The sequence below is a fragment of the Myxocyprinus asiaticus genome, chromosome 10 (genome assembly GCF_019703515.2).
Source record: "Myxocyprinus asiaticus isolate MX2 ecotype Aquarium Trade chromosome 10, UBuf_Myxa_2, whole genome shotgun sequence".
NCBI lineage: Eukaryota > Metazoa > Chordata > Actinopteri > Cypriniformes > Catostomidae > Myxocyprinus > Myxocyprinus asiaticus.
The window spans coordinates 18,805,713-18,877,801 of record NC_059353.1 but is presented as its reverse complement, the minus strand read 5'-3'; the positions used below and the strand labels follow the sequence as shown (position 1 = coordinate 18,877,801).

The window sequence follows — 72,089 nt, the reverse complement described above, 5'->3', positions numbered from 1 at the left end:
CTACTGATGAAGATATTAGAAACTTTGTGGAACCATTAGATCTTCCTAAACTAACAATTGAGCAAAAAAACTCTCTTGATTCTGAGATAACCTTGGAGGAGCTTGATGAGGTAATTAAGTCCCTACCTACTGGCAAGGCTCCGGGGACAGATGGTTTTGCCGCAGAATTTTTTATATCCTATGCTACATAACTGGCTCCACTTTTGTTAGAAGTTTATACTGAATCATTGAAGAATGGAAAGCTTCCTCCAACCATGACACAAGCGTGGATCAGTCTGATTCTTAAAAAGGACAAAGATCCAAGTGAGGGTAAAAGTTACCATCCAATCTCCCTGATCCAACTAGATGTAAAAATATTGTCAAAAATTTTGGCTAACCGATTAAGTAAGGTTATGACATCTCTTATACATATAGATCAGGTGGGATTTATTCGGGACCGTAGCTCTTCTGATAGCATCAGGTGTCTCATCAATATCATGTGGTCAGTAGCGAATGATCAATCTCCGGTTGCTGCCATCTCACTTGACGCCGAAAAGGCGTTTGATATGGTTGAATGGGATTATCTTTTTAAGATTTTGGAAACGTATGGATTCGGGAGTACATTTATTGGTTGGATTAAGTTACTTTATAGACACCCTGTAGTAGCAGTACAAACAAATGGATTAATTTCAGATTTTTTTACTCTGGATAGGGGCACTCGGCAGGGCTGCCCTCTTTCCCCTTTATTGTTCTGTCTTGCCCTTGAACCATTAGCAGCCGCGATAAGGGGGGAGGATGATTTTCCAAGGGTGGTGGCGGGAGGTGTTGCGCATAAGCTTCTGCTTTACGCAGATTATATTTTATTATTTGTTTCTGAACCTACTAGATCTATGCCTTGCCTCCACAGAATTATTAATTCCTTTTCCAAGTTCCCAGGATACAAAGTTAATTGGTCTAAATCCGAAGCTTTGGCTCTGACAGCGTACTGTCCAGTAACGGCTTTCCAGCCAGGCGCCTTCCAATGGCCCAAACAGGGCATTAAGTATTTGGGGATTTTATTCCCAGCAAATTTGTCTGATTTAGTTAGTGTTCATTTTGACCCTTTAATAAAAAGATTTTAGAGCGATGTGGGCAGGTGGGCTTCATTACATTTATCGATGATTGGGAAGGTTAATGTTGTTAAAATGAATTGTATTCCAAAATTTAACTACCTGCTACAATCTCTCCCTGTAGATGTCCCCCTCTCTTATTTCAAGCAATTTGATAGCATAGCGAAGTCCTTCAATTGGAATGGTAAATGTCCCAGATTGCATTTTAATAAGTTACATAGGCCGATGGACAATTGAGGGCTAGGCCTACCCAAGATTTTGTTTTATTACTATGCGTTCAGTCTCAGACATTTGGCTCATTGGTCACTTCCACCTGAAAGAGCCCCTTCCTGGTTTGTTATTAAACAGGCAGTTCTTGCCCCTATTTCGCCATTACAAAGCATCTCTATCAAACTAATCGGAAAAGTTAAGTTACACCCCGTTATTTCGCATTTACACTCGGTATGGACTAAAGTGTCCAGGTTGTTCAAATTGGACACTTATTTAAATGTTGCCTCGAGCATATGGCAGAACCCAAGATTACGTATTGGCAAGTCCCCTTTCTGCTGGCCAGAGTGGATTGTGAGGGGGGTTGCTACACTCGGTGACCTATATGAAAGTGGAATGTTGAGATCGTTTGAAAACTTGGTCCAACATTTTGGGATCCCCAGACCTCAGTTTTATAGGTATTTACAATTGCATCACCTGCTTTGTACTATTTTTGGGAGTAGCACACACCCCTAAGGAGGCAGATGCTTTGGGAGAGGTGATTGCGGCTTTTGGAAAAGGTCATGAGGCATCAGTGTACTACTCCCTGTTAATTCAGAGTATGGGGGATGGAGCTTTAACTTCTATTAAGAGATTATGGGAGAAAGATTTGAATTTGGTATTGGAGGATGGAGTGTGGACTAAGATTCTGAAAAATGTCAAGTCTGCATCTAGAGATGCAAGGGTTCGCCTTATGCAATTTAAGATTTTACAAAGATTTTATTGGACCCCCTCTAGATTATATAGTCTTGGTCTTAAAGACACACCCACCTGCTGGCAATGCCAATCAGAAGTTGGAGACACAACCCATGTTTGAGGATGCGTTAAGATCCAGGATTTTTGGTTAAAGATTCAGATTTATTTGCGTGACATTCTGGGCACTCAAATTTTACATTGCCCCAGACTTTGCATTTTGGGCGATGGGGAAGTTATAAATTTGGGGGACAAATATATAAAAAATTGTGTTCTGACTGGCGTGATGATTGGCAGACAAATTATTTTAAGGGGATGGAAGTCAGACGGAGCGCCACCATTTCCGGAGTGGTGTGCGGAGATGGGGAGGGTGGCGGCTTATGAGAAGATGATAGATGGAAGGCCTGGGCTGGAGGACTTATTTTTCAGGAAGTGGGGTAGGTATTTGGCAGTTTTGGAGGACTCTAGGGGAAGGGATGAGGAGGGAGATGTGTAGTTTAATTATGCATGTTTATTATATATTTTATTTTTTATTTATTTGTATTTATTTATTTTTTATTTTATTGTTTGTGTGTGTGTATTATTTTATGTGACCACAGGGGTGTTCTTTGGGGTAGGGTGGGGTTGGTGTTTGGGGAGGGATGTTAATGAGGGTTAAAAGTTAAATGATGATTCGGTGTGAAAATGTTGTGTTTTTCTCTGTTGTGTTTTTTTCTTTGAATCAATAAAAAATGTTAATAAAAAAAAAAAAAAGAAAAAAGAAAAAAGAGAAAAAAAGAATACCAACTGAAATGCTACCTTTGTGTGATCAAGCGATCATGTCTGATTAGTTTCAAACAGAAATGTTGCTATTTTCAAAAGTGACGGCATGTAAAATGATGGAACATTTTTAGTTTCCTATCTCAAAAATCAATTAACTTTAATTACATACAAATCAAAGTAATTATCTCCAGATTTGGATAAACTTATGCTTAAAACAATATACATAGCTCTCTCACTGGTCCAACCAACACTGGCAAATATGCTGACATCATTATAAATTTAACCATCATTATAAGTATGCAAATGAACATCTTGATGGGCTCTGTCTTTCACAGATGGCAATGCACTTGTTGTTTTCCATGGGTGCATATGTGTTTGTATAACTTGTTTCTTTTGGGAGAATTCAGTGAGCATTTAGGAAAAAAAAAAAATTGTAAAGTGAATCTCAAAAACATTAGGTAAACCCTGATCTGTCTTTGTTAACCCGTGAGGTGCATTTTTAGTGACAGGGCTGGGCAGATTGGGAGATTTATGACTAAAGTGCCATGACTTCTGAACCCTGTTTGCCCCGGAGTGCTGTAATGAACATGTGACCCTGCCTTCGGAACACAGTTATAACAGTTAGCATGCAAATAAGAGCAAGATGTCACATAATTAACTTCTCAACTATGTCATGTTAAAAACAATTGACGGAAAGATAAGATACATGTCGCAATAACACCTAGTAAAGTGGGTGAGAGCTTGACACTAATTTTATAGATGTGTAAAATGGTTGTTTCATAATTTCACTTGATAATAAGAGCATGTGTTATATAGTCTTTGTTTGTCTATAACAGTGGTTCTCAAATGGTCTTGTGTCATGACCCAGGATTTACACTGGACTTGAAGTGGTGACCCAGATTTTTTATTGTATGAAAAAAACAAAAATGTCCTCAAATTTAAAATGTGAAATGTATTAAAGGTATAGTTCACCCAAAAATGAAAATTCTCTCATCATTTACTCACCCTCATGCCATCCCCAGATGTGTATGACTTTCATTCTTCTGCTGAACACAAACAAAGATTTTTAGAAAAATATTTAAGTTCTGCAGGTCCATGCAATGCAAGTGAATGGGTAAAAAAACTCCAGTGGTTAAATATATATATATATATATATATATATATATATATATATATATATAGATAGATAGATATATATCTTCAGAAGCAATATGATAGATGTGGGTGAGAAACAGATCGATATTTAAGTCTTTTTACTATAAATTCTCCTCCCTGCAAAGTAGGTGGCGAAATGCACAAATAATGCAATTTGCCAAAAACAAAAGAAGAAGAATGTGAAAGTGAAAGTAGAGATTAATAGTAAAAAAGAATTTAAATATTGATCTGTTTCTCACCCACACCAATCAAATCGCTTCTGAAGACATGGATTTAACCACTGGAGTCTTATGGATTACTTTTATGCTGTTTTCATGTGCTTTTGGTGTTATAACACTTTGGTACCCATTCACTTGTGTTGTGAGGACCTATTGAGCTAATATATTCTTCTAAAAATCTTTGTTTGTGTTTGATTGGATACACAGCCTTTGACGGCAACAACAAAAGATATGGAAAGCCTTTCTCCTCCCTTTTAAAAGTTAAAAAGCTTATTTATTTTGCCAACTATGCATGATTATATATGGTTAGTTGCATTTTATTATTTGCATTTGGTATTGTTCTTTCCCTGCTGTCCACAACCCTACCAGACCTGGTGAAGAGATTATTGATTATTGCATTGATCAAAAAACTTGCAAAAACAAGTCATTTTAAATTATGAATATCTGTTTACCACAAGCAACCATCAGATTAGTTGCAACAGTCACAGTAAATACCAGAGATATGCTCCAACATAATGCCTAAAGAAGTCTTGAACTCTAGCTCAAACCTTTTCCACCCATAAACACTGACTTTCCACCCATTGAGCAGATAATGGTGGAAAGCAGCCCGGTGGGAGGCCCTGAAACCCTGAGCTGAATGCAGTTCTGCTCCAGATGTGTCATCCTGCCACTTTCCACAGCAACAAAGCACAATCGCCGTGCTCTGCTTGTGTGCTTTCAGAATGGTTGTGTCAAGTCACTAATCTTTCTTTGTGTGTGGCTCCTTCAGGTCTAAGCTGTGGCTATTCACTCTGACTAGGCCACACTTCACACCTCCTGTCCTCCAACAACCCCCGCCCCCCCACCACCACAAGACAAGAGGCCATCTGCCCCTGTAATTGATGTCAGGAAGACTCCTTCTAAGGAGATAAGACCAAAGGAGGAGTGTAGGGGGTGTTAAATATTTATCTAATGTCTCTTTCGAAGAGGAGAGGGGTTTAAAGGATTAGACCACCTGAAAATGAAAATTCTTTCATCATTCGCTCATCATCATATTGTTCCAAACCCATAGCTCTCTTTTTTATCATGGAACACAAATGGAGATGTAAGGAAGAATGTTAGCCACAGTTAGCTTAGCATTCACTTTCACTTTTCATCTTTTTTCCAATGAAAATGAAAGGTGAGTGAGGCTGTCATTTGGCATAACATCTCCTTTTGTGTTCCATACAAGTCATACAAGTTTGAACAATATGAAGGGAACTATCCTTTTAACACAATATAAACAATCGGTGGCTCTGCGGCCACCTTTGTTTTCCATAGGTTGGTTTTAAAATGTCATAGAAAATGAGGTCATGCTTTTAAGTGGCTTCCTTGATCATGAATAAACCAGTCTCTCATTACAGGTGACACCGAGGTGAACTCGTGTCACTCCGTCCACAGAACAAGAGCACAGCAAAAAAAGATATTTTTTTCTGACAGTCGAAAGCAGCCCAGTGCTACTTCTTGCTTGACCATGACCTTACACCCACTATGTACATATAGAAATAAACAACTTGCCACTTCTTGTTTTAAACGTTCCTCTCACGCAATCAGTACGCAAATAGGGAAATTTTCAGATATAGTGTGACTGTGACTCATCAATGTCCTCAGCTATTGATTTGATTTCACACAGGCTGCATAGCATGCATCAGCAGGCTGTAGCATTGGCGGGGGAGAGTATAACCAGACAGGAGAAGTTTCTCTGAGGTTTGAACATCATGAGCAGCCGTTAGCAGCACTCAGGCCAGGTTCACTCAGAGTTCAGCCACTGGATCACTATTGTTGAAGTAACACGCTGAGTGGCAGAAGTTCGGTAGTGAGTGAATGGGAGAGCTAATTACCCTGCAGACATCAGCAGTAACTTTCATTTTAATGTGTATTTTTTAAACTAAATGGCACTGATAGAAACTGCACTGCATGAAGGAGCTCTGGCATTTTGATTAAAATAATTTTCTTAAAGGAATAGTTCACCCAAAAATGAAAATATTCTCATTAATTGCTCACAATCATGCCATCCCAGATGTGTGTCTTTCTTCTGCAAAACACAAATGCAGATTTTAGAAGAATATCTCAGCTCTGTGGGTCCATACAATACAAGTGAATGGTGACCAGATCTTTGAAGCTCCAAAATCACATTAAGGCAGCATAAAAGTAATCCATATGACTCAGGTTGGTTATATTAATATCTTCAGAAGTGATATGATATGCATCAGGGAGAAACAGATCAGTATTTAAGTCCATAAATTTCCACTTTCACTTTTAAAATGAGAGGAGATTGATATTAAAAAGCACTTAAATATTTATCTGTTTCTCACCCACACTTACCATATCACTTCAGAGGATATGAATTTAACTACTGGAATCATATGGATTACTTTTATGCTGGCTTTTTTTTTTTTTTTTTTGCTCTGTGGTAGGATCAGATATAAAGTTGCAATTGCAAGATATAAGTTACAATTACAAGAAATTAAGCCGCAATTGCAAGAAATAAAGTTACAATTGTGAAATATAAAGTCAGAATTACCTTTTTTTTCTGTGGTGGGATCAAGGCACCTTTTTTTCTGGATAGCTTACACGATTTCCAAAAGAATGTTGTTTTCATCAGTATATATCATTGGATACTGAACACACAATGGAAATAAAAAAACTGTTTCAGCATTTCAGAATCTGGGGTGCATATTTATGTATTAAGAACACAATAATTAACTCAAACTAGATATTTAAATTTCCTAAAGAAAATGTAAGTGGTGCGTGTCCATGCCCATGCCCATGCCCATCGCTATGGTGTTGTGGCTGGTTGCCAGGGTGCTGCTATGTGGTTGCTACAGTTTTCAAAGTGTTGTTTAGTGTGTTATTATGTGGTTACTATGGTGTGCTCAGTAATCCATTCCTTAGATATGGTTCCTTCCTCAATGTCAGTCTAAGCTATTTTCTAATTTCATTGTCCACCAGATGAAAATATTAAGCGTGATTTAGAAAAGTAAATCTTAGAAAAGTGACTTTAAAAAAGTAATAGCACACCTGTTCTCAATAAGCTGCACAAAATGAGTTATCATTCATGTATGTAGCATTAACTTATATCATAGCTTATGGAATTAGCAATAATAATAGTAATGCTGGCTTTATACAAACATAGTGAGGGTGGAATATATATCGCCATGCTCTAGTTGCATGTCATAAAGCTGTTCATTTTAAGCATGCTCGAATTATGGTGCAATGGTGCATTAATAGTGTAATCGTAATAAAATTAAAATAAAAAAAAACATAATTTAAAAGACTTATTGCCTCATAGACAGCCTGTCCTGATAAACATGAAAAAGTGATCCAGATTTGACCTTAGGAACACCTGAAAACAAATCACAATAATCTATCTTTTGAAAAGCTACAAAATAAGATATGGGTGTATTAGGGCAAAGACAAAGCAGCCATGACTTTGTTGAGCAATAATTTATGGAGCCCTGACTGATGCTGAGGACAATAAGAGGTTATTCAGTCTGAGTAATGAACCAAAAGCACACAGGTGTTGTCATCACCTGGATTAATAACACTGAATGATTAAATCAACATCAACTGTGGATGCCAAAATACTGTTGATACTAGAATTTGCTACAATTTTGTCAAATTAATAGCACTCATGTCAATGTACAGTCAAACATTTTTGCAAGTGAAAGCCTCATTCTTATTCAAACTAATTTTAGAGCCAAGCCAATTTTGAATACAACTTCCAGTTTGTTTTTATTTGTATCTTAGAGAAATATGTCCTAAATTTGGACTAGAATAACAAGTTTCACATTTGTATATAGACCTAATTTGTGCATATAGAACTAATCAGTCATGTCACGTTTCGCCAATGGCATCAAGTGAGCTAGGACTGCCATTGGTGTCCCCTCAAAAAACGTAGGTGCATGATGCCCATTTCTGCAAGAGTTAAAACATTTCTAATGCTTGTCTACTTTGCCATGACTTCTTCAAATCGCATGATGAAACTGTGCCTAGGAAATGAAGCAAAAGAGAGTGTCTTATTTTGTCTCCTCTATATAGTTCATTTCCCTCCTGGACTACCAGCTGCATCTGTTGATACATCTTCATGTCACTTCTTCTTGTCACTTACATATATAAAACCAGATGGAAACCACCCCCGGGACGTGGCCCCGCTAATTCAATTAGACAGGCCCCAGCCTCAGCCCCAGATATAAGCAGTCAGTGGACACCCTGAATGATGATCCCCACTGCCACCCTGAAGGCTCAGGCCCCATGATTGATAAGACATTGATTTGATTTGAAGTGAGAGTGAAGAGCACTTTCCTTTGCTTGAAATAAGAGGTCTGAACAAGATTTCCCTTGTCACACTGTCTGCTGGTCATGAAGTGACTTTGGCTATGAACAATAGGGGCTTACAGTTGTATGCAATTCAAGCAGCAATTCAAAACACATTATATGTGAGCCATTGAAGAAGAATGTATAACAAGAGCGTCATACCCAGTCTACACTGACAGCGAGCAATGCAACATGACAAAACTCGAAAACTCCTGTTATAATCAACAAAGCTGTCTACACTGGAATATGTTCAACATGTAGAAAGCTTTGTTCAGTGTGTGAATTTTTATTATTATTAGGATGCAGTCTATTATCTATTTGTATAAAGCTACCAAATTATCTTTTGGTGCCACAAAGCACAATTTTCCAAACGTGAACTATCTTAAAGACATTTCAAACACAACACTCCAGTTTTTGTGATATATAGTTAAGATATGTAAATGTACACTCAACTAACACTTTATTAGGAACACTATGGTCCAAATAAAGTGTCCAACATGATCTTCTGCTGTTGTAGCCGATCCACCTCAAGGTTTGACATGTTGTGCATTCTGAGATGCTATTCTGCTCTCTACAATTGTACAGAGTGGAGTTACTGCAGCTTTTCTGTCAGTTCGAACCAGTCTGGCCATTCTCCATTGTCCTCTCTCATCAACAAGACATTTTCATCCACAGAACTGCTGCTCACTGGATGAGTCAACTCTAGAGATTGTTGTACATGAAAATCCCAGGAGATCAGCAGTTACAGAAATACTCAAACCAGCCCGTCTGGTACCAACAATCATGCCTCAGTTGAAATCACTGATATCTGTAACGATTTGTAGAGATGAGATCGGAGACGATGGATCTACAAGCAAACTTTTAATGAAGGAGATGAAGGTGATACAAAACAATGTTGAGTTATACAAAGAACCAAACAATATCATTAACACATAAACAGCAATAACAGGAACATACTTAGAAACATAAGAACTGACAATGAGTGTAAGAAACTAGAGGGTATATATACAAACTGATGCTTGATGAGGGAATTGGGAACAGGTGAGGAAGATGGGGAACAGATGGCTGCTCCTGGCGACTCCTGGCACCCAAAGACGGATGAGGAGGGCAGGATGATGCAGATGATGAGGAAGGATCCAGGGAGGAATTGGCGAATGATCAGGTGGCCAGGGAGGAGTCTGCAGATGATCAGAAAGCCAGGGAGGTGATCACAGGGCAGGGACTGGGTCAGGGGACCTGGGAGGCGGCCACAGGCAAGGACAGGGTCAGGAGGCCTGGGAGGCGGCCACAGGGCAGGGAAAGGGTCAGGAGGCCTTGGAGGCGGCCACAGGGCAGGGACAGGAGGCCTGGGTGGCGGCCACATGGCAGGGACAGGAGGCCTGGAGGCGGCCACAGGGCAGGGACAGGGTCAGGAGGCTTAGGAGGTGATTTGGTTGCAGGAGGTTGAGACTTAGGGAGCGGAACTGAGGGAGGCTCAAAGAAGGCCGGCGGAGGGGCGGAGCCATGGAAGGCGGAGCCGTGAGAAGCTCGAGGGGTGGAGCCATGGAAGGCGGTGCCATGAGAGGCTCGAGGGGAGGAACTGAAGAACTTGGAGCCCGGAGAGTAGCCGAAGGCTCGAAGGACCAGGGTGGAGCCAGAGGCTCGGAGGACCAGGGTGGAGCCAGAGGCTTGGAGGACCAAGGCAGAGCTGGGGGATCGGAAGACTGAGGCGGAGACGGTGGGACTGAGGACCAATGCAGAGCCGTAGGGATGGAGGTCCCCGGTGGAGCCGAAGTTTCGGAGAGCCAAGGCATAGCCGGAGGATCGGAGAGCCAAAGCGGAGCCAGGTGACCGACAAACCAAGGCGGAGCTGGAGGGACAAGGAACCCCGGTGAAGGCGATAGGCTGGAGGACCACGGTGGAGCCGAGGGAATGTAGGGCCGAGGCAGAGTCCAGGGCTCGGAGGGGCTAGGTTGAGTCAGAGGATCGAAAGATCCCCTTGTCTGTGATGCCATCGTGCTGGACGGAACCAGTGGAGGAGGAGGGGCCATCGTGCTGGACGGAACCAGCGGAGGAGGAAGAGCTTGGGTACTGGATGGAACCAGGGAGTCCATGAAGCTGAGTAGTGTATCACTGATATCTGTAACGATTTGTAGAGACGAAATGGGAGTTGATGGATCTACACGCAGGCTTTTAATGAAGGAGATGAAAGTGATACAAAACAATGTGGAGTTATATAAAAACCAAACAATATCATTAACACATTAACAGCAATAACAGGAACATACTTGGAAACATAAGAACTGACAATGAGTGTGAGAAACTAGAGGGTATATATACAAACTGATGCTTGATGAGGGAATAGGGAACAGGTGAGGAAGATGGAGAGCAGATGGTTGTGGTGAGGGCAGTGCAACATGGAAAATGTAGTATGGGGTAAACTAATAACAGAAGACGATAACTATGTCAAAATAAGAGTCCTTAAGAACAGAAGGGTGACAAACTGTGACAATTCTTTCATTTTTTGAAAAACATTTTTCCCCATTCTGATGGTTGTTGTGAACATTAACTGAAGCCCCTGACCCATATGTGCATGATTTTATACATTACACTGCTGTCACATGATTGGCTGGTTAGACAATCGCATGAATAAGTAGGTGTACAGGTGTTCCTAATAAAGTGCTCAGTGAGTGTATAATAAACCTTCCTCGAATGTGACTTATTCCGTTTGCCGTGAAAATACATGCTCAGACATTTGTGGTTAGTGAAACATAGTTTTAAAACATTGTTGAAATGCAGAAATGTATAATTAAAACCATTTTCTGATAACCTCAAAGTGTCAAATACTGTTGCACACTGAACACCTTCCTGTCCATCTATTCACTGACCAGTTTATTGTGCTCTCTCTTTGTATTGTGGAAAAGTACAGCATGACTGAAACATGCCTATTTCAGCCTGTTTCTCATTTTAAATAGTGACGAGTCCACCCTGGAAAAAAACACATTAATAAAAGGCAGACAAGACACTGAATGTGCAGTCAACACATTTTACAGACATATTTACTTCTCAACAGCCCTCTCAGTTTCACTGTAAGCCTACTGGGAACACGTTTTCATCAGTGAAGACATCTCAGAATTAACAAGCCATAACAGGAAAAAAAGATATTGTGCCATGAAATGCAATACATAATAAACTAAGAAGCTGTTACATGCAAAGACCTTAATGCTGTCTGCTCAGAAAAAAGCAAAGAAAAAAAAAAACAAATAGAAAAAATCCAGGGAGTTGAAATTATATCTGAGGGGAGAGGGAGTCCTCTGTTCACCTTTCGTAAAACCCCAGACCTCATGGGAATCTCTTTTCAGTTTCATCATAGTCTTGGTCTTTGATATAGTATATTAAACATACATTTAAGGCAACAAGTCAGTATTATCCTTTGACGTGGCCAGGGTTGGGGAGTAACGGAATAAATGTTACGGAATTATGTATTTAAAATACAAAATATAAGTAACTGTATTCCACTACAGTTTCAATTTAAATCATTGGTAATTAGAATACAGTACATTCAAAAAGTATTTTGATTACTGAAGAGATTACTTTGCATTTTATTGTCATTTATTTCATTTTAATATTTAGTCCTTTCAAATGGAAAACATTTATACATATAAATGATGCGATCCAAAGTGCATTTGAACAGCGGTGAAACACTTTCTTATAATGTGTTACATTCATACAAGCAGGCAGAGAAGTAAGTTTGAAGTAAGTCTGGAGCAGAAGAAAAAGAAATAAACCTTGTGTAAATTGTCAGCTTTACGCTAAGCTAAAATGCTATTTCTAGCCATTTTACATGCACATGTTACCAGGCACGATCATATTTTTTTATCAAGAAAATTCACGTTGGATCATAATTTCTTTTTTTCTAGTAAGACCTTTGATATTAGGGCAAAAATCTTATTCTTGATAATAATTTTTGTATTGTTTTCCTGTAAAAATATCTAAAAATCCTTAAAACAAGATCAATTTGATTAATCTTGTTTTAGAAACAACACTGCATAAGATATTTAGGTTTTTCAGAGAATGTATTTTTAACATGTGTATTTTGTCTTACTGTACTGGCAGAGTTTTTATAGTCAAAACAAGTGAAAAAAATCTACCAGTGCTGAAGAAGTAATCCAAAGTATTTAGAATACGTTACTGACCTTGAGTAATCTAACGGAATATGTTACAAATTACATTTTACAGCATGTATTCTATAATCTGTAGTGGAATACATTTCAAAAGTAACTCTTCCAACCCTGGATGTGGCAAATGATTAATCGACAACTATACAAGTGAAATGTCAAGTCATTTAAATAGTGTACATAGATTGTACAGATAAAAGTCAACAATATAAGCTATATAAGTGTGTATACACTCACTGAGCACTTTATTAGGAACACCTGTACACATTTTTATTCATGCGATAATCAGCCAATTGGGTCAGGAGCTTCCGTTAATGTTCACATCAACCATCTGAATGGGGGAAAAATGTGATTTCAGTGATTTCGACTGTGGCATGATTGTTGGTGCCAGACTGGCTGATTTGAGTATTTCTGTAACTGCTGATCTCCTGGGGACAGTCTCTAGAGCTTACTCAGAATGGATGGAATGGAAATGCCTTGTTGATGAGAGAGGTCAACAGAGAATGGCCAGACTGGTTCGAGCTGACAGAAAGGCTACGGTAACTCAGATAACCACTCAATTGTACAATTGTAGTGAGTAGAATATTATCTCAGAATGCACAACACATTGAATCTTTAGGTGAATGGGCTACAACAGCAGACCACATCGGGCACTTTATTAGGACCATAGAATTCCTTATAAAGTGTTCAGTGAGTGTACATGTGTGTCCCAATGAAAAGTGAGCGAGACTGCATAATACACAGTAAATTTATACTATCTGTATCTGTGAATGATTCTTTTTGGAACGTGGCATTCCTATCACACAGCAGTCAAGCATCACAGTTTGAAGTTCAGACAGCTGAGAAGCCTATAATTATGCCAAGAGTTTCACTGTGGGCCCATCATTATAGCTTACAGACTATGAAATTGAGGAACAAAAACAAGTCATGTTAACAGGTGCTTGTTTTTCCTCTCTCTCCCTCCTCCACACAGAGAAATAACCATTTGTTTTCTTCTTGCTGCAGGCCATTGCTGTGGTCTTGTCTTTCAGGCTTCTAAAAACCAGGGGCCATATGTATAAAGCTGCTTAGAGTAAAATTGAAGTCTTAATTGTGTAAATATTCTAAGAATGGCTGTAACACTTCTTAGTGGAAAGGAGGAGGCGAGAAGCAAGATTTGCTGGTTCAGGTAGGAGTTTTAATAATGCACCCTGACGCTTACAGTTCCACACTCGTCAGCTTCACAGGCAAACATTTACTCAAACACTTCCAGTTCATTACAGTAATAATACAATATAATGCAGCGTCGTGGCCTTTCTTGCGCCAGTCTCTCTCCCCGACTGCTGGTGGTGTGGCTTTTTTAAGCCTCTTTCCCGTGCTCACTGAAATTAGAGACAGGTGTTAGACATAATTTAGCTCAGGTGTAAGCGCCCTTACCGCTTTCTCTCTCTCCGGAGAGATGCTTGACCATGCCCCCCGCTGCCTCAATGGCATAATTTTACTCTTATACCTAGACTTAAGATTAAGTGTGATTCATAAAGGTTTATAAGTGTTAAGACTTGTTCTCACCTCCTAAATTGTTTATGAGTGCTGGAGAGTTATCCTAACCTAGTTAGGAGTAGCACAATGACTGTGTTCCACGGAGACAACACACTCTACAAGAAAATAACAATGTGTTGGACTTATGATAGTGGAATTTGGGCAAATGTGTTTTGTAGTTGAGTGAAATAAAATCCATCAATATAATTTTTTAATTGCAGCACATTTTTTCATTTAATGAATACATTGGAACTCATTGCTGTGAATTAAGCATTCGAAAAATGATGGGCTACATGTCTACAATTTCAGAGTGCTGCAAAAACTAATTAATATAATCGAAATATCACTTAAATTATAAAAATCATTAATATAAATGATTAAAAAAATTCAATTATGATTAGTTGAATATCTTTGCACTAGCATTGTAACCTCCGTCAGTGTCACCACTTTACAGTAGTGAAAATCTGTTTCTATGGGGAAAAAAGACATTTGAAAAATGGTACAGAGCTGCATCTGAAAAGAGCACAAACCCAAACACTATATAAAATGTTTAATAAGTTCATAATTTTGTGTGGGGTTGTCAGGGTCCGTATATATAAAACTTAGAAATGCTCTTAAGAATAGTCTTAAGCTTTGACTTAAGTGTCAAAAAAGTCTTAGCAAAGAGTAGGACTTGTGTAAGAGTAGGAGCTTTTTATAAACTAGCTAAAAGCAACTTTCAGCAAAGTCTAAGACTGATTCTTAAGTGTTGTCTGAGGTGACACTTAAGTGTTATGAAATAAGGACTACAATGATGTTGACCCAAAATGGCAAACTCAAACACTGAATCAGCTAATAGTGAGCCTGCAAGGGTAATAAGTCCTAGATGGTATGACACCATTTACTCATTCACGGTTTAATACAACACATTATAAAACAATATTTTGATAATAAGTTATTTTCTGTGAGAAATGAGAACGCCATATTTAATTTCCTGTATTTACTTTTTTTTTATTCCACATCTTGCCGAATGTTGTCCTCAAACAATATGCAAACTAATGGCTACAAAAAATATAAATGCAAAATCTTGCAATATAAAATTGCACGTTCTTTTCACGTTTTCAAAACTAAATTTCAGCACAGTTTTGATGTAGAAGGACGATTTAAATCACAAATTGAAATGATAATAAAACAAACTTTTGTAATCGCATTACAGCTATATATAACATTTCAGTTAAACATGGTTTAGTTTAGTTGTAAATTTGACATTTAACATTTCAACAATATTTTATCGTAGTACTCCATTTGATTAAGTGGCATTGGCGCTCACTCCATGAAGTAATCCTATTTTTATTGTTTTATTTTATTTTGTATTTTATTTTTTGTCCTATTTGAAGTAATAATGACTTGCTTGCTGCTTTAGACAAGTTTTTTTGCAAAAATGCATGACTTTGAGTTTATATGATTTACAAATAAGAATATATCAGTAAAATGTAAGTTATGAGCTTGGGTTAAACGTATTTCAAGCACATTAAACTGCAGAAGGAATCTGTCAAAGCACCTGACACACCATACAAATCTATGAGCTTATTAAATGTTTTATATAGTGTTTAGGTTTGGGCTCTTTTCAGATGCAGCTCTGTACCATTTTTACATTTCTTTTTTTCTCATAGACACATGTTTTCACTACTGTAACATGGTGTCACTGACGGAGGTTAGAGTGCAAAGATATTCAACTAATCATAATTGAATTCATTTGTGATTATTTTCATCACTGAATTTTATTATTTAAGTGTAATTTAGATTGTATTAATTATTTGTTGCAGCCCAATTAAATTTAGGCATGTAGCCCATAAAAATTTTAAAATGCTAAATTCACAACGAGTTTCAATGTATAATTCAATGAAAAAATGTGCTGCAATTAAAAACATTATACTGATGGATTTCATTTCGCTCAACTTCAAAACACATTTGCCCAAATTCCACTATCATAAGTCTGGCACATTGTTTCTTTGTTGCAGAGTGTGTTGTCTCTGCGGAAAACTGTTATTGTTCTACTCCTAACTAGGTTAGGAGGTAACACTTTAGAATACTATTCCTTCATTAATGGGTAACTACACAGGAACAAATGAGTAGCACAACATTGACATTTTAGTTACTACTATTAACTAACAAGAAACTGTGATCAACTAATTAGTTGTAGCACATAGATGAATGCACATAGAGTTCACTATTAGCTAATCAATAACTACTATTTTTCATAACTCCTGGACAACCACTCAAAAACTACACTGTTTCATAATTAATGCTAAACTAATCAATAATTAATGCAGGACAAATGATTAGCATTTAATGATTAATCACTACTGTTAACTAATACACAAGATTTTTTACCTAATCAATAAGTAATAGTAGACAAATGATTGGGGTTAGCTATTAATAACAAGTAAATGTTGTTATGCCTCCTATAGAGAACTATTTACTAAGGGGTCATTTTAAATACTTAAGAGCTCAAGTCGAAACTCGTGCTGGAGTCTATATATACAGCAAGTCAAATCTGTTTACCTTACTTTCACTTATGGATTTATTAACATGTGAACTTGTGAAGTAATTAACTGTCAAATAAACAGGCTGTGGCCTTGTTGATTATTATTTTATTATTACACACTGTAAATTTAATAAAGATAACACAGCCAAGGTCAGCACTTGGTGTAGTGGTGTATCATTTGGAACAGTATTCTAAAGTGAAGATCACGGTAACCCTCTGGAGATGACTAAAGTGGTACTACACCCTTCTAAAGTGTTACTTAATCCTTATAAAGGAGTTATTGACCATTTGGAACAGTATTCTAAAGTGAAGATCATGGTTACCTGATGGTAATGACTAAAGTGGTACTACATCCTTCTAAAGGAGTTATTGACAATTTGTAACAGTATTCTAAAGTGAAGATCAAAGTAACCCATTAGTAATGACTAAAGTGTTACTTCACTTGGTGTAATCACTGGAGGGACAAGGAGAAGTACTGGACCAAAAGGACTCATCAGCAAACATTACCACAAATGACATATCAATTGTAGCCTACAGTGATTTATTTTCAGATTTTTCCCCCCTTCAGGGAGTGGGGGCAGTGTCTTTATGATGTCACCAATTCCAGCACTGGAATGACTAAATGTAAATGATATTATTCTGTTTAATTTCAGGGTGGAATCATCAAAACCTGTGTGGCAGGCTACAGTGCTGAAGAAGTGGGAGTATTCCCTTATCGATAAGTCCGCCTGGCTCAGTTGCACAAAGTTAGCCGCTAGATCCATTTTGTGATGAGTTGCAGAAAAACTGTTTTTACATTTTGTGATATGCGCTCATGAGAGGGATGATGTAAGCTTGTTGGTAAGGTCACGCATCACGTGGAGGAGGAGTCAGGAAGTACGTCATTGTTTACATTTTTTTTTTTATTATTATTATTATTATTTGGAAATGATTTTTTATTTTATTTTATATTGTTTTGAAATTGTTTTGGACTGTTTTGGTTTGTGAACGGCGCTTGGTCTGTGCTCTGTTCAAGTTTCTATTGTAAACAATGACATGCTTCCTGCCTCCTCTTCCACGTGATGCGTGACCTTACCAACGAGCTTACGTCATCCCTCTCATAAGCGCATGTCACAGAGATGTACAGAAGCGAACATTTGTAGTTAAAAAGTATATAAGTATTGTTTTGTTTCTCAAAATAATCAATCGTTTGCGTTCAGAAGAACTTTATCTGTCGACTGGAGTCGTGTGGATATTTTGATGCACCCTAAATATGCATTTTGGACTGTCAAAAATGGAGTACATTTCACTTGCATTGTTTAGAGGAGGAGACCTGAAATGAAATCCTAAAAGTCTTAAATTCTGTTTTGATGAAGAAAGAAACTCAGATACATCTTGGATGGCCTGAGGATGAGTAAATTATCAGCAAATTTTCATTTTTGGGTGAACTATTCCTGTAAGTGTTAATGTAGTATTACTCGTTTGCAAGGTTGTGGAGTAACGAAATACATGTAACGGGATTACGTATTTAAAATACAAAATATAAGTAACTGTATTCCACTACAGTTACAATTTAAATCATTGGTATTTAGAATACAGTTACATTCAAAAAGTATTTTGATTACTGAAGAGATTACTTTGCATTTTATTGTCATTTGTTTCATTTAATATTTAGTTCTTTCAGATGGAAAAATGTATACATATAAATGATGTGATCCAAAGTGCATTTGAACAGCGGTGAAACACTTTCTTATGATGTGTTACATTCATACGAGCAGACAGAGAAGTAAGTCTGAAGTAAGTTTGGAGCAGAAGAAATAGAAATAAACCTTAAATTGTAAATTGTCAGCTTTACGCTAAGCTAAAATGCTATTTCTATCTATTTTACATGCACGTTACCAGGCACAATCATATTTATTTATCAAGAAAATTCACGTTGGATCATAATATCTTTTTTCTAGTAAGACCTTAGATATTAGGGCAAAATCTTTATTCTTGATAATAATTTTTGTATTGTTTTCCTGTAAAAATATCTAGAAATCCCTAAAACAAGATCAATTTGATTAATCTTGTTTTAGAAACAGCACTGCATACGATATTTAGGTTCATCAGAGAATGTATTTTTAACATGTGTATTTTGTCTTACTGTACTGGCAGAGTTTTTATAGTCAAAACAAGTGAAAAAATCTACCAGTGCTGAAGAAGTAATCCAAAGTATTTAGAATACGTTACTGACCTTGAGTAATCTAACGGAATACATTACAAATGACATTTTACAGCATGTATTCTGTAATCTGTAGTGGAATACATTTCAAAAGTAACCCTTCCAACCCTGCTCATTTGTCCTGTATTAATCCTGCATAGTTACCTATTAATGAAGGAACAGTATTCTAAAGTGTTACTGGTTAGGATACATCTCCAGCACTCTTAAACATTTTAGGAGCTGAGACCAAGTTTTAACACTTATGAAACTTTATGAATCACACTTATTCTTAAGTCTAGTAATTAGAGTAAAATTAGGTCATTCTTAGAATTTTGACACACTTAAGACTAAAATTTTACTCTAAGTGGCTTTATGCATACGGCCCCAGAGCTTGATAAAAATATGTCCATATGACCGAGCTGATAATGTTGTGTCTGTGCTTTGTTTCAGTCTAGTGTTTACTGCATAAGAAATATCTTTTTTATATCAGAGCTGTTATGCAGTGGTTAGCTCATGAATGCTCATGACATTGGAGCTATGTAGCTCATGCTGGTGATGCAGGTTCAAGTCTGGCCTGCAATGTCTTATTCCAATCCCTTCTCTCTCTCATTAGTAATGTCCTGTCCTCTCTTCACTGTCTGCCTAACCAAAAAATAATCATTTTTAAAGGGGTCATATCATGAAGAATCAAATTTTCCTTGATATTTTGAGATGAAAGAGCTCAAGGTACTATGAAAATCTGCAGTAGAATTCAAAAAGACCATTAATGAAACTAAGCTGCAAAAACAAGGTTGAGTATAGATGATAAAAGAGCTGATTGATAAAACAGTCTAATTATTTATATATAAACTTTTGCCCATGTTCTACATCTGGACATGTATGCCACTAGAAACGCAAGCAGATCAGCAAAGTTAATCACACAACTAGCTAACTGAATCACATGAAATCATCAGGTGAGGAAGTATTAGCTGGCTAGCAGCTACCTAGCCCTGCTGTCGTGTAAACCAGTAATGAGGCTAGGCAAGGTAGCTGCTAGCTATCCAGCTAATATGATATTGTTGTGTGCCAAACAAGAAAACACTGACAATGCAATACAGATATCGACTGAATACAACAGCAACTCCAACATCAACACCATAGCTGTTTATTTATTATATACTATTTAGTTAAACGGGTTTCTTGATCCACAGCACTGTCACCTCCGCATATTTTTTGACACAGGAAAGAAAGTCTTTCAGTGGACGTAATGACTATAAGGCTACAGCAATTATGTCATGTACAAGTTACGTAGCTGACACACGTCGGGCCAAAACCATGAAGAAGTACATTTCCAGAAACTTAAATATGAATGATCATGAGGAGAGTCAAACGTCCTCTAAAGACAATGAAACTGTGGCGAAAAGAGGGCACACCCCTTATGTAAGATTAACGCTGAAGTATGTTACTTTTTCAGTGTTAAAACACTTTCTTCTATTCCAGCTTAATATGCAGAGGTAACTATCAAACCATTTCTAGATTAATTTTCTCGAAAACTCTAAGCACTGTGTTTCTGTATTTCTGTGGCACTATGAAAATTGCTCTGTTTGTTTTGAGCAACCCACTTAGACCAGCCCCAACAACATTACTCAACTAACGACTAGAGTCAGGGGGCATATTCAGAAAGCTGTAAACAAAGTTTATTATTGCAATTCCGTTTGATGCCACTAATGGGACAGAAATTACATACTACAGCTTTAAATCCTAAATTGAGTTTATCTGGAAACAGGTTATTCTACATTCATTCTTGAGGTCTAACCAACATGTAGAAATGCCTTTCCTTCCCCGTTAATGGTATGAAATGTATATAGTAATAAATATTGATACTGAACGATATGAAAAAAAAAAAACATGTATGATATGACACCTTTAAAACAAGAATAAAGGCAGTACTAAAGATGTGTATTATTTATTTATTTTTTATTAAAAAGAATGAAAGTAAGAATTATAATACCAGTCCTTGTACCTGACCTTTACTGACTCTTTAGAGTCAACTCTAGACTTGCCTATTTCTTCCCTTAGAAATTAGACTATACAATAGCTGATATGATGTAATAAGGGTCTTGCGTAGCATCAGCATAGCAATATCTGAAGTTTTCAGTCTATATCTTGAGTGACTACCCTTAAATCTGACCTGACATTATATTTTTCCACATTGATAGCCTAATAAATAATAAACAACACTGAATTGCATTGTGGGACACTGAATGCTCATTAGCAGTGTGCTTATGAGGTCTTTTGAGATGTCATCTGGTGCACCGTCCCTCTTATCTGAGACAAGTGAAGCAGAATTGAGCAGGCCATGTGTTTGATGTGCCCTTTCCCCTCTTCTTAAAGCCACTTTGGCCATATGGGCGGATTTAGAACAGAGGACACTTGAAAGGGGGCAAAAGGAGTAGCTGCATTCACCCTCCTATCAAAGATAGGCAATGCGCTCTCCTGCTGAACACACAGGTAGATATGTAAATTAAACAGCTGGTTAGTAGGTCAAAATTTAGGTTACAACTGATTTCATTTTCATGCAGTTCATTATAGGCCATTTTCATCTGATGCAAAACGGAGTGGTGGTGGCGTAGTCGGCTAAAGCACATAACTGGTAATCAGAAGGTTGCTGGTTCAATGCCCACAGCCATCACCATTGTGTCCTTGAGCAAGGCACTTAACTCCAGGTTGCTCCAGGGGGATTGTCCCTGTAATAAGTGCACTGTAAGTTGCTTTGGATAAAAGCGTCTGCCAAATGCATAAATGAAATTAAAATTAAATTAAAACAGAAATAGGGAAGCTACACACAAGATGTTTTAACCAATTAATTCCTTTTACAGTTAAAAGGGTAGTTCAACCACAATGAAAATTCTGTCTTTATTAACTCAAACTTTATGCTGTCCTAAACAAGTGACTTGGAACACAGAAGGAGATGTTATAGGCAGAATGATATTGTATGAAGAAAAGATGCAATAATAAGCTACAAACCTTATTTCTAATATATCCCCAAAGACAGCCATAAAGGTTTAGAACATAAGGGTGAGAAAATGATGACAGAGTTTTCATTTTTGGGTGAACTATTCCTTACATTATATAATGGATATTTAACTGAAATAGCAGCTGTCTAACAGGGTCGAGACATTTGTGTGGTTTAGCTGCATGTTCTGAGCAGGCCTTACCTTGGAGAAAGACCTTGGCTGTTTTATAATCTTATGTGACATAGTAACCCTAGTTGCCTATTGGTCAATTTGCCCAGGTTCAGTATTGCACACAAAACCACAATTTAGACGTTAATGAAAGAAGGTAGGAACTTATCATGGAGAAAAAGAAAACACCCTTCCCTTCAGACTTCATCTCATCCAATAAAGACTGCAATGGTTTGTTTGGGCTATGAGCCAATCATGAATATACATTTCAAGCAACAGCCCAGGGGAAGTGTCACCATTTGAAATGTCATTTTACCCAACCTATTTTTTCATCATAACCCCTTCTTTTGCTTCACTATAAGAGAAGTCATTTCAGGACATGTGGGCAAAGAAAATGTGTCGGTGAATAATTTTTTGTGCAAACTGTAGTGCTCTCTGTTTAAGTTAACACCACATATCGGGCACCCACACACGAAGCTCATGGTACAACATGTGACAGCCTGTTTTACATGGTTTCACTATCACTCACGTGTAAACAACATAGTCAAAACTTCCAGTTACAAACTGCACTGAGCGTGTATTTGTCTGAATATATGAGTTCAAAATCTGTAAAAAGACCCACATTTTATGAAATATCATATTAAAAAAATAGCTTTGCATAAAAAGCCCACTCCTCTGATTTCAAAATCCCCGAATAACCATGACCTAATGCTTAAGAGGAAGAGCTTTCAAAAAGTCAATAAGTCTGCCCCACGCCCCATAGGAAGTGTATAAAGGTGCCTTTTGCAGATAAGGCAAACCTTTTTCCTTAAAAATATATATTGTTTGAATAATAAGACGTTCTTTAAACAGTCATTTAAAATGCATGCAGACATTTCCTAAAGGTTTCTGTGCCAGGGAACTCTGAATCTGTCTGAAATGCCAAGCTAGAACATGAGTAGGCAAATCTTATCATGTCATTCTCCTAATGTTTTTACCAGCCCTTGTTGAGGAGAAGTGGGTGAAAAGAATGCAGAACATGACCACAAAAGATGCTGGAATGAATTATGCATCATCAATCCATCATGCAGATCTGCATGTACCGTTAACACATTTCCCAAAGTAGAATCAAGAAAATTAACATAGTAAACATGTATGGTAAAGATGTGTGTTTTCCAGATTTTCACTAAAACAATCAATGTCCACAAAAAGATCAGTATCTTAATCTAAATGACCTGAAATGCTGCACTGATGTTTCATTTACATAAAGCATAAATAAAGTGTAACTGCCTTTTTTGACAACGAAGGGGAGTAAGATAAATGGAAATCCCCTATGACCTTTTATGTGGTTTGAGATACCTTAAAAGTCCTGTATTGTGTGTAAAGTTCCTTATAAACACAAATGGCATTTATTTATTTAAAAAATATCACCAGTGAGGATTATTTTCTAGGTTTTCTGTCTTAAAAAAAAAAAAAAAAAAACAGGATGAAAAAATGCAAATCAGCCTGTTTGTTCTCAACAAAATGTGTTGACACAAACAGCTGAGTTGTAATTGCTAGAAAGCCCCTAACTCTGAATTTATAATTAATTATGTATCATTGCATATTTGCCAAAAAGCACTCTTATGAACAGAGCTGATACTTGAGCCATCATATTATTTTGAATCATTTGCTAGCTTGCTGATGGCTATGAATGAGTTGTCAGTAAAATACAAGCATTGACTCCCTGGAGGCTTTAAACACTTTTTTCTCCATATATGCTGCTTTCTTTCACCTTATTTTCATACTCGTTCTCCATTCTATAGCTCACTCACCACTCTTCACATGTTTTATTTGACTTCTAAACAGCAAGTGTATCCTTTGTATTCTGAGTACAGACAGCATTCTACAGACAAATTGTATCTAATGCTTTCAGGACAAGGTATCTTACATTTCACCGGGAAGACTCAAGCTCGGGTTAGTGAAAAAACATCTTCCTGACTCGACCTCCTCTCATTTCATTGAAAGAAAACGTGACATGAAAGCATTGTCAAGTTAATAATTCATCCTGAAATGACCTGTCAAAACCTGTTTTAACTACTACAGTACATACTCTGACATTCCATAGTTATTGTTAATAAACATAAAGAAAATTCTGTTATCATTCTGTCACCCTCATGTTGTTCCGAACATGTTACACTTTCTCTCTGCCATAAATAATGTTGAAGAATATCTTGGCTGCTCTTTTCCATATAATTAAAGTGAATGGGGACTGGGTCTGTCAAGTTTTGGGGTGTTTAAAATTTTATATGGTTTTTGAATCCCTGGTGTTTCATGAGCAAACGTCAATGGCACCATATTTGATTAGAGAGTGACAAAGGGAAAAATTGTCAGTTAATAACGTCATATTGACTACTTTTATGTCAATTTAATGATACTTTTATGTTACTTTTTTTTTTTTTTTTGGTCATTTTGGATCTTGAAACCTCTTGTACACATTCACTTTTATTATATGGAAAAGATCAACCAGAATATTCTTTAAAAAATTATTTTTGTATCTTGTGGAAGACAGAAAGCCATACAGGTTTGAATTGAGGGTGAGTAAATGATAACAGAATTTTTATTTTTAGATGAACTATTCTTTTATAAAATGTTATGCAGCAATTATAAGCATTGTTTTCCTGTTATTTTATATATACAGTACTGTGCAAAAGTTTTAGGCACTTGTGAAAAATGTTGCATAGGGAGGATGTCTTCAAAGATAATGCCATAAATAGTTTTAATTTATCAATTAATGTCATACAAAGTTCAGTAACATAAAAAAAAAAAACTAAATCAATATTTGGTGTGACCACCTTTGCCTTCAAAACAGCACCAATTCTCCTACTGTAGGTACACCTGGACATAGTTTTTCTTGGTTGTTGGCAGATGTTTTAAGCTTCTTAGGGAATTCACCACAGTTCTTCTATCCATCCTTCTATCTCAATTGCTTCTGTCTCTTCACGTAATCCCAGACTGACTCGATGTTCAGTGGGGGGCTCTGTGGGGGCCATGCCATCTGTTGCGGGGCTCCCTGTTCTTCTATTCTATTCTATTTGCAAAAGCAATGTTTGGGAGTCTAAAATGTATATTTCCATTTGACACACTACAGCTGAAGAAAGAAATAACCATCTCAGACAAATGTTTTGTGAAACATCTAACGCGCCTAAGACTTTTGCACAGTACTCTATATAGGCCTACTGTATAAAACTCAAGAAAGAATAATCTATAGGTGCCATAATTTACTGCTGAGTGATTTACATCATCAGAAAAAAAAAACTTTAAACCTATAAGTGTCTGAACTGAAAGTGTGTAGAATCAAGTGTTTATTGTCATTGGATATAGTTACATGATCCTTAAAAAAAGTACATGAAAATTCTCCCATGTCATCAACTGTCAGTGAACACTTTTACATCTACTTAGATTTTTCCCGAGTCACCTTCATTCTGTATATATTACTCGCCAGAGGCCCATACTGTTGATGTACCACAAAAACACAATGGCCTTGGAGGCATTCCATCTCAACGTTCAAAAGGGCTCACACTCAAGCAGTATCTCTGTGAACACAATTAAACAGTATATGGATTGACTCAACAAGACTGACATAACAACATACAGTAATACTGCATAAGACAAATAAAGTAAGTTGACTGGATAGCTAAATCACAAATGTTTGTCAGAAATTAAAAGAATAAATCACCTAAAGGGGTGTCTCAAGTTTCAAAGCAAAACGGTTCTGCTAAGGCTCGCATTTAGTACAGAGAGGCACAGAGAGTTTGTATCTGTCATTAAATGTTAGTCTAGGCATATGATGGAGGTGACTGCATGAACTTTTTCTTTCATCACTCAGAGTTCCTTCAACAATCAGGGTTCAACATGAAACAAATTGCAAAGAGGACCAGAGGACTTCTGTCATCTATTAAATCACACCACAAAGCCTAAAGTGACCAAAAGTAATGGCCTTCACACTGTTCTTCACCCTAGTAACACAATAAGATCATAAACAAACTGCTGGGAAGTCAGGAAGGACATCTGCTTTTTATGTTGTGGGAAACTTCAGATAGTCTTATGAAGTGAATATTGATTATTATAAAATGGATAGTTCCGTTCATAGAAGCTGATTGATCGATAAAGATTTTCCAAAATACACAATATAGTTAAAACAGAAGTGTGTAAATTCTATGCCAATAGTGTCACTGAACGAAATTGCAAAAACAAACAACAATTGGTCAAACAAACAGATAATCCCGCCCCCAGCTCACGCATTGTGTCAATGTTGTTGTGTCGGGCTGGATGGCCCACTTAAATAAACAGAGGAATTTTTATAGCGCCACAGAGACACAATGTTTAGCTTTTTCGAGAAAACTTTACCCATGAATGGCTTACTTATGGTTGCATTTTAAGCTGGGATAGGAGAAAGTATTTTAATACAGAAAAAGTTACACATTTTAGCTTTAACAGCTATGATGTGAAACACCTGTAACTACTGTTATCACTGCACAGCAGCTATAGAATAACATTCTGTCAGGGTCGGCCCATCCTACAGGCGATATAGGCGGCTGCCTGTGGGCCCGATGTGCCTGGGGAGCCCCGCAAATAACTGCATAGTCTTGGGCCACGTTCACACTGTCAATGTTTGGGATTGACAACCGTATTTATTAACAGGTGTGAGTCTCGAAATGCCCTGTTCATGCAATAGCTTACAGTAGTGGCTTGAAAAATGTCAATATGAACAAATAACCAAAGTCACAACCGTATTCTATTCTCGCGATAGCCTTTAGTAACACCTGTCACCATGTTTTTTTATTTACTTCAGTCTATCACTATACATAGTGACAGATTGAAGTAAATATCAAACATGGCAACGTCCATACCACCAGAAAGTTTTATCACAATTGATGCCGCCTTTCAGTGCACTGGAACGATTTTGCGATTGAGACAGCCCAAGAAAGGACAACCCTCTGATCAGTGCTCTGACTACTGAACTAGTGAGCTGACTGAGACATGCCCACTGCCGATATAAAGAATATATGAGCAATTAATCTGAAAAATAACCAAACTATCCTATCTGCAAAGAACCAATTTAAAATATGCAGTTGTCGTTATACATTTTACCCCACATTGCTGTAGCTACCTGATTTTCACTCATGTTTGAACTTTTTCATTTTTGCACTTTCTGGCAACTTTTTGTTTTCATTGATTTTGTTGCACTAATACACATTTACACACACTGTAGTTATGTTGGTTGACATAAAATTTCAAACAATGTCAGCAGTGTCCAGTGTTGTGACATACTTTCTTCATGTAAAAATATTTAAAAATGCATTTTCTTATTTTGTATCCTGTAAATATTATACTTGCAATTTTCATGACCTAATATTAATTGAGACACTAGTTTTTTTGTACTTCTAGATAAACATTTGTCAAGGTGAATAAAATGATGAAAAACTTGAAATGGGGAAGAAATGTTGACTTGTCACAGCATCCACACTACATTCTTTCCACTTCATGTACATTTTAATCTAACAGTCTTTATGCTGGGGGGAAAAAAAAGAAAAAAATCTTGTACGCATTATTTGTCACCTATCGAGCTAGAGCGCTTATTGTGTAGTCCTTTTTTATTTAAAATCTACTCATCAGGTTTGTACTGATGTTTTTTGTTTGTACTTGATTCTGGATGTTTTAAAGATATGACCATTTTCACACCTGCGGGGCCCATTTTCATGATTTTGCCTAAAGCCCCACTAATCCAAGTGCCGGCACTGCATTCTGTTACTGTTTACATACCAGGGATTGTAGCAGAAGGATAGTACTTATGAATTATTATTCATTAAATTATATTAATGACATAATATATGAATTAGTTATTATTATAGTATAGGATAGTATTATTAATTGTCTTATTAAAATAATATTTCAGTGAACATTTGTGTTCTTAATATTTTTATCATAAAGTAATATTAATAAAAACGATGAGGCACTGGTTGCAGTGATATATTTTGAACATGTAAATGTAATGTAGATTAATATTCACGGCTAATGAGGCTGCAGGCACTTCAATGTGTATTTCCTAAGGGGTGGTTCAAGCCGAACTAAAAACTAAAAGCAGGTGTTTCGAGATGCGTTTGACACGTAGTCTAAAAAACGCGCTGCTCATGCACATGACACTGAAAATACAGCTGGACGCGGAGCTACGGAAAAATACGTCCGTCAAGCACGTGTTTACATTGAAAAACTGTGCAGATGGACGGAAAAACAAGTTCGGTGTAAACAATGCCCTTTAGCCGTGACTATCTTCCACATTCTGATTGTTTCTATCTATCTATCTATCTATCTATCTATCTATATATATATATCTATCTATCTATCCTTTTAGAATAGATTAAAGCGAATCCCTGCTGAGCCGGAGCGACACCTACGTCATGACTCCGCCCTGCTGAATAAAAAGGGGCGTGTTCAGTGTCTTTGGAGGACTATTTAAAATGCGGCTGTTATAACCGCTGCTGGAGTTTCTTTGACTGAAGTGTGTGGATATTTTGCACGTTTTAGCGCACATCTGTTTGAACGACATGGAGTATGTTGTAAGTTAACTTAACAACAACAATATAAAAGCGCTATGCATTGCTGACGCTTGATTGAATTGTTAATGATATGTTGTCTTTGTTATGGATATTTTATATATTTGGGTGTAGCAGGTGCTGCATATCGTGTCAAAGTTTTTAAAAACAACATTTTTAAAGTAACTTTTTATTCAGATTTTTTTCTGTTGTTGTTTTCTTGTCTTCAAATGTTTTATTTATTTATTTTTGCTAATTTAAACATGGAAAATGATTAACGTGTTTTTTTTAATGTGCAGTTTGTTAATAATATTTATATTTTTATTTTTTGCAGAACATAGTTTTTGACGACAATAGCTCGGGATCTGGGGACGGGGATTTTGATGGACTTGATGGACTCTGTGACATCGCGGACAGCGATGACTTCAAGAGAATCTTCTTCCCCACTATATATGGGATTATTTTTGTTTTGGGAATCGTTGGCAATGGCCTCGTGGTGCTTGTGATGGGCTACCAAAAGAAGTCTAAGAACATGACTGACAAATACAGGTTGCACCTCTCCATCGCGGATCTCCTGTTTGTCCTCACTCTGCCCTTCTGGGCTGTGGACGCAGCCAGCGGATGGCATTTTGGGGGATTTCTCTGTGTCACAGTCAACATGATCTACACTCTGAATCTGTACAGCAGTGTGCTGATCTTGGCCTTCATCAGCTTGGATAGGTATCTGGCCATTGTTCGTGCCACAAACAGCCAGGCGTTCAGGAAACTGCTCGCAGGACGGGTAATCTACCTTGGAGTTTGGCTACCAGCGACCCTGCTCACTGTGCCCGATCTGGTGTTCGCCAAAGTCCGCGATACTGGCGAGAATACGATCTGTGAGCTCAACTACCCGCAGCAGTTCAATGTAGTGTGGAAGGCTGTTTTTCGCTTCCAGCACATCATCGTTGGCTTCTTGCTGCCTGGTCTGATCATCCTGACCTGTTACTGTATTATCATCTCTAAACTGTCCAAGAACTCCAAGGGTCAGGCCCTGAAGAAGAAGGCACTGAAGACCACCGTCATCCTCATCCTCTGTTTCTATATCTGCTGGCTGCCCTACTGTGCCGGCATCCTGGTGGACACTCTGATGATGCTGAACGTTATTTCTCACAGCTGTTTCCTGGACCAGGGTCTGCAGAAATGGATATTCATTACCGAGGCGCTGGCTTACTTCCATTGCTGTCTGAACCCCATCCTTTATGCTTTTCTGGGAGTCAAATTCAGTAAATCTGCCCGAAGTGCCCTGAGCATCAGCAGTAAATCGAGTCACAAAATGTTGACCAAGAAAAGAGGCCACATATCATCTGTATCTACTGAATCTGAGTCGTCCAGTGTCCTCTCCAGTTAATGGACACTGTGTACATAAACTTTTCTACATGGATGACTAAGCTTTCATTTTTAAAGGACTTTACTACACTTTGTACATTGTAAACTCTCTGATATTTGTTATTTTGCGAGAGCTGTGTTTTCTGATGTTTGTGAACATTTTGATTCAGTTACTTAAATTAATCTTTTTTTTATATATTTTTATTCCATACTTTTCAAATGTCTATTGCTGGACCTAAAGGCAGAGCCTTAAATACATCTTGCCATGCAAAAGTTCTTCTCAGGACATCTTAGCAAACTGTTGCATAGTCTTTTGTCTGTTTAAGTGCATAGTGTAAATTATTTGTACATAGATCATTGTTTGCCATTGTGTGTGTGCACTTAGCTTTCGTTATTCCGCTTTCTGATATTTATTAAAATAAGGTAGCTCACACTGTAATTTTTTTTTATTGGTTTGTAATTTAAGCATGTCAGAATTGTTGCATTTCATAATTAAACCTTAAAATCACCACTTTTAATGAGGTCTGACGTAGTGTCTTCTTACAACTCTCCAGTGGCCATACCCACATACACACACCCCTTCGCTCCCATCCTCTGTGGGGGAAGGTTAGAGCTGAAGTGGAGTGAAGGTCTGTCAAGTTGCCAAAACAAAAGCTCCACCTGATCTCCCTCTGAACAGAATGGCTGAGGAGAGGGTCTGTAATTTTAAGAACATCTGTGTTCTTTGGTGCTTTAAGCAACCACTGATACAAGACACCCATAAACTTACAAAGGGACAAAATTCCCATCCCTTCGGATTTCATTTGTTGTATCATATAACAAGCAAAATAAGTTAATAAGGTAGTTTTAAGATGTAAAATGTGAAACAATAAATTCTGCAGGATGCATCACAAATAGTGTCCTGTAAGGATATATCAGTAAAAATTACCATTTTATTGGGTGAATCTCAGGCATGTGAAGAAAATTTACCAGTCGTATTTCACCCCAAAATTATACGAGAAAAAATGTAGCCTACACTGAGGACCATTACAATATTTGTTTTGTGATGTTTAACACTATTTTCAGGACAATTACATATATATATATATATATATATATATATATATATATATATATATAAAATTACATTAAAATAACCAAAAATCAAAGACAATACAAAAAATAAAAATACTTAACAATTTAAATACAATGGGGTTAAAGGCACATTTTAAGGAACATTAGTTTTTTTTTCTGGTAACAAAGTGTAGCAAGATTGAAAAAATACATTTCTTTTTTAAAGGGTGAGGGAGCCTTTTACCCCACTTGGGGTATATACAGCATAGAAAGTGATATTGTTTAAATATAGAGACAATAGTTATAGGGCAAAATTGGTCAATGCAAGATGCTTTTTTTTAAGTAACTAACTAAGATCATACTTATTGAAAACAACAACTTCAGATTTAACAATTTTCTGTTAATTTCAATCACATTTGGCATTTCATAACATCTCAAGTATTCTATAAACAAATGAATCTCCATTGTGATTGAATCAGTCAATGTGAGCCCACTTGGATTTTTTTTTTTTTTTTTCAACACCTTAAAACTGAAAATGAAAAATTGCAACTAAAAATAAATGTGGTAATTTCAGGATTTCTTATTAGCTACATAAATTTGGAACTTTTTAAATAAATATTATTACATCAAATTACCTCAAAATCTAACTTTAGACATTGCATGCAGTGACCTCATGGATCAGGAATATTTTACAGTGTACAGTGACAAACTTTTGGGAGAAATTAAAATCAAAAGTGTCTTTTATCCTGGGGGACTTTAGCCCTGTGTTACCCTATAGGCAATATATATATATATATATATATATATATATATATATATATATATATATATATATATATATATATATAAAATATGAAATGAGAATTTAAGAATGAGAATCATTTTCACATTGCAGTAATGAGAATGGGGGTGTGTTTGATTGTAAGTTAGCAAAGCTTTATTTATATAGCACCTTTTTAGAAACTAATTTTGTCTCAAAAATAATGTCTGTATGCAAAATCTAATCTCTTATTTGTATCTTTTGAGTGAAATATGACATTTTCTTGAGGGCCTTTCTTGATCTTATAACTGGTCATATGTAAAAACCTGTGCACTTTTAACCTCTTTTTTAATGCAACACTACAAATACTGTAGATATCAGTCATCAGTTTGTGGTCTGTTGTTTGATGAATAACAAATAGGTTACAGACACTCGTTAGCAACCATAAAGTTCATGGCTGAACATCAATATTCACATGGTTTGTTTTGTAATGATCTAACTCCTGTTTAACACAATGGGTTAGAATTACCATTTCCAAAGAGTCCAATGAGGTGTGAAGTACCCTATATCAGACAAGTTTTATGGTTATTTTTCACTGTCTGCTCTCACAGTAAGAGACCAGTAAAAATAGAGCATCCAATGCTGCATTTTGTTCATTTGGAAATGTTTTGGAATGGTTCTGTCATTAGCATGAGAGCTCTTCTCAAAAGCCATGCAGCACCATTAACACTCCATTGAGCTCAGCTGGACAATCTCTCCTGTCTCCGAAGTGCCATTTGAAAAGAGATCAACCAAAAGGAGCTTTTGGAAATCTGCCAAGGAATACCCCATTTTCAAACCCCAACACTGACGAATCAGCTAAGCACATTACATGGCAAAAACAGATGTTAAGTTTATCTACTCACACAAAATAGTCCTTTCATAACTGACAAGTCAAGCAAAAGTATTACATGAATACAAAAGGAAGAGTTTTGTGTAAGACAACCATTCTATTATCTACATTTAACAGTATCTAAATTGTAAAAATGTTGATAATTTTAATGTTAAAAGAATATAAAAATGCTACAGTAAAAAAAAAGTGAATTGGTTAACGGGTAGTTACCGTAACATATATGGAAAAAATATCATACATTTAACAAGACAATACATGTAATTTTACAGTAAAATATTTTTTAGATGTAACAAGTATGATTTTACTGTATAATTAATGGTGAAAATGTAGATCATGTTTAACAAGAGAACATGTGTACTTTTTGTAAAAACAATAATTAATTGGGTGTTCCCAGAAGTCCTTGCATGACCAATCATATTTCATTATATGTCATGGAAATAGTTCTGTTTCTTCTTATTTTTAATATCAGTTATGTACATTGGGGTGTTCTGTGTTATAGTTATACAGTTTAGTTAATGTTTATTGCATTCTTTTAGTGTCACATATGTTAACCTGATGATGGTTTGTGCAAGTAATACTGTGCACAGTCTCAACATGTGTATTAATTATTGCTCCTGGAAGGGCCACACTTGATAAACTCTATATTGTTTCCCTCTTTACTTTGCCATCAACTTATTATCACCATTTTCATTGTTTTGTCTGGGAAATGGGAAATGTTAAAATCAGCTTAATAGATTAAATAAATAGTTTTAAATGTATATCAGAGACTAAAAAGTGTTCAAGAAACGAAAACCAAAAATGAACACAATTGCAGAATGTAACCAAAACAGGAACAAATTCCCTTTCAAAATTGTTCCTGAGTGAAAATTGTATTTTAAATCCTATAAAAGAAAAATTATACTCACCTTCATACTATCCTAGATGCATGACTTTCTTTCCTCTGCTGAACTTATTTTTAAAAGAATATTTCAGCTCTGTAGGTCCTCCCATTGCAAGTGAATGGGTACCAAAATTTTGAAGCTCCAAAATGCACATAAAGGCAGTATAAAAGTAATCCATTAGACTCCAGTGGTTAAATCCATATATTTAGAAGAATATGATAGGTTCATGTGAGAAACATTTCAATATTGAAGTCTTTTTTATTATAAATTATCCTCCCTGACCAGTAGGTGGCAATATGTGAATCGGCAAAAACAAAAGGAGAATGTGAAAGCGGAGATTTATATTGAAAATGGACTTAAATATTGATCTGTTTCTCACCCACACTTATCATGTCGCTTCTGAAGTTATGGATTTAACCACTGGAGTCTAATGGATTACTTTTATGCTGCCTTTATTTGCATTTTGGAGCTTCAAAATTTTGGTACCTATTCACTTGCATTGAGAAGACCTACAGAGCTGAGATATTCTTTTAAAAATGTGTTCAGCAGAGGAAAGAAATTCATGCATATCTAGGATGTTATGAAGGTGAGTAAATTATAGGATAATTTTCATTTTTGTGTGAACTATCCCTTTAAACGATCTATCTATCTATCTATCTATCTATCTATCTATCTATCTATCTATCCCTAAACAACGAACAGGCAACATCGAATGTAGTATTTGTGGACTTTGATAGACAGATTGTTTTATTACACTTTTATTTTGTTTGGACAAACGGCACTAAAAGCGCGTCAGGAAAAGACGACTACTAGGAACTCTTTATGTGGAGTCGTATTTCTACACGGATTAACGAGGAAATTCTGAATGGTGCAACAACAAAATACCTCCGCCTCTTTTCCACATGTCAGGCGTTCCCACTGGCTGACACTGCACATTAGCACAACTGAAATCGTAAACATCGAGTGCTTTTATTTCACTAGATCTTTTCAGAGCTGAACTATGACTAAAGACAATGTTCAAGGGTGAGAAGTTAATCCTATTATTTTATACGAATGTGTTATATTTGTGAGCAGTGTATTAGCATGTCTCGCTGTTAGCCGAGTCTAATTGAGTTGCAGCTGATTGCATCAGCAGGTTAAAGATCTAATTAACTACATGACAGCTTCACAATCTCTTTATATTCTGACAAGGCTAAATCAAACGTATTTTTGACTATTATGTCACCCATCATCGTGAATATCTTTGTATGATAATGGACATTTATCAAGGTTAGCTTTGGTTTTGAATTAATCAGATATGCTAGACTACATATTGCAGTTAACATTTTAATTGTGAAGGAACTTTTTTAATTACTTAGTTTACGATCTATTTGTTGTAAGGTAGGGAATCAAACTATTGACCTATGCTGTATGCAGAGATCACATTGGCCCAGTTTTTATTATTAATATGTTCCATGCTGGGAATGTTTAGTTTGAAAAATAGGTAATAAACTTAGTGTTAGTATTGTGAAGTGTTACGTAATAATTAGTAAGTAATAAGTGTTCATATTGTACATTAAATGCACATAAGATTTATACAAATTTATGCATGTAGTTCCTGTATTTCTAATATCAAGGTAAAATTCTTATTGATTATTTTTAGTATTTTGTTGCATACAGAACACAGGTAATCTACTATTAAATGCATATTTTTGATGGATCAAGTAGGAGAGACCAACTTACTACAAGTTATTCCATTAGTTGACTGTATTTTCTGTCAGTTAGCTGCACAAGCTGCCTTCACTATATTGCAATGTAAGAGATTTTATTTAATCGCAACACAGCCTATGATTTAACTATATATATATATATATATATATATATATATATATATATATATATATATATATATGACACATGACACAGTTGAGGTCAGAAGTTTACATACACTTAAGTTGAAGGCATTAAAACTCATTTTTTAACCACTCAACATGTTTCATATTAGCAAACTGTAGTTTTGGCAAATCTACTTTGTGCATGACACGAGTAATTTTTCCAACAATTGTTTATTGACAGATTGTTTCACATTTAATTGACTATATCACAATTCCAGTGGGTCAGAAGTTTACATACACTAAGTTAACTGTGCCTTTAAGCAGTTTGGAAAATTCCAGAAAATGATGTCCAGCCTTTAGGCAATTAGCCAATTAGCTTCTAATAGGCTAATTGGAGTCAATTGGAGGAGTACCTGTGGATGTATTTTAAGGCCTACCTTCAAACTCGGTGCCTCTTTGCTTGACATCATGGGAAAATCAAAAGAAATCAGCCAAGACCTCAAAAAATAAATTGTGGACCTCCACAAGTCTGGTTCATCCTTGGGAGCAATTTTCAAATGCCTGAAGGTACCACGTTCATCTGTACAAACAATAGTACGCAAGCATAAACACCATGGGACCACGCAGCAATCATACCGCTCTGTCTCCTAGAGATGAATGTAGTTTGGTGCGAAAAGTGCAAATCAATCCCAGAACAACAGCTAAGGACCTTGTGAAGATGCTGGAGGAAACAGGTTGACAAGTATCTATATCCACAGTAAAACGAGTCCTATATCTACATAACTGAAAGGCTGCTCAACAAGGAAGAAGCCACTGCTCCAGAACTGCCATAAAAAAGTGCATATGGGGACAAAGATCTTACTTTTTGGAGTAATGTCCTCTGGTCTGATTAAACAAAAATGTAACTGTTTGGCCATAATGACCATCATTATGTTTGGAGGAAAAAGGGTGAGGCTTGCAAGCCGAAGAACACCATCCCAACCGTGAAGCATGGGGGTGGCAGCATCATGTTGTGGGGGTGCTTTGCTGCAGGAGGGACTGGTGCACTTCACAAAATAGATGGTATCATGAGGAAGGAAATTTATGTGGATATATTGAAGCAACATCTCAGACATCAGCCAGGAAGTTAAAGCTTGGTCGCAAATGGCTCTTCCAAGCATACCTCCAAAATTGTGGCAATATGGCTTAAGGACAACAAAGTCAAGGTATTGGAGTGGCCATCACAAAGACCTGACCTCAAACCAGTAGAAAATTTGTGGGCAGAACTGAAAAAGTGTGTGCGAGCAAGGAGTCCTACAAACCTGACTTTTTTACACCAGTTCTGTATGGAGGAATGGGCCAAAATTCCAGCAACTTATTGTGAGAAGCTTGTGGAAGGCTACCCAAAACATTTGACCCAAGTTAAAAAATGTAAAGGCAATGCTACCAAATACTAACAAAGTGTATGTAAACTTCTGGTCCACTGGGAATGTGCTGAAATAAATGAATCTCTCTACTATTATTCTGTTATTTCACATTCTTAAAATAGTGATCCTAACTGACCTAAGACAGGGAATGTTCAAAGGTCATGAATTGTGAAAAACTGAGTTTAAATATATTTGGCTAAGGTGTATGCAAACTTCTGACTTCAACTGTATATGGGAATTTTCACTTTAGTGCTGCTGTGCCTAAAGCAGTTTATTGTGAACATTATTGTTTAAGGTTTAATGTATAAGCCTCTGCCATTTAAGTCATTTGATAGCAACTTTCAGCAGCTGTTGACTGGGGTGGTGTGGAGGGCAGCTGAAAGCTCCGTCCTTATTTTATGTCCAAGTTCTGCCCTGGGCCTTGTGTTTCTGTGTAAATACATAACCCGAATCTGGCACAAGCCTTTAGTTATCGGCAGTCTTCTCATTCTCTTGTATCTGCCCCAGCGCTTCCAATTTCCTGTGAGCAGAAATTGCAGTAATGCTTTGGGGGACTCTCATCTGTGAATTTGGTGGAAACCTGCTGCCCATGCCTTCACTGTGGTCCTTTATTTCCTTTGCTGCAGTTACGTGCTGATGTATAATGCAGAAAGGGGAAGAGGGGTGTAGAATTGTTTATAGCCCCACTTTGGCACGGTTGAGGCCTCTCAGTGCATGGCTGGACAGTTGTTGCCTTGGCAGCACTTGTGCTGGAGAAGACATTCACAGACCCATTGTGTTTAAACTTCTCTAGCACTGTGTCCAGGCACTTGATCCTGTGTTGCCTCAGGGCTGCCATATGGTTGCCTGACTGGGTTCTGGTATTTTGTGAGGTTTTTTTTTGTATGTTATTTCTCTGTAGATCAGTGTTGGATAAAGGGCAATCATTTGCAGTGGTTTTGTTCCGCTGTTTGGAGCAATTAGTGAAGTCTAATAATACATTCTGTTAAATGTCTGGAGGTGGAGCGTGTAATAGGAAATTCATTGGCTTTTCCGGCTTGTTGTTGACCACCTGTTGCTCTTGTGGTTTCAAATTAAATGGTGTCTTTTATTGCTTGTGTTGTTATTTTCAACATCCTTAGAACCTTTAGAGATCAGAATTACCAGGTAAAGACTGATCAGTTATGGCCATATGTAAAATATGGTTAGTCAAGCTCTGTTACTATGAAACCATGTCTAATTTCCAAATGGTAATAGAGATAAAAGGAGCATGACATTCCCTCCAGCTTATGTCCTGTGATCAGTTTACTCATTGTTCAGGTTTCCGTGTAGCCTAATTGTATTTGCTAAATTTGTGCTGTCTGCCAACTGTTAGCCAACTGTCTGAACTAAACCAATGACCCACTCACTTTAAGCCTAGAATACTCTACACGACTTTCAGTCAGCACCCTGCGAGTCACTGTCTTGTTTTCTGTTGTGCTGGTGTGCACTTTACAGAACTGTAATGTATCAACTACACAACCGTTCGTCCCCGACTTAGGCCATATGTACACTGGTATTAAGATGCGTTTTGGCTGATCCGATCACTCATGTACAAGCGAGACGTCCTTGTTACACCTGGTCATCTCTTTTGATCACTTGTGTTCGGATTTCAAGGGGATGTCTCTGATTTCATGAGCACATCCAGTTGAAGTCAGAAGTTTACATACACCTAAACTCATTTTTTCACAATTCCTGACATTTAATTGTAGAAAACATTCCCATCTTAGGTCAGTTGGGATCACTACATTATTTAAAGAATAATAGTAGAGAAAATTATTTCAGCTTGTATTTCTTTCATCACATTCCCAGTGGGTCAGAAGTTTACATACACTTTGTTAGTATTTGGTAGCATTGCCTTTAAATTGTTCAACTTGGGCCAAACGTTTGGGTAACCTTCCACAAGCTTCCCACAATAAATTGCTGGAATTTTGGCCCATTCGTCCAGACAGTACTGGTGTAACAGAGTCAAGTTTGTAGGCCTCCTTGCTCGCACATGCTTTTTCAGTTCTGCCCACACATTTTCTATCGGATTTTGGTCAGGGCTTTGTGATGGCCACTACAATACCTGGACTTTGGAGGTATGCTTGGGGTCATTGTCTATTTGGAAGACCCACTTGCGACCGAGTTGTAACTTCATGGCTGATGTCTTGAGATGTTGCTTCAATATATCCGCATAATTTTCTTTCCTCATGATGCCATCAATTTTGTGAAGTGCACCAGTCCCTCCTGCAGCAAAGCACCCCTACAACATGATGCTGCCTCCCCCATGCTTCACAGTTGGGATTGTGTTCTTCGGCTTGCAAGCCTCAACCTTTTTCCTCCAAACATAACGATGGTCATTATGGCCAAACAGTTAAATTTTTGTTTAATCAGACCAGAGGACATTTCTCCAAAAAGTAAGATCTTTGTCCCCATGTGCACTTGCAAACTGTAGTCTGGCTTTTTTATGGCGGTTTTGGAGCATTGGCCTCTTCCTTGCTGAGCAGCCTTTCTGGTTATGTCGATATAGGAATCGTTTTAATGTGGATATAGATACTTGTCAACCTGTTTCCTCCAGCGTCTTCACAGGGTCCTTTGCTATTTTTCTGGGATTGATTTGCACTTTTCACGTCAAACTACATTCATCTCTAGGAGACAGAATGCGTCTCCTTCCTGAGCGGTATGATGGCTGTGTGGTGTTTTTACATTCGTTCTACTGTTTGTACTGATGGATGTGGTACCTTCAGGCATTTGGAAATTGCTCCCAAGGATGAGCCAGACTTGTGGAGGTCTGCAATGATTTTTCTGAAGTCTTGGCTGATTTCTTTTGATATTCCCATGATGCCAAGCAAAGAGGAACTGAGTTTGAAGGTAGGCCTTAAAATACATCCACAGGTACACCTCCAGTTGAGGCCAGTTAGCCTATCAGAAGCTAATTGCATAAAGGCTTGACATCATTTTCTTGAATTTCCAAGGCATAGTTAACTTAGTGTATGTAAACTTCTGACCCACTGGAATTGTGGTATAGTCAATTAAAAGTGAAACAATCTGTCTGTAAACAATTGCTGGAAAAATTACTAGTAGATGTCCTAAACGACTTGCCAAAACTATAGTTTGCTAATCACTGATTCTTTAGAATTTGGATAAAACAGGTTTTACATTTTGAAAAAAGTTTTTTTAAATGTTACGAAATCGAAATTATATGTTTATAGAACAAAGTCTCAACAATCAATCGATATTTTGGTGGAACCTCCTAATTTTGTAATTTTTTCATAAAATGTGTTTTTCCTTTCATTCCTTAGTTTTTGTCAACACAAACACAATAAAAAGCTAATTATTCCTATTTAGTCTTATATAGATTTAGAGCTTTTCAATAATTGTGCCTACACCATAGGTACACACATATGCTGTTAAATGTTGAATATTCACTTTTTTATACTATTTCACGTGTACTCCTTTAAAAACTCTTTACATCATGCAACTTTTATTATTAGCGTTAAATATACAAAATAACAAGATTGGACCAAAAAAAAAAAAAAAAAAAAACAGTTTTAATTTTAAAGAGACAATTACATTAATAAATCAACTGTTTTGGAGGAACCGATTGTAAGCATATTAATGTAAAACAAAGAAATTTCCATCTGATGGTGGTGACTTAGACCTGAGGGTGGTCACTTAGACCTGACGGAGGTGGCAGTGGCCTAATTACAACAAACAATTCCAACCTTTTCACCACTCGAATCAAGCTTCCTTGCTTAACAACTTCATTTAACAATTTGGTACAACATATAACAATTTTTAATGTACATTTTATCCTTCTGTATATATTACAACAGTGAACAGCAAAATAAAAACTACATTACAACTGCAATGTTTAAGCATAAACATCAGAAAACAAACAAACATAATGGCTCCATCAGCTTGACCAGAATATCTTCAGCTGGTAAGAAGCACATATCCTTTCCACCTGATTTTGGATGGAAGTGTGTGTTGAGCCCACGAGGGTGGAAAAACTCCACTTGAACATCATGATGATGAGCATCCACAGTGACAGCCTTTGCTAACCACCAATTTTGGTAATAAATGACTGTAAGCCATTCTCCAAAATTAATGACACCAGCAGATATATCTGTCGTTGTCCCATCAGGACCACTCTGAGGTTCCTGCTCCATTTCCTCCATTAGCATTGCCAAAGGCTCTCTGTTCTTTCTCATTGTGGTAGGGCCTTAATTCTCCTCAGCCTATACCCTGGCATGTGTGTTTTCAGTCAACTGAAATGCTGTTGGGCTGAAACACTGGCACATATGTGGCTCACTGCAGAAACATGACAATGATCTGCAATGGATGCTGTTTCCATAAGGTGTGACCGGATGGATTTTCCTCATTGCTGGTACAGTTGAGGTAGTGGTTGAGAAAGGAGTGCATATGTCTGCATGTCACCTTCAGCAATATGATAGAGCTGAGTACTGCAAAGGCTTCACCCAACCATCTCATGTAAGATCTTGCCATCCACAAGGTAATTTCCCCGTAGTACAAGGCTGTCTGCAGTCATTTTCACAGTTCCCCCAATGCCATCTGGAGCTCCCTTCCCATGTGAAGTGGCGAAGAAGTTCCAGGTTGTTCTCTGGAAACCCAGTGTTGGAGGGACATTGCAGAGGAGAAAGAAGTTCTTCTTGTTTTTGTACTGCTTGCTGGGGCCATCTGACCAAAAGTGAATGGTATTTTGGAAATTTTAAACTAATATCTCTTGAGGACTGGTTCCATGTGAGTCCAAATGGCAGAAGCATCCTGTTGCTTGGATTCTGATATTGTAAAATCCTGCTTTCTCTTGTTTTGTGCAGTACATGCCAGTGTGGAGATTGAGCTGTGGTAGGTTCTGACCAAAATGGCATGACTGTACCTCAACTATATTTTCATTTCCATGCCTCAGAAAAGTCCACATGCTCAATTACAGTGCTTTCGTTGCAGTTCTGTATCATGCACCTGTATTCCCTGGACTGGTCCCTGGCACGCATGTGTTGTTGTTTCACTCTTTAGTTTGTCTTCATACAGTTTGATGAGCTCTGCCAGTGTGCCATTGTGCTTCACAAGTCTTGTATTGTAGTGAATTCCATCTGATGTTTGGTCCTGAACTCGATCCCATTGCTGCCACTCAACATTGGTCAACTCTTGCTGTGGTGTGGGATGTGTATGCTTGTGGAGACACCGGGTGCAGGAGCGCAGAAGACATGCCTCACTTGTCTGAGAACGACACACAATTTCAAAACTATCCTCCAGTTTGCTAGACTTGACAATACCATATGCTCTTATGACCTCAAACATCAACTTTGCATTTTCATGGTATTGGCATGTCTTTCGATTTGATGGTTTTGGTGCTGTGACATAGAATGGACGTAAAGCACAGAAGGATGAATAGCTGAGTTTTACAGTTGGTTCCTTTTTGATGAACTCCCTGTGGAGGTTGAATATTGTGTCAGTCAGAATCATTCTCTGATGCTTTATTTTCTTCTGTGTTATTGTGTCCTGTTTGTCAGTTGTCATTCATGCGATATTATGGTAGAAATCCTGAACCATCTGGGTTATTATTTGGATGTAAGAGGGTTTTTTTGTCAGTAGTCTTCTTTCGCAGTGTGTTGTTTGTCAGCCCAAACTGCTTTGTCTGGTGTATTAGGCAATATTTCTTTAGAACCCTGCCTGACAGAGTCAGGTTCTTTGATTTTTGAGCAGACTTGCAGGGCGGCTGTAAATTGTTTTTGTTTTGATTAAATTCTTGAATGAGACAGTTGTGTAAGAGCAGGGTTTTCTTGATGGAGGGGTTTTTGAGTTTGCTTCCCTGTAGCATCTGCTCTGTTTTTTTCTTGGTGATTCTTGTGCTTTTTTATTTCTAGTTTGCACTTGTCACCATTGCTTTTTCAGTTTGTTCCTATCTTTTATTATCTCTTGACGTTTATTTTTCAAAGCTTTCATCTCTCTCTCGAGTATCTTGCTCTTGTTTTCTTTCTTTCCCTTTCCCCTGCTCTAGACTGCCTACTGCGAGCTGGCTTCTGTATAGTCTGATCCAATGGATTATCTGGGGGAGTTTCTGGGTGTTCTGGGGCCTTTCTCTTATGCTCTCTTGACTCTTGCTGTCTACGTTTCCACGCCTTTCTCTTACTCATCTTTTCCCTTTCATTCAAATCACTGATAGTTTTTATCGTCCCATCCTCTACTCTTTTCTTCCATCTTTGCTTTTCTTTTCTCAGGTATTCCTCCTTTAACTCTAGCTCACTACATATTTTCTCTCTTCGCTTTTTTTGGTATTCCCTGTTTCTTCTCCTTCGCTCCTCCACTGATAGCTGCTGCCTAGCCATAACTTCATAAAATACATAAGGAAGGTCAGAATTTTAAGGAATTACTATGAAATTGTGCAAAATTACTTTTGCATATTTGCATTTATTCATTTAGCAGACGCTTTTATCCAAAGCAACTTACAAAATGAAGAGAACAATAGAAGCAATACATCCAACAAAAGGACAACAATGTAATAAGTGCTGTAATTCAAGTATCAAGTAGCCTAGAATAGTACTCCTACCAAGGGAATTTTTTTTTTTTTTTTTTAAGTGGGTAGTGTGTTAGTATTAATGGGTTGTGTTCATGAAAGAGATGTGTCTTTAGTTGTTTTTTGAAGGTGGCTTCAGACCCCGCTGTGTGGGTGGAATTAGGCAGGTCATTCCACCATCGAGGAACAGCCATGGTGTAGGTCCGGGACAGTGATTTCGTGCCTCTATGGGATGGTACCACGAGGCGTCGTTCATCCACATAATACTATTTATTGTGATAAATTATATTAAAGCCTCCATTGAGGATGATTTGGATGTTTTTGTCAACACCGTCAAACTATGTGTCACCACCATCAGACAGAAAACCTGACGTGTTGATGTCTGACGGTGGTGACAAAAACACCCTTTTTTTTGTACACAGGAGCCATCTTGTTTTCCCTCTGTTGCTAGCTGCCTCTGGCCTCTACTTAAAATGTATACATTTATGTTATAATTTGAAATAATTCTTTCTATGTACATGTTGACATGTCATGGTTGTGACAGTAGCAACATCAATAAATATGTAAAAATTATTGAAAAAATCGCAAACTTACAGGAGCTTGTTTGACCTTGTTGCATTTAGCAGATGTGTTGGGTGGAAAGGGGGTCCTCGGGAATATAGTGGACCATGTGGTTGCCTGATTTTATTGCCTTTATTATAAATATCTGATGGTGTTGACAAAAACTTGGGACACATTTTGAGCAACCACAAAATAAGAGTAAATGTTGTTAAATTCACTGCTTTTAGCTTTAAAAAGGTTTTTCACTCTTCTTTTATCTGGCATATATATTATACATTTTAAATTATTTTGTTGGTACTGGGCTATCATATAATCATATGATAAACATATGAAAAATGTGATCAAGATGATCAACCCTGATTATTTTAAATAAGAAAATGTTATTTATTTTCAATGGAATTAATATTTTTCTTAATGGGACATGTTTTCGCCTAAGTCTCAAGAATTAGTGTAATATGAAGTCTGTGGCGAGGTTAAAAAATTAGTTTTAATTACTTCAACTTAAGTGTGTGTAAACTTCCAACTTCAAAAAAAAAGAGAGAGAGATAAAAACCGCCGCACAGTTTTTCTTAATTATTCTTGCATTTAATAATACAGACATGTTTAGAACAGAATTCTGAGTTATTTTAGTGCAGTACCTGTAACTGAGCTTCTAATGTGTGTGCTGCTCATATCTGTGTCCCTTTTGTGCATGTTCATGCATTCGCTTTTTTACATTTTGAGATCATACTATGCTGATTTCCCTTTAAATCCTCACGTAGCTGGCGAAAAACCAGCCGTTTCAGCTGCCTCTAGCGTAATCCTGTTTCAAACGGATAGCCCAAAATGCATCTTAAAATTAAAATAACAAAATTGATTCACAAACTTGTGCAGTTTATTCTTGATAACATGTCAACAAACATGAAAGAACTGTTCTCAGCTATTTTCGTGCATATTTGTAAAGGAAAAAAGACAGACAGCTGAAAATAATAAAGACAGCGGGTAGGGAGATGTGGGTGAAATTTTATTTTATTTTTATTTTTTTTGTCTTCTGCTTCCTAATAACATACCCTCCTCCTGCGCTCTCTCTCTATTTTATTGGCTGTGGCTCACTGTCGGTCTCTCGCTCATCGGGACAGTGCGCACACCTGACATCAAGCTGTTTTGAAAACTGTCATAGCATCAGGGATGCATCTTGGCCTGTCACAGGAGTGCGCACACAACAAGACTGTTAGTTGTGAGATCTGAGACTTCTCGTTGCAGATCAATTGCCAACTCAAAACATCAAAGACGACGAGCTGGAGTCCTGCAGTGTAAACTTGGCTTTAGGTTTTAAGTTTGTTTGTTGTCATAGCACCACTAATTGGAGGAATAAAGCTGATGTCTATGTTTTATAAATGGCCAAAGCTAGTATCTAGAGAGGATTGCTGATGGCCAGTACATTTAATTGTAATGCTAGCAAATGAGATGCCCTAAAAATGCAGAAATTAATTCAAGGCTTAATTTACACATTCAATTCTAAAAGAATTTACTTTTAGAAATATTTTAAAACAGATAATCTACATTATCCTTTGACAAGGATACTGGTAGAATCTCAGTATATCACAAATGTATCTGCACAAGGGCCAAATTAACAAAGCCCTCCATTGTGATGGTTTGCTCATGAATGTTTACTAGGTTAAACCGACACACGGTTGAGTAAGGTTACCTAGCAACATTAGCACATGTCATGACATCACAACCAGCCATTCAAAATGAGTTCTGATACAACAAAACTTTTTTGTAAGTGTAGGCAGCCAGGTGGACATGGTTATTTGCAGATACAATATTATTATAATGGCCAAACACTGGCTGATATATCAGTTTATTTCTTGTCTCTGCGATTAATGAAAAAATTAATCTTCTGAGTGATATTGCATGTGTACTGTTCTAGACATCACACTTCCTGTACTGCTATAACTAGTCTACCTACACTACAGGAGCGTAAACAACCAAACATTACTGATGAAAGTATAATTTAGTCTCTGTTGTTTTTTCGGCATGTTGAAACAAAAGATTAAAAGGCACAGCAACTTTTTTTAAATCCAGCGTGACATTGTGCCCTTGTGTAAGCAAGGTTGGAATGCTTTCTGCCCAATCAGGAGAGCTTCCCGGGAGGAAACTAGGAAAAAAGATGGAAGTTTGACGAAGCTGTTTGTCTTATGTGTCTTCCTGTTTCAGAGCTGGCGAGGAGGAGCAGCAGGCCCAATCAAAGAAAGCCCTGAAGAAACAGCAGAAGGAAGCAGAGAAAGCTGCAAAGAAGGCTGAGAAGCAGGCCAAGCTGGTTAGTGCACGCCAGGCGAGACGGCTCTGCCCATTACGACACAGCGAATCTATTGTTTTGGAATTCCTGTGCTTGTATATCTGTTTATGTGCCCAAATCAGGGATATCAGTGATGTACAATACAAGCAAGCATGTAAATTGGGCATCATAACAACAATATTTCCCCAATATATGATATTCTAAACAGTCTTTGTCACATCAGTCACCTGAATTATTTAAATAGCTTTTTTTTTTTTTATTTGACATGAACGAGGCTGTGAGGGATAAAAGTACAGTCTGTTTAATATGCTGTACTATCTGGAAATGTATGGAAAGACATATTGCAGGGTTTCTTCAGTTAAGCAATTGGCACCTTATGGTAATACTATGGTATGCTTTGAAGTACATTGGAATACCATATACTATCATAGTATATGAAAATGGTAGTTTAGTACCATGTTATTACCATCACTGTACCAACACCACAGTACTTTTTGTAAGGGTCAAATGAAATATGGCATCTACTCTAAGCTCTCCCTAGTGCAGTGCAACTAAGATGTAGTTGAAATAGTTATTTTATTTTCATTTTACTTTACATTGTAGCACTCTAGTCTACTCCCACACATCAGTAAAGGCCCCGATATACTTACATAGAAGTTCTTATTCATTCTTCTTTCAGGGGTAAAAAGAAATTCTAAACAGCCGAGCAACTGCATAGTGTTTCCGAACATTCAGACACCTGCCACACCGCTGTGGGTGGCGTTTAGAGGAGCATTTAAATATGAGAACATTCAGTAAAACCTTAAAAATGTGTTATCAATTACTTTGCCTCGTTCTATAAGTAGAATTCGCATTAGGCCAGTAAAAAGCTGTTTTAACCACTCTGATTTAAAGTAAAAGACATGCAGTAGATAATGTTTAATTTGCCTTGTTTGTATTATGAATTCATGATGCTAATGCGCTAACACGCTATATGTGGCCGTAATATGTGCCGATTACACTCCGTTATTGTAATTTATGATGACACTGTTACTATTGCAAAGATGACTGTATAAAAGTGTTAATGTACAGAACAAAGATAAAAGAATAATGATATGCATATCTTTAGGCAGATGTGTGAATGGCTTTCGCTGCAGATGGCATGTGAGTGAATGGGCACTTGAGATTATTTGATTAGATTCTTTTTGTAGACTAATAAAACAAAAAAATCGCATGACATTGTCTTGGAAAATGTCTCTACATAAATGATTGTAAAGATGCAGGTAAATTTGCAGCAGCTCACTAATAATTCTACACACCAATGTGTTCATATTAACTAATTTTGAGTGACTGTAAATGAATGAAATTTTGAAAACAAAATCAGCTCTAGTCCTCAATGTAGGTGGAGCCTCAGGTCACACCTACCGATGATGTGGACCAATGGCAATAAGAAGGTGTTTAGCAGCCGGTAGTAACTTTCTTAAAATTTCGTCCCAGCGAGCTGTTACGAACCACCGAAACAAATGTAAATGCACATCTTTTTGGCCAGATTTTGTTCTAAATTGTCACACCCATTCGTTCTTAGATTTCATAGGATGTATATCTGGGCCTTAAGTGTTTGTGTTAGCAGGAGCCGTATAAATTTATTTTTATTTAAATATATTTAAATTGAAATTTGCATGTAGTGTTTGCCTTCAGAATAATCAACATGTGTTTTGGCTCTATATTACATATTACCCCATTCTGAGGGTCTGTTTTCCCTCTGCTGTTGAAGTTTTATTTAAATCAGTTCCTTTCTTTGATTCAGTCCACAGAGCAGCAGGAAGCTGATGAGGATGTAAGTACTATTCACTTTTCCTCTCTAAATATCATATTCCCTGCCCGTATCAAGTGTCAAGATTCACCATGATCACTCTCTCTTTCACTTCTCTCAGGACTTTGCCAAGGATCGCTATGGGATCTGTCCTATGGTCCAGTCTCAGCAGAAACCGGGTCAGTGTTCTCATTAGGCCCTTTCCCGCTGCAAGTACTAAAGCCCGTTTTAGGTACTTTCCCTGGGACTAGTACTTTGTCACGTTCGCACCTAAGGAACTATAGTTCCTCGGAACCATTTTGTTGCTATTGAATCGCGCGTTCCAACCATGTCAGAAGAAAAATGGTCAATACTAGATGACGTCACTATGGTGGTGACTATGTGAATGTGAATGCAATGGGAAAAGTCACCTTGGGTGCTCCGTTCCTCGTACGAGTTCTCATCTAGAAAATTACTAAAGGAAAAGTACCAGGACTGAAGGTGGGAAATGGCCTATTGTTTGAGTGGAGACTTGCGGTGATGATATTCAGTATATACCTCGATATTTGTGTATTGCTCTGAAATCGTTTAAAAGGGTTTTTTCAGAAAAAGGGGTTCAATCAGAGGAACCGTCAAGTAATAAAATACAGTTAAAATCTGGTTAAAAATAATCATGTCATTTTTTCCACACTGTTTCACTAAATGAAATAAATATCAAATATTTTAATAACAAAATCTACAAAAGGAGGTAGAAACTTTTACTTTTTGGCTCCTAAACTATAGAATAATCTTCCTAGCATTGTTCGGGACTTAGACACACTCACTCAGTTTAAGTCTAGACTAAATGAACACAAGGTAGAATTCTTTTTTCATTTTTATTTGAATGCACCTTTTTGAGTGATGACGCAAACAAATATATGAATCAGAAATTTGAATAGATTTATTTTAAAGCACAGTTTGAATTGATTCAAAGAAATGAGTTCACTATCAAGTCTAATGCCATTTTTGCAATGTAAAACATTTGTCTCAATGTTTATACTTTGAGTTGTTAGACAAGGAATGATCACAATGGCCATGCTCTTTAGGAAACTTAATGTCCAAATAAAAAAAGCGCATTATATTTATTGCTATATTTACATTTTCCTAAATGTTATATCACCAGCAAAATCCGTGTGAATATATTGCGAATATTTGATGTATAGCCCATAGCCCAGCTCTATCATCTTGCACCCAGAGGGTGAAGAAAGACAGATTTCCCTGGGCAAAATTTGCCAAAGAAAAATGATTAGGAAGGTCTGTGAGCTTTAGAGATAATCTAACCATGTCGGGATCTCCATTATGTCCCCTTTAGTTCTCCCTGACGTTCCTCCCCTCTCTGTCACACATAATAGTGTTGAATAATAGTACAAGATAAATCTCAGATGAGAAATTAGGTTGGCATTGCTCCCGACTGTCCGGCTACAAGTTTTTAAGCTCTGCTGCCACAGTACAAAGTCGTCTCCCACCAACATTCCTCTCGATCAGAGATAGACGAAGCTTTCATGTGGGTGGAATCGGGTTCAGGCAAATGCTCTGAGCGCTTTCACTGGGGGTGAGTGAGAACGCCCCGTCTCCAGTGCCTCATAATCAAGTCTGTGAGTCAGGGTTACACTGGGGAAGAAACAGGAAGAAATTCATGTGTTGGTCACCTTTCAGATGGGGCTTGTTATGTTTCATATTTATTAGCCTGGCTTTGTAATCTGAGGACAAGTCTTTGTAGGGATCTGTGTACCTGGTGTCTTTGATGTCTTTTCTCTGAGAGACTCACTCTGTCCTTCTGTCGCTCTCTTTTCTGGATGGAGGCAGACAGGGCGTTGGTGCGTGTCCAGGAGTTGACACCTGAGAAGGCAGAGCAGCAGATCTGGGTGCGTGCCAGAATTCATATCAGCAGAGCTAAAGGTAAACTCCTCACAATTTCACAAGTGTTGCTGCTCCAAGTGTTGCTCAATTTATTACAACACGTGGAAGCTGCTGTTAGCAAAGCTTTTAATGTGCCATTAATAAAACAGCAGCTAGCTGTTTTACTAACAAGTGAAGAATTGATTAATTATTACTGTATACTGCTCACGCTATTTTTTTTTTCAGTGTGCAGCATGTATACTGTGCGCAGTGTGCACATTTCCAGTATGCATTAATACCCTATGACGTACTACAGGGGCTCTTTTTTTTTCATTTTTTTTATGGGGGCACCATTCAAAATCCTCTTGCCTAAATACCCTGAGAGGGCATGTGCTGTGTTTAATACTGCACAGTGTTTTACATAATACTATTTTTAAAAATCTAGTCGGCAGTATAGAGTAGATACTGCACAGTATGATGTAACCATACATCTGTATTTCATTCCGAACCTAGACTTAATTTCTTAATGTTCATCAATGTATGTTCACACACAGTTTTTCCCCCTACATTTTTATTTCCAGAAAGGAATATCAAATAATTTTTTCGCACCTGTGAATAATGCATGCGATGAGTACCATAGGGGATATGGGTGCCCTAAACTTGTGCCATATCTGTACAAAATTTTACTTGGATGAAATTAATTGAATTGAACTTTTATTAAAATAGTGGCCATTTTCACTACAGGACCAACAAACATTTCTGCAATTACTTATACGTTAACCATAAATGACGGCAATAGAAGTTAAGCTCAGTTTGGCTTCCCCCCCATCTGTTGGACTCAATCCAAGTCTGAGGGGTCTGCACGTACACGTTTGGTTTATGAATGTAGTAATGAATAAACCATGTATTATGACTATTACTAAGGTTTACTTCCAGGACAACTTCCATGTCAAGGAGTATTTCACCCCAAACTTCCTTCATTCTGTCAGTGTTATCTGGTCTGAAGGATGTCCTTCAGCACAACAACATCCTGATGAGGGGGCTGTTTTTAACTGCTACTCCTTAGCTGTCTGTTTCGGACAATGAACACTGAGTGGAACTTCAAAAAATCTTGGTGGTCTCTGATCTTGACCTGATCTGTGTCAAGTTTAAAAAAAAAAAAAACAGAGTTTGTTCAGTCTCAAGGTGTCTGATTAGCAATTTGTTGACATGTCTGAACTATGTGCACTGTCAAACAGATGTGCAGTCTATTGAGAGCTGGTTGGTACCAGCACCTGCTTTTTTTTTTTTGTTTTTAACTGTACTTTTAATAGAGTTTGACCAACCACAAATCAATGCCCAGGCTTTATATTTAAAAGAAAGACTAATCAAATTAAAATGTTTTTTCTTTAAAATAACATGCAATGATAGGTCATGAGTACAGTTGGACCAGAGACATTTATTAATAGTTTAAACATGGTCAATTTTGGTTTCAAGCTGACTTTAAAATTATCTTGGTATTTACAGCCGAATCATGTTGCATTGTACTCACTAACACTTTATATTTTTTAGGTATGTAAATGTATGTTTGCAGAATGTAAAAGCTCCTGACAGGTATTTTTTCCTCCAGGGAAGCAGTGCTTTTTGGTCCTGCGCCACCAGCAGTTTACGGTGCAGGCCCTGATCGCTGTTGGAGATCGTGCGAGCAAGCAGATGGTTAAGTTTGCAGCTAAGTGAGTATAGGCCGTGTTTCCTGTCAAACAATAGTGGGAAAAGTGAAGTCCTGGCCACTCATTCCATTTTAACACATTAAGTGGCTATCGATAATGTTTCACTTAAAAACAAAAGCTCCATTTTTGTGTGGGATACAGCTTTCTCTCAGTACTGTAAAGGGTCATTCCCCTTAAAACAACAAACATCAGAGAAACATGTTGACTTTAAAGTCTGACCTGAATGAATGACTCTGGGGTCAAAGAGAGGGCTGGAGGACAATGAGTCCAAATTCACAGTTACAAAATAAAGCGCTTTCATTTCGTATCATGTGACACTTAGGAAAGGTGCCATTTTGTTTTCATAAGTCGTGCTTTTCTAGTGAAAGGTGAAGTGTGTAATTCTTCCTGTTAAATTACTTTTAAGTATGAACTATACACCATGAAAAGTGTAAACACTGCGGCTAAGTTGTGCATTGATCTGTTTGTTTGATCAGCCCATCATAGCAACACTGACCACACTTAAGAAAATTCGGTTTATTTCAGGGTTTTTGCAGAAAGTGGCGTTCTGAAACGTCATGTAAACAAGAGCGCTGTTTTCCTTTAGCCTCCTGAGATTTAGAGAAAACGGTTTAACACGCCTAAGTTTCTCCTGGAGAACGCGGCTTATGTGGCCATGTAAACGCATAAGCACCAGATAACATACGTCATGGGATTGAACCCAACAACAAGTCTGCGGAAACAATTCAACATTTCTGGGAGTACAGTAGGAAAAGCACATACACTATAAAATATACCCATTTTTACAGTACACACCACTGCAAAATATTGACTGTCCCTCACGTTCGCGTATATGCGCTCATACATTGGAGGAATCCCAGAGTTTAATGTAAGAGGGAAACCCCACTATTGTAGCGCAATTCCGCTGCAGGTCACAATAGAAAGTTAAGAAAAAACAGCAACGAAGAATAAAATAGCAAAGTTTTCCTCAGATGCCATGTTTGTTATTTACACAAACATCGCGAGGTAATTACATCGATGTGGAGAAAGCTACTTACTGACTGAGCTGCATGTATTTATGAGTAAAAAGTACACCGCTTATACAGTGCATGTAAACAGGAATTCCGCTTTCTGGTGTTCATGTAAACGTAATCACTGGCTCAACCAGTGGTGAAATTACACACTTTTAACGATTCAGCTTGACTGTTGAAAATGTAAATGTTTAAACATGAATTGTCTTGTTGCATTCTTGCGTGAAATGTTTCTGCAGATAATAAATTATATATGGTAGACAAAGCTTGTTCCCTTTATTTTCAAATCCACATCCAATTACGAGGGTCGGAGGGTTTGTTTGTTGACAGTGTTAACATCCTCTGTTTGGTTGTGCAGCATTGAATAGAGACTAAACCCTATTCACTTTTCAGTTGTGGGTTAGGAAGGGTGTTGCGGTCTGGGGAGTTCTTTGCTAGTTCTTAACTCTGTTGATCTTGTATCCTATTCCTTGCTGTTGAATGTAATTGTTCTTGATTCAAAAAGGCATAGGGTGATATCTGTGTGCTTGGTTATTTCTTATCCAACTGAAATGACCAGCCGCACCTCTTAGCATTTCCCCATGCTTTGCAGATTGTTATTGAGTGTTTTGTGTTCAATATAGAAAATTCCACTTTTTTTAATTTTTTTTTATTACGTAAACCTTTGTGGTGTAACGCAGAAGTTAAATTTAAGAGTTTCAGTTAGGGGTGTTAAAGAAATAATGTTGTTGCCACATACACAACCCGTTACATTTCTTTAGCAAAGCTTGCCTGAATTGTTGCAACATATTAAACGAACCCAATCTGTTCAAAGCCAAAAATAATGCCAAAGACTTTATTAATATGTCTACCTATGGACTATTAATATGCTTTATTTTTATGCTGCAGTATATCAATTGTGTACCACTAGATTCACAAAACAGATTTGGAAAAATAATCACAGTTTTCAAACTGATTCCAGAAAACTCCCCGTCTTCCATTGGCTGTATAAATGGTGTTACACTTCAACCTACAACTAAGGGGAAATCAACCTACAAATAAATGCTTTTAGTTGCCATTGCATATTATTAAATTTATAGATCAGCTTTAACATAACTCCTTCAATAATATTTTCCATCTCTGTACCTGAAATTCAAATTGCTGTTTTCCCCCAAAATAATCATTGTGTATTAAGTTTAAGGTTTTCACAGAGACTCTCAATGCACAACACTAGTGTCCACAGCAATTTTCCACTGTTCTTTATATCATGTCACATCCCAACAGTTCAGCATTACTTAACATAGGACGCTCCGGTGTAAACGTCTAGATAGAATGTACCGGTAACTACCTGAACACATTGTAGGTCAATTTTGAAGATGCCCTGATTATATTTTTTTCTGGTTGGTTTGTCTTGACTCCACAATCTAATACACAGACATTACAGACAAGAACTGTCTTTTGGAGCACAGCTCCCCCTAGCTGATGGTATCTTCATCTCATGAACCATAGTCTTCATCCCTGAAGACCTATCTCAACTATCACTTATTTTAAAGTAACTAATTTATCTCTTTCATACTTAAGTGGCGACTGCAAGGCAAGCATCACAGCAAGCAAAGTATTAAAGATTGCATTTACATTTATACATTTGGCAGACACTTTTACCAAAAGTGGCTTACAGTGGTTTTACTGGGTGTTCAGGGTATACCTTTTATCAGTACATGCATACCCTTGGAATCTAACCCATGACCAGGTCTACCAGTTGAGCATAAGGAAAGCATTCAGAGTGTGTATCTTCCTCCACTGTTGCAGCTTTTTCAAGAGAGGTCTACCATTACTTTTCAAAGTGGACTTAATTTTCGATTGGCTAACAATAAATGTGTAAACAAAAATCCAATATACTTACATGGAAGAAGGGACCGGTAAATCATAGAGACTTGGAATTAAACTTTTTACTTTGGCCAGTAATCAACCACCCTACAACACCCATTACACCCTAGCATTGGGACGGCATGTTTTGCATGGGCAAGCACCACTCATATTTTCTTCTACCAAGTCTTGTTGAAATGTCCTGTTTAATATACAGCTTTCATATATGCACCATCAGAAGGCAGTTCAAAAACACCCTCTGCCTGTATAATCCCTTCTTTATACCCATCTCTCCCCTCGGACCACCGTCCTTGTAATACATGAGCACTAATGCAGAGCCCATCATGGCCGGCTTAGTGTTCATGAACCAGACTTAATCAGGACTCTATTAAGAGCCATATGTCTGTATGGAGATTGCTCGAGAGCACAGAACTGATCTCAGAGGGATGTGACTACTCTCTTAGCAGCAACTGGCAGTGACTGTGCTGTCTCACTCTTTGTCTCATTCTGTCTCTCTCTGGTCTCTCATTACTCCTCTATAATGACTGTAGTTGAAGGTTTCTCTCTCCATTTGCGCCGTTTGTTTCCCAAGCAAACAGTTGGCTGTCGACTTTACACTTGACCTTGAATGTGTGACAGGGATTTCTTTTACTCTTTTGTGTTGTTCCAAACCCGTATGGCTTTGTTCCGTTTGACACAAAAGGCAGAATGTTAGCATCAGTTACCATTCACTTTCATTGCATCTTTTTTCCATATAGTGAAAGTGAATGGTGACTGAGGGTAACATTCTGCCTAACATCTCCTTTTGTGCTTCATGGCAAAAAGATAGTCCTATGGGTTTGGAACAATATAAGGGTGAGTAAATGATGACATCATTTTAAATTTGGCTGAACTATCCCTTAAGTACGTAGTTTGCTGTGTTATGATGTATTGCTAATATTTTTTCAGTATCTGTTGTTGTAAGAAAACAGTTGCCTTTCTATTTGTGAAATAAAGAGCTTAAAATACACACTGAAGTGTAGGTGTTTAACAGTGAAAGTGGTGTAAGCATGTGGTTTGTCTTTGCAATAGAAATCTGTTTGTTTGAACTATAGAAAGCAGAACTGTTCATGCCAAGTTATTGAAATGTTTTTAAACAAAATAAAATTGCAAAGGTGCTGTTGCTTAATAGCGTGATGATCTCAAGTTTCCATGGAGTTGTTCTGCAATTTTTACATCATGTACGCACACATGAATGCTACTTTTAATGCTGATGGAAAACAGAGCTTTTGTTCTAAAGTGAAAATAAATTCATTGCATTGAAAGCTTTTTTACCCTGTTTCTACATTTTCTGTTGAAGTTTCTTGGATTCTAAAAATCTATATATTTGGGACTTGTAGCTGTTTTTGTTATCTGTAGTTTCTCAATGAGTTTGTGAAAACTGCATGCATGTAGCCTGTAATGATTCTATGAGAATACAAATATATTTTAGTTTAAATGGACACTGCAGTCATGTCATATTTTGTCAGATTCACTTAGATTCCAGTCTCCTTTAAAGTTCATGCATGTTCTTCAGTCTTCATTCTGTTTATTCACAGCCTCACGAAGGAGAGCATCATCGATGTGGAGGCTGTGGTGAAGAAGGTGGACCTGAAGATCGAGAGCTGCTCTCAGCAGGATGTGGAGCTTCATGTGGAGAGGGTATAGATTTGAAAATAACCTGTAAAGCCAGATTGAGTGGATAGACTTGAATGTTTTCTGAGAAAATCAAAAACTGAAATGGAAGCATTCCTCAGAATGTAGGATCTTTTATTTATTCACAAATAGAGCCCTTGGAATAAGTTTTGGACTCATTTATGCAATACCGGCATTGAACACCATTAAGAAAACAAATGTTGGACAGAAGTTGAATCTGTCACCATTTACTTTCACTATATGGAAAAATATGCAACGAAAGTGAATGGTGACTGAGACTTACATACTGCCTTACATGTCCTTTTGTGTTACACAACAGAAAGTCAAACTCTTTTGCAACAACAATGGTGATAGCTCGTGACTTGCTTCTTGCGATCAAATCAACAAACTTCCAGTTATCAGTCCTGATCCTTAACCACAACACCACACCACCCCCATATCACCATAACTTACTCTAGGGTCTCTTTGTTGTTGAAGCAAATGTTTACATGAGGTCTTGGTTATTCCCACTCTCATAATGTTAGCTTGTATGTAGAGCTGCAGTGATAACTGAATCTCACTTTCCCTCCACTTTGTTTCAGATCTTTGTGATCAGCCAATCTGAGGCCAGACTTCCCCTTCAGCTGGAAGATGCTGTCAGGCCAGAGGGAGAGGGAGATGAGGTGAGAAACCTGAGGGCTGACATGGGTGAGGGGTCAGAAAAAGAACCCAAATGAAGGCTTAAGCCCCAAGTATGCTTTGTTTTTTACACGAACGCTTGGCGACTGCATACAGTCAAACGCGAACCTTTCAAAGTATACTTCATTTGACTCTTTGCGCATACACAGGCAGTTGGCGCAGGCAGTTTATGAGAGATACTAGACTAGTTCTCCACATGAGTTTATACACACAAAGATGCCTTTATATTCCTTCAGACTCGAGTTATACAAATGCAAGTATCTCTTGATCTCGTCACACACACGTTCTTCATTTGCACTTCCACTGCTGTAGTTTGTACATTTGTTGTCTGATGTTTACATCTTCTAGCACTTTTTAGTGAACAAAATGCCTCAAATGTGCCACCTTGTGGACCCACTAATTAGTGCAAACAATTTAAGGCACATGTGCATTCTGTTAAAAAAAACCCAGGCTGTGCACGTTCAGTTCTCTAGCGCTCTGATGATGATGGAATTTGCATTACGCGTCCTGTTGCGTTTGACCGAAGTATACTTTGGACTTTAAAGCCAATGTTCTACTGATACCTTCAATCAGTTATGATAATCTTAAGATCAGTATATAGTATTATATATTGTATTAGTATTCTTTGCAGTGTGCTGGGTTGTATTCTGCTCATTTTGGCAAATGTAGTACTAGGTCATTTGTGTATTCTGTGCATACAGAAAATTGCATACTGTGCACCGTATACAGTACATACTGCATACTGAGAAAACAGTATGAGGTTCATGTTAGTATGCTGTTCTGAACATAGCCTCTTTCTCTACCTCTCTCTCTTGCTGTGAGACAGCTGATGGTGGCATAGTGTTTACATAGTAAGGCAAAACCAGCTGCAGTATCTGTCCAGGTGTTTTCTGCAGGGATTCCACAGTGTCAGTCAGACAGAGCATCTGCCGCCTCGTTACGCCTGTGTCTTATCTGCCCAGTCTGAAAGAACTTTTCGAGGCGGGATGAGTAGCCTGGTTATCAGCTTTTCTCAACTAGTTCAGCTCCTTTGGGCTTAGTGCTCATTGGCCTTAGGGCAGATTCTTAAAAAAAAAAAAACAACAAAAAAAAAACAGTTTGTACCTTTGAATTTACCTTTACAATATAGTTGTCTACTTTACAGCTATGAGGATTAGGATTTTGGACCAATGAGATTTTAATGTGGGTGGAGCTACCCAGTGTAGTGTGATAAATAGAAACCGAGCAATCAACAAAATTTCGCTTTTTGACATTTTTGCAGGTTAGATCAAGGTGTATGACTAGGAAATGAGTAGAAATGATTTTTAGTGTGTGTTATCGTAACTTCAGCCTGGTTATATAGCCTATAATTTTCATAATATATTTACAATGGGAATATATCACAAATGAAATTGTACATGCTGGCAATGTAAAATTAAGCAATATTGCAAATATCGATTAAGAGTGTATTTAGCTTTAACAAAAGCTAATAAAATAAATATGAAATTATTCATATTAAAGGTTAGTATGAGTGCGCTAAGACAGTTGTTTTAATAGCGTCTCTGATTTAATTTTTAGTAGTAAAAATAGCATTAGAATTGGTAAGTTTGATTCATTTCTTTTGAATCTGTTCAAACTGTGTTTTTCAGTGAATTTTGTTTGCTACATCAATCTCATAAATTCCTGAAAGATATTGAGAGATCTTTATTACTTACTAGTGCCCTAATAGTGAGTTTTCTCTGCTATTCTTTCAGGAAGGCAGAGCCACAGTCAACCAGGACACCAGACTGGACAACCGGGTTATTGATCTGAGAGTAAGCCCATCCTAATTTCTTTCCTCTTTTAGATGTATTGTTTGTCTACCCTGGATCTGCAGTATGTGAAAATGTGAAACTTGAGTGAAGTATCTGTAATAAAGAAGAATCTCAACTGAGCAATATTGTTCAGATTTATGAAACCATGATGTGGTCCGTGGGACTCGTGCACAGCGATTTGCCACCTGTGCTGTGCCAGAGCACCTATTTGTAAGAAAATGTGTTTGTTTGAACCCACAGACATTGCCTGCCGTCACACTTTCATTGCAGCAAACAGTAACACAATAAGCAGTTTCCAGCAGTGGCAGGCTTGTCTCCGTCATAAAGGCTTCTGTCACGCACCCACACACACTGTTTTTTTTGGTGCCCTCTTTCCCAAATGAGATTGAAATCTGGCAGCACTACAGGACTGTCACAGTGCACTTTGCTTTGAGAGAGCAGCTCATTTTTTAGAAGTTTCAGAAAGTGAAGGCAGAAATCTGAGAGCAGTAGGCAGGGAAGTCAAACCACAGGACAACAGCTTTCTGTACCTCTTTAGTTTTCAGAGCACTGTCATGACACCAGAGTGACGCACTTGGCTTTTCTCTCCACGCCCCCTGTGAAAGACGTGTGAAGACACCAACTGAAACGTTATACTCCACTGATAACAGTTTTACATATTAACTGTACAAGCACATAACTGCACAAACTATTCACACACTGTCCTCCAAGCATATCCACAGTAGAATATAGACTGACAGTCTGAATGTGTTGACTTCTTGATATTTATTAGGAAAGGGGTTCCCAACATTTTTTTATCAGCTGAACACCTATGACCTAAATTATTTACTTTACTCCCAGAGGCATTTGAAATGTTAACTTAAAAAAATTAAAAAAAAGTTTCACAACATCTTTGCTTGTTCAATTGTGTATTTCAAATGTTATTATCTTCATATTGAATTTCAATTAACATTTTGTTTTATTATTTTAATTATACATTTTTGTTTCCTTTAATTTGCCATTGACATTTCTAATCACAATCACAAGAGCCCCCTGCAGTTCCCTCATGAAATTATTTTAATATGGACTAAAGAAAATATATATTTTTTTGTCTGTCTGCAAACTTTTTCCGTTGTTTTTCTATGTAAACATGCGTAAACGGTTGCATGTGTCCAGTGACTTTTAAAAGCACGTCTCGAGACACCTGTTTGGACTGAACAGCCCATTACAAGTTAATGTAGGCTGCTGACAGCAAGGCATCTCACTAGATTTTGGAATAGAACTAATATATGTGTCCTCACATTTACAGCTCAAGGAGTTTTTGAGGTTTATAATGTAATATATAATGGGGTTGAAATTAAAACACAGAAACAGGGCAGATCTGATATATTCTACTTCATTTAGATATTCATGACAATCTTAATTTTATTTTCTTACACAATTAATTATTTTCTCCTCTATTCACTGCGAAAGTTAATCTGTCCTGAAGTTAATCCAATAAAAAAGTTGATCAAATTATTGATATAGAGGGTGATTGTTTCCCAAGGATTTATGCGAAGTCATGAAGAAAGAGGAAACATGGCCCATATCACGGGTCATCAGGGAGTCATCTGATTCATGGGAAATTGAGGCTGAGAAAGTTGATTTCAGTAGCATTTGTGCTGGAGACCAGAGGATTCTGGAGGTTTGATTGTTGCTGAAGATTAATTTAGCAAGTACTGTGTCCCTTTTGTACTGTGAAGAGGATCTAATTTATTTGTATCTCTTAAAAAAAATGACAAATGTATTCCGCTGTTTTACATTTTTTTTTATTTTTTTATTAAAGCTTAGAAAAGTCTTTGATCATCTAGTTGTGGATTTTCTCCAAAACCACTTTACAAATACTTACAAAGCCATCACAGTGCTTTGGCTAAAAGGTAGAGGTTTTGAGGTGTTGCAAAAAGTACTGCATCAGTCCCTGGCACACTCAAACAAACAAGTTATATAACATGTTTACTAACCCAATGTGTCTTCCCTTATAGACCACGACCAGCCAGGCTATCTTCCGGCTGCAGTCGGGCGTATGTCAGCTCTTCAGAGACACGCTCATCAACAAGGGCTTTGTGGAGATCCAGACCCCCAAAATCATCTCTGGTATGACCATCTCTCATCTCCCAGCGCAGTCCATCTCTCTCTTTCTGTTGCATCTCGTCATCTGTCATAATTCTCTCACCCTCATATCATTCCAAACCCATATAACTTTTCTTTCTTATGCAGAACTCAGAAGGAGATGCTTTAATGAATATGTGAGTGAGAGTGAACAAGCGTTTCTCATGCACTCATGAACAACCGTGGATGTCAAGATTTTCGATGAAAAATAACTTACATTTCATGTTGTTTCTCACCAAAACCTACAGTATGCCTTCAGAAGTCTTTGAATATGCGCAAGCCAGATGGACTGCTTTTATGATACTTTTGGGTCCTTTTTTATAGACTTTTAAAGTGTCACTATCCACTGCCATTGTATGGTAAAGACCAATCGATATTAAAATATCTTTTGTGTTCTGCATAAGAAAGTCAAACAGCTTTGTAAAAAAACAAAGGTAAATTTTGACAGAATTAAAATTTTTGGATAAATTATTTCTTTAAAGACAACATGAAATAAAATTGACCCTATATACTTTCTTAATAAATGTACCTGACTTATTGTGTGTAGTTCAAGTTGACTTTTCTGCTGATGTAACCAAGGCCAGATGGACAGACAACAAATATTAACCAATAATATAATTCCAATGATACGTGATACAACAGAATCATGATGGATAAAATGAATTCCTGCTACTGAATAGCCGCGTTTCCGCTGTCGGGCCAAATTAGGGCGTGCTAGTGCGTGCCAGGGCCAGTTTCGTTCCCACTCTCGCTTCCGGGACTTCATCGTTCCTTCTCTGGGCTTTCTTGGGACCTTTGGCCCGCCGATTACCCTTGGCCAAACAAGGCCAACCGGACACTGAGGCGGGTTCAATGTGGAAGGCGGAGTTTTGCCAAACTTCCCAGGTTGTGTATCCAGCACACAATGGTACAGGTTCGGGAAAAAAAAAAAAATAGAATAAATTGCAGGCACAGTACAAATCTGTTAAAAAGCCCAATGGACAAAGCGGTGCCCAAAGAAATTACTTTCCTTGGTTCGGTGAACTTTCATAGTGTGCTGGGACATCATCCCGCTGTTAGTGGAGAGACCACTCAGGACACCATTGCAGTTACAGTCAGTGAGTTGTCAACGTTAACTTATCTTGCTGTTTACATTCGATATAAACTGGATATTCTAGATAACTAGGTAACATGATATCTCGGCTTAAGCTTCCCTCTTGCTTGTGAAATGAGTGGGATGTGTGACGTTGGCACTGCAGCGGCGTATTAAGGGCGGGGTTTTGGGCAACACAGCGGAGTTATTGGCCCGATGGTGTGAACGCAGATCGAGTTTGGTCTTGAGGCTCGAGGTCTGAGGCTATTGGCCCCGGCTGGCCAATTGATAGCTCTGGCTCGCACTGGCCCGATAGTGGAAAAGTGGCTAATGTTTTACTTCTCAATATGTCACATTATTGAAGTTAAATGTGCTGCTAGTGCCGTTTCATGTTATCCTTAACCTCACAGAGCAACTGAGGCGACATGAGGCACATAATCTTGTCTCTGTGATCATTGTCTGTATTCACAGCAGGAACAGAGTAGCACAGGTCTTATCTCTGTCCTCACACACCCAGCCTTCTGAATGATTTCCTGCTCATGCTGTCAACTTAGTTTATTGTTCCTTCAATCTCTAAAATGTTCAATTTCAAGGATTGATACTTATGAATTTTCTGAGCTAAAAGAAAAGACTGTCAAAACATTGGCTGAAGAAAAAGTGGTGTTTCAGGAGATATGTCCCCAGTCATTGATGGGTAGCCATGTTAGCACTCTTTAGATGGTACACCGAGTGCTATCAGACTTGCCAGAATTCATGAGCAGAGATGGCTTTTTTCAGGGTCAGTGTCTGGTTCTGTTGACTGGACTCAAGCACTTTACAAATTGATGTGCTTTCTCTGTACTTACAAGGAATGGTTCACCCCAAAAATAAAAGTTAATTTACTCACCCTCATCATTGCACACCTGTGTGATATTCTTTCTTTTGTGGAAGGCTTAAAGAGATATTTTGCTCTTTGCCATACCACAAATGTGAATTGTGATTTATTCTGTCAAGCTCCAAAAATGACAAAGCACAAAGTAGTCCATGATTTGAAAGCAGTGCCAGAGGGGAAGATTTTTAGTAAATAATTATTTAAATTTCGTTCTGTTCTTCACACAAAGCCTATTGCATGGCTTCAGAGGAATTGGAATATAGCACACATCATATAGACACCTTTAATGGTTTTATTATGGCATGTTTTTGTCATTTTTGGAGCTTATAAATTATAAATGACCATTCATGTTTGTTATATGGAAAAGAACAACTTGGACATTCTGCAAAACACGGACAATCATACATTCATGAACATTTAGCATGACATGAGTATGAGTAAATGGGGACAGAATTTTCATTTTTGGGTAAACTAAACAAATCCAGCCTTGACCCGTGTATCAAATGACTGTTGAGCTCTTATGAGAAAAGTGAATATAAAATATAAATAGGATAACTTGTATTCCTTTTAAATGTTTACTTTTTACATTTACATTTTTACATTTAGTCATTTAGCAGATGCTTTTATCCAAAGCAATTTACAATCAAAAATAAATATTTGAGTGATACATTGCTTTTCATGAACATGATACACCTTTTGTCCTTTGAGCTGCTAGAAGTCTAGTGCAAAAATGACAAGTGTCAAATGCTTCAGTCTGCACTTATATATGCTCCTATTTTAGTCGACCAATGATTTTAAAGATGAGGAGTTACGTCAATAAAGATATTGTTACTGTTAAAACTTCCCTCAGTAACCCCCGTTGTGTTTGTGGTTTCGCTGTTAAGGAAAACAGTTACTCTCATTTCCTCTGCACCTTGACTGGCCAATCAAAAAGCATGGTAATGACGTTTCAAATTTGAACTATGCCGCGTTTTGTGTGAGCTGCCACCCGTGTCAGAACAACGTTGTTGTGTTCTTTCACTCAAACCACACTACATCCGGTGCACACACCCAACTGTATGTACCCCATGGAACAAAATGTTCATATTGACCATACTTATGCAAAAATAATTCAGCTGTCATCAATGTTTGTGGACAAAATGTTACCAATGACCAAAGAACTGTGTATTTTTTTTTAAAGCTGCCAGTGAAGGTGGAGCCAACGTTTTCACCGTCTCCTACTTCAAAACCAGTGCATACTTGGCCCAGTCCCCACAGCTCTACAAGCAGATGTGCATCTGTGCTGATTTTGACAAAGTCTTCTGTGTCGGACCAGGTAAAAAAAACTAAAAAAAACCACCAGTCTCTTCCACTTCATTCACCATGTCCACCTGCTTTACCCTGCAGCACATAATTTCTCTAGACATGACAGCAGGAAATTTATATATACTAAAGGCCAGAGACAACTAAAAATACAGTGGTCCCAAAATGTATTTGGACATTAAGTCATGCTTAAATAGCATTAGATAACACTATCAAACCAAGTCACATTTATTTTAAAGAGAGATAGGACAAAAAGAAGTTTGTTAGGTTTTTAATTATAATAGGTATACTGTTCAAAATTGAGAAATTGTTTGGACACTTTCTGATTTGTCAAACATTAGTGAAAAATGTCCATAGTTAATGTGATGAACTGCACCTGTGTTTATTCTGTTAGGACATCTGTGTGAACAACTTGATTAGTGAAGTTGTCTAGTTGTAGATTGTTTTCTTTTTCTAAATGTTTTGATATTTTTTTTTAGCAGTGGTGTTTTAATTACTGTGCTTACAAAGTACTGTGCTTTAGACCGTTTACATGATAAAACCCACTCTGAGAAGTTAAGTCTTTAAGTTTATCCCTTTTAAAACTCTGCTGCTTCAGCCATACACATACAGATAGAAGTTTTGGGCTTTTTTCGGCATCTTGTGGTATGAGCTTTGCATTTTAAGACTATGAGTCAAGTTGTATGTCTTAAGACCTTGGCATTTTGTTCCATTTATATTGTGCTCCATCCAGCTGTTTTTGAACAAAGGAATACGTCCAAAGTAAACGCCCCCCATCCATACAACTAATAAGTTGACTCATTATTCAGAAATGTCACAGAGTAGTTGAAATTGAAATAGGGGTGGGTGAAAAGATTGATTTTCCAAAGCATCGCGATCTTCATTTGAACAATATCGATCCTTGTGTCCCAAGATCGACCATGCAGTAGAGATAGGAAGATCGGATAATTTTACTGACTTGAATCTTTGAGTCTCGTTCAGCAAAATGAACGAATCTTTATTCAAGTAATTTAGTTCATTTCTTTCATTTGAGCAGAGTTAAATTAAAATGTTACATTTTCAAAAGACTTGAGAGGTGAACTAATCATTTCTGTTTCCTGTACAGCGCCTATGCGATTTTCACGTAACAAACGAACGGAGGTTGCGCCAATGCACATGCGGTCAACACAAAACGAACGAATCACTCTCTGAGACTACTCGTCCTTCTGAGTCATATAAAAGATTCGTTCAAAATGAACGAATCGTTCATGAACGACCCATCACTAATGTGCAACCCTCCGCTACAATGAGAGAATATCACACGCATTTGCAACCAAATTTCACGCTATGCGACTAAAATTTATATATTTGTCAACTTTATCAGTAATTGTGTTATCAAATCGGCAAATCTGTATCAATACCCAGTCCTATTTGATAAGTGGTTTTGCACAACCTTTCTTTGTCTTAACAACTGCAATGACATACATTTTAAGTGGACTTAAGTGTCCAAATTCTTCTTGGGGCCATTGTATTTGTGCATCAATCTGTAGAAGTCACTGTCATCTGTCTTCTCCCTGCCAGTATGCAGATAATGACATTCATTTTGCAGGATAAATATAAAGTTTGCACTCTTGTTTATTTGGCAGGCACAGAAATCCCTCTGAAACACACTGAATTAGAACATGAATATCAAACACTTTCAGCAGAGCGGTGGGACGTAGACTTCAGGAAAATATAGCTCATCAGGGACCTCTGCTGACGAGAAGTCACATTGTTAGAAACACCTTCTTTTTTACCAAGGAATGTGCAAAACACTGCCTTAGTCTGCCTCTGAGCAAGATATTTTTCTTGGTTCTGTTGTTTGTCACTGAAACTACATTTCTTGATCATAATACATAAATGCAATGCTTTTTGTATTGTATGCATAATGGAAAATGTATGTCCAGTGGAAACAGTAGTGACATGTTTAAAATCAGGTTACACCCACACGGTGTAGGGGAAGCTACTTTGAAATTATAGCATGTCAAGCTACAGTCTACTCAGAATTTAAAGTGATTACAGTCAAGCTATCCTTTTAATAGCTACATTGAAACTATTTAAGAGGGTGCCATGTCTTTTTAAATGCATAACTAAAAAATAATCTTAATTTTGGTTCCAAGAAAGTAAGTCCAAAGCAACCGATTCACTAGAAGGAATGCTACTTTACTTGCTCCCCAACACTGCAACCAAGTTTGCACTGTGCCCAGTGGTTAAAATCAGCTTTGCTTATTTTACTGTGACTGGGAATATCACAGTTGTTTGTTGACGTTTTTCTCCTAGTGTTCAGGGCTGAGGATTCCAACACTCATCGCCACTTGACAGAGTTTGTTGGTCTGGATATTGAGATGGCCTTTGATTACCATTACCATGAGGTCATTGACTCCATCACCGACACCATGGTTCAAATCTTTAAGGGACTCCGTGACCGGTAAGGAGCACAACAGCTTGAATGTCCATTAAAGTTCTCAGAAATCACCAGAAAATCTGGAAAGATTGACCAACACATTATCATGTGGTTTATTATAACTTGGGTATACACTGCCATCTAGTAGTCAGATTAGTACTACAAGTCTTGGATCCAACCTAGCAATCTCTACAAAATGAATAAATAAATAAATACCTTATCCAGTAATTGCAAACTGGGATTGATCCAGCTTGACTAGCACTGACAAAAGTGACAGGTACCATGTGACAATGTCTAGACAATCATTTACACCTGAATACATTTACTGAGAACCTTTAATATCTATTGAATTGAAAATACCATTGAAGAGTTTAAATAGAATTATTATTTAGACCCATCGTACCTGACAAAATAGGGCAATTTATGGGCTGCCAAGCCCAACCCCAAGCTCTTTCATGCTTTTTGCCATTCTACCCACTACTACTCATTTTTCTTATCTCTTTGATGTGGGTGCACTCCAGGTTCCAGACAGAGATCCAGACAGTGAATAAGCAGTACCCCAGTGAACCCTTCAAGTTCCTGGAGCCCACACTGAGACTGGAATACAAGGAGGGAGTGGCCATGCTCAGGGCTGCTGGGGTGGAAATGGGGGATGAAGATGATTTGAGGTCAGTGTGGCTTTCTTTGACACAGTTACGCACACTGCACTTTGTTGACACTGGATCTGTATCTGACTGTTTTATGCCTTTTCATTTTTTCCCTTACTCAGCACACCTAATGAAAAACTGCTTGGTCGTCTTGTAAAGGAGAAGGTAAAAAGACAAACAGCCGGTGTGAAGTTTTTGTACCACTTTGAGACATTATTCAGTATTCTAAAATATGGCTTGCCCTGATAACCGATATGTGTGATTTTTAAGTAGTTTTCACATGTGAAGAGGTTAGCCTACCATCTTTATGTACATTTGGACATAAATATATTTGGTACAGGGTTCGTACAAGGTGCTTGAAATACTTAAATTTGGCATTTTCAAATTGAAGTCCTGGAAAAACCTTGAAAATAGCCATGTTTACCAAGAGGTGCTTAAAAGATTCATGAATTATAGAAAATCATAAAATACGTTGCTTAAATCATTTAATAAATGAAATGTATTTATTTTTGAAAAAAGAAATGACAACAGACCACTAGACCACTGCTGAAGCAGGCAGTGCATAGACGGCGCTGTCATGTGGCACCTGTTATTTTTGGCAGCGCTGTTCAGAATGGGCCAATCACAATCAATTGTTACTGGAGGATTTAAAATATATATTTTATTGATACTGCTGTGGTGTATTTAACAAGTATGAATCCTTGCAACTATTAGTTTTAAATACAAATTACTCTTCAGAGTGAAAAAATTATATGAGCTGTAAAATGTTCTGAGATTTGAAATTGAGATTTGATCAATGGAGGATTAAGTTTTGTGAGCCGTCTAGCGCCACCTTGTGTAAAGAGAGCTTTGTGTCTCACAAAATCAGTTATTTCTGACAACATTTGGGTCATTATCAAAATATGCTGACAAACATGTCCTTTGACAATTTTTAGTCATGAACATTATTATTATTATTAATATTATTATTATTGTTATTTTATTTTTAAGGTGTCATTCTATAACCTTACCTTTAATAATATGAAATAGCTTGACTCTGTTTTGCACATTTTTTTAGAAAATATATTTAAAATTGTCAGTTGCCTGAAAAAAATCCTTGCCCCCTTCATCTGGTACACCACTTCTATGACATGTAAAGTTATTTATGTATTTATTTTGTACCTATTTTTAATAAAAGCATTAGTGCAAAGCCGAACAAGTGTGCAAAAAAGCAAAACAAAATTATTATTAATAATTTAAAAATAATGTTTGTCCCTTGATTTCATGGCATTGGTGTTATCAATGTTAAAACCTTTTATTTATTTATTTATTTATTTTACATGTTTTTAAATACAAAAAGTTGTGGAAAATAATTTAAGGTCAAAGTTCAGAGTCTCCTTAAATATGCATATAATGATTTTTCCCAGCATGTTAAAAAGTAATTGATTCACATTTTAACTAATATTTTCACAAAAATATTTGGTGTAGTACCCCATTGAACCCTCAAAATGTGGTGTAACCCATTTAACCCTCATTAGTGTTAACTTAGTGTTAACTTGCTTCATTTGTGAAACAAAATTAAATAATAAAAGAAAGAACAACAGCCAAGTTGTCCTTTATGAATAAAAATAATGTCAACATATTACAAAATTTTTACCCTCAGCGTTTATGTGGAAAAACTGGACTGAACTGAAAATGTTTAAATTTTGTAAGTTGGAAAGTCAACAATTTTTGAGAATGACCCATTTGCAATTTCAGTCAGTTCCTCATAAATCTGTTGTGTGACTTTAGAAAACATGGAACATAGCACGAGTCATATGGACTACTGTTTATGGACCCAGTTATTCACTTTTGTTGGAAAGCACACTACAATTGCACATCAATTTAGTCATTAATGAACAAGAATTGTTACTGTGAGAATGTGTAGTTAAAGATGCACATTGAAATATGAATCAAAAGTTGTATATGTTAACATTAGTTAATGCACTGTGAACTAACAATGAACAATTATATTTGCATTAACTAGCATTAACAAAGATTAATAAATGCTTAAAAAATATATAGTTTATTGTTAGTTCATGATACCTAATGCATAAACTAATGTTAATGAATGGAAACTTATTGTAAAGTGTTATCCAATATTAACATATAGAAGTCTTAATGTTACTTAGCAAAAACTGCCTGTTTATGTTAAGGCTCAGAGAGAGAGAGAGTGGAAAATGGTCATAAAATTAATTGTGATTGTTTTTGGTTCAAGAAACTTTGTCACATTAAATGTGGACTATAAGTAGGGAAAACAAATCTATACAAGTATATTAAACAAACCTTTACATATTTTTTTTTTTTTAGTATGACACTGACTTTTATGTACTGGATAAATACCCCTTGGCTGTGAGACCGTTCTACACCATGCCTGACCCCAGCAACCCGGTAAATGTTTTATAAACCTATGCTTGCAGGACAAAACCCATCTGCTTTTAATTAGAGGTTATATGGTTAATAACAAACTCCACATATTCCCCCTGCAGAAATACTCCAACTCGTATGACATGTTCATGAGAGGAGAGGAGATCCTCTCTGGAGCTCAGAGAATCCACGATGCCAAGCTGCTGACTGAAAGGGCACAGCACCATGACATTGGTAACCATAGCAACACGACTTGACTCACAATTGATTCCAATAGAGTTTGGTTGCTAAGCTAATAACTCTCTAACAGTACTCTATTAAGCATAACCATATGTAGCACACACAAATATTGGGTGAAATGGACCCTTTTTAATTCGATTAAAAAAATAAATAAAAAATTGATGATTTTCAGTATTTAATAAAATGTAAAAATATTTCTAATCATCAATTCTTCTCTCGATGGTAGCCTCCATCTTGGATTATTTTTTTATTGTGCTTGTCTAAATGCATTCTGGGGTTTCCTAAGCACATGTAATGGTACCTCCAAAATGAGTATCTTAGAAGGCAGCATTATGTTGTTGCCTACCCTTTGGAATAGCCATAGTGCCGGCAGAGTGCCTATAATTTATTTAAATGCTGCTTGGGTTGACCGCACTCTAGGATTTGGAGCTAATTACTCAACAATCTGTACTTCAAATAATGGGAAAAAACCGAATACTTCAAAGTCTGTGTTGTAATAGATAATCAGTGTTTTGCTGTGTGTTACAGATCTGGAGAAGATCAAGGCCTACATTGATTCATTCCGGTATGGTGCCCCTCCTCACGCTGGTGGTGGCATAGGTAACAAACACCTTTTACATTCTTGCCAGTTAAAACCATTGTGATTTAAGTATAAACATACTATTCTAACCAGCCTTGAGATGTAGTTTCTAAAACATTTAGTGTTTCAGTATTTTAATCCAAGGGATTAGAGAACTTCTCAATTAAAAATATATATGGCTCATGATGTTGAATATATGCCTTCTCTTAGGCCTGGAGAGAGTGACCATGCTTTACCTCGGCCTACATAACATACGTCAGACCTCCATGTTCCCCCGTGACCCCAAACGCTTGACCCCATAAAGATCCTCTCATCTCCCATACCGACCAACACAGTAGAACCTCTCAGACGTGCCAGGATGTGGAAGTGCCACTTTGATTAACTGTCATAAATTAAGTCACTTTTGTAATACTTCTCACCAGTGAATGATACAGCAGGGCTGTAGGGGAAACTAATGTACTTAAATTGCAGAAGGGAATCGGTGTTAACTGTTAAATGCTGCAGATGATGTAGTCACAGATTAATGATGATCAAAGCAAACTGTTTTATTAAAACCATCCTGTATGTCTAGCTTCTTTCTACTGATCTACTGTATTATCCTTGACGCACTACGTTTTTGAGAAGTAATTGTAAAATTCTAACAAATAATTTAAAACAGCACATCCACAATAAATTTTTATCCTCTGAAAGTTTGATTTGTAAATCATTTTGTCCAATAAAATGCTTTCTAAAATTAAAATACAAATCCCACCCCCTAATACCACCTACTTATGACTAGCAATAGCACTAAGTTGTTACCATTGCTGTAATTGAACTTAAAGGGTATTAGCTATAATATATATATATATATATATATATATATATATATATATATATATAAAATAATAAATCACAAAAACCCCCAAAACAAAACAGGATGAGCTGTTCAATATGTCCCTCCCAAACTTCCTGATTCAAAAAAATGGCATCACAGGAAAGAAAACTGCTTGTCAAGCCATTTCATGGGGTCTTTAGAAGGTCATATTTGCATATAAAAGCAAATAACTCATTTTAATGAAAGAAATGTTAATGAATGTTTCAGGTGAACAAAATCTTGAATTCCCAAACACTTGTCAACTAAGGTCAATGTCCCACCCTGAAACAACTACAGAATGCTACTTGTATGATGGCCAACAGTCTTCATCATCCAATGAAATTTTAATGGGTGTCATCAATGTGCAATTAATTTTTTCCACAATTTTATGGGTAGAGTCCATTGATGAGGCAACGTCAGAGATGACATTAGTGGGACCCCCCACATCACAGTGCCCATGACGACGTTCCTGGTTGTCAATCAAGTTGTCAAGGTTGGCAACACAATACAATGAGAATAGTGGTTATCATCGCCTTAAACGAATAACCTTTATTTTTTATAGAAGCTTAAGTCATGCTTTGAAAGCTTTTAAAAAATATCCCCAAAAAACGAATATACACTATGCACTTGGCTATGTAGTGTATGCATTTTCAAAGTGTAGTACTGTGTACTAGCACATTAGCCAACTTCAGTTCAACACTTCTTTCTCAAACAACATACACATTCACACAATGTGGGGTGATGGCAAAGCATTCTTCGCACATTTGCCAGTATATCATCCGGGTATTCATAGTACACTTCTTTTTGTTGCATTTTCAGTGTAATTGCACTTCAAAATGACGTAAAATAATGCAGAAGTGTGCGGTTTGGGATGCAACTATAATACATTTGACAGCTTGCTAATATTTTCTAAAACATTTGCTAATACTTTACATTTTATTTCTCTTAAGGTTATAGGCTAAATTTTGATAAAAATATACAGACTGCCAACTTTTACCAAATCACAGTGTAACTGTCTTGCACACACAGGCTTTCACAGTAGCCTCCTCAAAATATTAATTAATAATACAAAGTACTTAATA

The 72,089-nt window shown here is 37.2% G+C and overlaps 3 protein-coding genes across 3 annotated transcripts in view; 2 read left to right on the top strand and 1 right to left on the bottom strand.

The window, feature by feature from the left end:
• The first annotated feature begins 28,480 nt into the window (after positions 1-28,480).
• LOC127447196 (C-X-C chemokine receptor type 4-like) lies at positions 28,481-30,482 on the top strand. The gene is made up of 2 exons (XM_051708851.1): positions 28,481-28,623; positions 28,934-30,482. The coding sequence occupies exons 1-2, from the start codon at positions 28,612-28,614 to the stop codon at positions 29,984-29,986; spliced, it is 1,065 nt and encodes a 354-aa protein (XP_051564811.1). The 5' UTR covers positions 28,481-28,611; the 3' UTR covers positions 29,987-30,482.
• Positions 30,483-34,415: 3,933 nt separating this feature from the next.
• LOC127447191 (aspartate--tRNA ligase, cytoplasmic-like) lies at positions 34,416-70,843 on the top strand. Its single transcript, XM_051708842.1, has 18 exons — positions 34,416-34,573; positions 46,069-46,171; positions 47,937-47,966; positions 48,064-48,121; positions 49,767-49,859; positions 51,409-51,511; positions 55,941-56,043; positions 56,619-56,699; positions 58,449-58,508; positions 60,509-60,620; positions 63,759-63,893; positions 66,179-66,326; positions 66,824-66,970; positions 67,072-67,114; positions 69,278-69,358; positions 69,457-69,568; positions 70,103-70,174; positions 70,365-70,843. Exons 1-18 carry the CDS (start codon positions 34,551-34,553, stop codon positions 70,454-70,456), a joined length of 1,596 nt encoding a protein of 531 aa, XP_051564802.1. The 5' UTR covers positions 34,416-34,550; the 3' UTR covers positions 70,457-70,843.
• Positions 70,844-71,755: 912 nt separating this feature from the next.
• The window catches only part of LOC127447547 (protein lifeguard 3-like), an 11,402-nt gene continuing 11,068 nt past the window's right edge, over positions 71,756-72,089 (bottom strand). Inside the window, exon 10 of the mRNA XM_051709508.1 lies at positions 71,756-72,089. This exon is cut by the window's right edge and continues 325 nt beyond it. The gene's annotated coding sequence lies outside the window, so the exon portion shown is untranslated.

Bases quoted from the DNA above. Each gene is read 5' to 3' on its own strand.
- LOC127447191 (XM_051708842.1), top strand. From the start codon at position 34,551: ATGACTAAAGACAATGTTCAAGG. The intron at 63,894-66,178 runs GTAAAAAAAACT...TTTTTCTCCTAG, and splicing joins AGTCTTCTGTGTCGGACCAG to TGTTCAGGGCTGAGGATTCC. The intron at 66,971-67,071 runs GTCAGTGTGGCT...TCCCTTACTCAG, and splicing joins GGGGATGAAGATGATTTGAG to CACACCTAATGAAAAACTGC.